The sequence below is a fragment of the Molothrus ater genome, unplaced genomic scaffold (genome assembly GCF_012460135.2).
Source record: "Molothrus ater isolate BHLD 08-10-18 breed brown headed cowbird unplaced genomic scaffold, BPBGC_Mater_1.1 matUn_MA502, whole genome shotgun sequence".
NCBI classification, from domain to species: domain Eukaryota; kingdom Metazoa; phylum Chordata; class Aves; order Passeriformes; family Icteridae; genus Molothrus; species Molothrus ater.
The window spans coordinates 111,418-181,260 of NW_023416564.1; the positions used below are offsets into that span (position 1 = coordinate 111,418).

General features: G+C 52.7%; 2 protein-coding genes across 2 annotated transcripts; both read left to right on the forward strand.

Moving 5' to 3' along the window:
- Positions 1-1,094: 1,094 nt before the first annotated feature.
- On the forward strand, positions 1,095-20,883 carry LOC118700976 (uncharacterized). Its single transcript, XM_054518247.1, has 8 exons — positions 1,095-1,177; positions 7,616-7,679; positions 8,295-8,354; positions 9,777-9,920; positions 11,050-11,205; positions 12,326-12,490; positions 13,615-13,779; positions 20,473-20,883. The coding sequence occupies exons 2-7, from the start codon at positions 7,637-7,639 to the stop codon at positions 13,761-13,763; spliced, it is 717 nt and encodes a 238-aa protein (XP_054374222.1). The 5' UTR covers positions 1,095-1,177; positions 7,616-7,636; the 3' UTR covers positions 13,764-13,779; positions 20,473-20,883.
- Positions 20,884-40,822: 19,939 nt separating this feature from the next.
- Positions 40,823-41,788, forward strand: LOC118700981 (olfactory receptor 14A16-like). Its single transcript, XM_036405571.1, has one exon. It carries the CDS (start codon positions 40,823-40,825, stop codon positions 41,786-41,788), a length of 966 nt encoding a protein of 321 aa, XP_036261464.1.
- The last annotated feature ends 28,055 nt before the right edge of the window (positions 41,789-69,843 follow it).

The following is a 69,843-nucleotide window of genomic DNA, read 5'->3' on the forward strand; positions in this document are numbered from 1 at the left end:
AATAACATCAGTTGTAGCAAAATGTTATTGTCCCACCACCCATTGCTCACTATCATCTTCACCAGCCCATCCCATCATCCCATCATTCCAGAGGCTGGTCCATCACAGGGGATGTCATAAATCCACTCAGTGCCTGCTTCATGGCCAGGTGTCTGTAAGGTTGTTTTGGCAATGAGTAGCATTGTCTGATTAAATTCTTTCATGGGGCACCGTGTGCCCATAACACTCATTTTCCTAGCCCGGGACAGCGTCAGTCTGCAGGGATCAGGGTCACAGGGTCTGTCTGCAGTCATCCAGTGGTTGTTCTCACCACCACAGGCACACAGCACTTGCCAGGGTGGGTTTGGGGTATAGTCAGTCTGCCAGGCCTCCCCATACTTGTGTTCCAGCCCTTGTGAGCAAAACCCTCCCTAAATAGGTTTTTTATTTGGGAGGTCAAAAATTCTTTAATTTGATATTTCTGAGCTCAAATCCTCCCTGAGTGTTTCTCAGCTCCCTAAATTGGTGTTTCAGATACCAAAATATCCTAATTTGGGTGTTTCTAAGCCCAAAATCTCTCTAAATTGCTTTTTCTGGGCTTAAAATATCCCTAAATTGCTTCCTTTGAGACTCAGAGCTCCCTATTTTTTTCCTCCCCAAGCCAAAAAACCTCCCAAAATCAGTGTTCTGGAGCCCCAAAGTCCCCAGATTTGCTCTTTCTCGGCTCCAAAGCTCCTGAAATCACTGTTCTGGCCCCAAAGCTGCTGAAATAGGGATCCTAAGCCATGAAGTTCCCAGAATCAGTGTTCCAGAGCTCTGGCACCCCTAACTCAAGCCCTGTGCCCTGTCTGCCATCAGCCCCAGGGGTTCACTCCCAGCGCTCCCGGTGCCCTCCCGGGGCATTCCCGGTGCCCTTGGAGGCTCCAGGAGCCGGGAGGGGCCGCTGGCTGGGCCCATTTCCCCCCACCCAGCCAAGGAGCCGCTCCCTGATCAGAGCATTTTCACTTTCACTTTCTGAAAACTGATTTACGAGAAATCAGTGTAAATTGAGAAAGGAGCCGCGGGGGGAAAGAGAGGAGCCCGTGGGGGTGGGAACGGGGGTGGGAACGGGGGCGGGCCGGGTGGGATATAACCGGGATGAGGAGCTGCCGCTGCTCACACCGCATCGCCGAGTTGCCTCTTCCCAGCCTTGTCCCAGGTAAGCGCCAGCCCCTTGCTCCTCTGTTTCTCCAGGGCTTGCTCCTTCTGCTTCTGAAATTGATGTTTCTCAGCCCAAAAGCTCCTGAAATCGCTGCTTTGGAGCTCCAAAGCTCCCTAAATGGGGACTAAACAAACAAACAAAAAAAAAGGTTTTTTGGAGCCCAAAAGCTCTAAATCATTCTTGCTTCTCTGAAAATATCCCCAGGTCACTCTCCCTGATTCCAAAAGCTCTCGATGTGATTTTTTCCTCAGCCTTGAACTCCCCAAATCAGGGTTTTGTAGGCCAGCAAGTCCCTAAATTGGTGTTTCTCAACCCCAATGCTGCTTAAAATTTGGGCTGGTTCAGAGCCCAAAATCTCTCTAAATCAGGGTTTGGGACCCCAAAGCTCCCTTAATCACAGAGTCCCAAGGCTCCCAAATGTGCGGTTTCTTAGCCCAAATGCTCCTGAATGGAAGTTTCTGAACCCCTGAGAACCCAGAATTGCTTATTTTGATCTCAGAAGCTGCCTACCTCTTTTTTGGGGGGGCCAAACCCATCCCTAGATGGTTTGGAAGGCTGTGCCTGAGTGCTGGTGGAATGCAGTGGAAGAGGAGAGGCTCTGCCAGAGGAGTGTCAGGGGGATGAGGATGGGAGGTGTGAAGAGCAGCTGGGATACCTGGAGATCCTGAACAGGATGGGCAAAGGTTGACTTGTGTGAGTGAGCAGTGGAGGGGTCAGAAAGGGGGGACACTGCCTAGGGCAGTTCAGAAACTCCCTGATCATCAGGGAGAGTTGGCAGAAGAGCTCTGGGGGCAGCCTGGAGGGGTCTCCAGGCCAGTGAGCAGGTTCCCATGGGAATGGAACTGCCCTGGCATTCATGGCCAGGCAAAGCAAAGGGCTCCAGCAGCGTGGGGGATGTGGAAGCGATGGCTCAGCAGAGCTGCCTGGCGGGTGAAGAGGGGGTGCTCGCGGGGACCTGGTCCTGCCCCACAGGAAGGGCTGGTCAGGGATGTGCTCCTCAGTGCCAGCCTGGGCTGTCACAGCCAGGAAATAGTGGGGTCCAGGCACCGAGGGGCAGGGACTGAGGCCAGCAGCAGAGCACGGAGCTGGGGCTCCAGAGGAGAAGGCCTCGATGAGCTGAACCAGGTGGTGGTAGCGGCAGCAGCTCCGGAGGGTTCCCACCCCCACGGGCTCCTCCCTCCCCCCCAGCACCTCCTTTCTCGGTTTGGCTCCGATTTCCCGTAAATGCCTATCAGGAAATCTGAGAGCGGGCAGGAATGGTCTCTCCAAGAGCCAGGAGTAAAGCACTCATCTCCTGGGGCTCTCGGCTGAACTGACCGAGCTCCAGGGTGAAAAGGCAGCGCTTGGCAGGGGGAGCACACGAGCCAGCAGCAAAGCAAGGCAGCAGCACCCGGGGCTGTGTGAGCAGGAGCCCAGCCAGGGGAAGGGCTGACCCCCTGCCCAGCACATTCACGCCACACCTGCCCAGCCACAGGGGGCTGTGGCACTCGGGAACCACTGCCCTGGTGGTCACTGGGGTGGCAATCCTCCTCCAGCTGTCCTTCAATCCTGGTGGGATTTCCTTAAGAATATCAGTGTCTGCAGCAGCAAAACCAACAACAAAAGCGTGACCGTGCCCAAACAGAACTGTCTGCAGCAGAGCAATCTGCGCAGTCTGCAGGCGCCCCTCTGGGCAAGGCCAGTGGAATCACTGTTGGCAATGCACAGCAGTGACACCCCCTCCTCACAAGGCTTCCCAGGCAGTGACTGTCCCTGGGCCGGGCACTGCTGAGGGCCCTCAAGTGCTGTGTCAAGGTCTGCCAGAGGGGATTGAGTGGGAAAAGCTCCCTGGACCATCCTGGGGCCTTCATTGGGCTTTGCTGAGGTTTGAAAGAGCCCTGCTGCCCTCCAGAGCCCGAGGGCTTTCAGTGTCTTTGCCTCATCAAGGCCCAGCTGTGCTGCAGAGGGTGGGAGAACAGTCAAGAAGGGTTGGAGGGAGACCACAAAGTTAATATTTCATGGAATTCCCATTCAAAGTCCATTGTCCCTTCCCACCCACTGTCTACAGTCACTAATCCAGCTCCTAATGCATTCCTACAAACAGAAAAAATTATCAATTCAGGCCTTACTTATTTTTTTAATAGGCTTTTTGTTGACAGCAAAAATTGTTGCCATGGCTTTTGCTACACATTAAATTGGAGAAAAATCAAAAAGTAAGTAGCATATTGATTAGGCACAGCCTGGATGCCATGAATATATTCTGGAAGATTGTTTGTTTCTTTGATCTTGGCTGATCAGAAAAATGTTTAGTCTGAATATATAATGAATAATTATTTTTTCATGGAGTGAGTAGAACTTCATACTATAAAATATAAAAATGAAAACAATAGTTCACCTTAGCACCCCAGACAAAGCATAATGAGATTTCACCCCCACTCATACAATCCTCCTGGATTTAGCTCAAATACTGGTACTAATGTTGTATCAGATTCAATGCATAATTCAAAAAGTCTAATTTATTGAGCCTCTGTTGGCACACCAGACTCTGTTGGTCTCTGGGCAACAGAGCCATCACTGGCAATGCAGAAGAGAGAGTTTCTTCCTTTTTTTTTTTTTTTCTTTTTTTTCTTTTTTCTGGCCATACTTTTTCTTCCTCCTCTCTCCCCCCCCCCCCCCTTCATTTTCTTTTCCCTTCTCCCCTTCCTCTCCTGTCTTTCCCCCTTCATTTTTCCCCCTCCAAGCTTCAACTTTGGCTCAGGATTGCAGATCTGGTCCTGCATAAAATAATTTTCCTGTCGAAAGCAGTTGTCAGGGCTCCTTCTAAATATGAGAGAGAGACAGAGAGAACAAATTTTCTCTTACTGTGGGAAGTGGGATGACTCATCCCTGGAAGCACAACCATCTTTCCATGAGAGGTGATCTGAGCTAATGTCTGTGTTCATCAGTTATCAATGGCAGAGGCACATCCAGGATAGCTCCACGTGCACATCATCTATTCAGTGTTACTGTTTGAGAAGCCTTCTCACTATTGCTCTGCTTTCAGGAGAAAACCCCTCAAACTCTGAGCGTTTTATGCCATTTATGTGCTTTCCCTCCTTTCAGACCAGAACAAAAGAGCAAAAGGTAGTGGGAGGAGATGCAGCAGGGTTCAATCCTGGGAAAGCACCCCTGGCATTTCCTGTCTGATGCCTTCAGTTAGACCCCTGGGACAGCCATGGGCCCTGGGGCTGTGACTTCTCTTGGGTCCCTGCTGGCACTTCTCTATTTCTAATCCTCAGTGGAGCTCTTTTCCTCCCCCAGGTCTATCCTCCCCTTGAACACCAGGAAAGCTTTCTTGACATGCAGCAGCTTTGGCAGGGGCCTCCTTAATTCAGTCCAGGTCCTCCTCCTTCTCTGGAACATGGCCAAAGAAAACAAAGTCACAATGAGCAGACAGCCCAGGGAAATGGAGTGCAAGAAAGAGGGAGAGCAGAGCATGGCAGCGAGCTGTGCCCTGAGCAGACCTTTCCTCACTCCTGAGCAGTCCCTGTTTCTGCCTTCACCTCGTCCCTGCTGCTCTGATGGATGTGCCCAGAAGGGACAGGTGGCTTTGTTGGAAGGGTCAGCAGGGCCCTGCTTTCTGCAGCTAGCTTACAGAAGAGGATATTGAGGAAACTTCCCAATCTGACCCTTCCCAAGGCTCTCTGGCCATCACACTCCAGCCACCAGAGGTGTTCAGTGCTGGGACTGGAGGCCCTCCACAGCAGTGCCCCAATGGGCCCTGCTGGACTCCCCACACTCCCCCTCCCACACCCAGCCCCTGTGTCCTCCCTGGTTCCAGCCCAGGTTTCCCAGAGCAGTCTCAGCTGTCTGATTCCATAAAGCTATTTATTCCCAGTGCAGTAACACAGGAACAGCCTGAGCTGTTCCCCCAACAAGGGAGCCCCTCAGTTTTGTCCCTTCACACTCTGCATGCCTAAGGCTCAAGTCTGGCTCTTCCTCCCAGCCCTCAGTTCCTGTTGGGTCTCTCAGTGTCCCTTCCCCAGCTGTGCCACCACTCTTGGTGCCCTTTGTTGGGCTCTGTTGGCAGTTCACCAGCTCTTGTCTCGGGCTCCCACCTGGAGCTCAGCTTGTATCAGGCGCTGCAGCTGCCCCAGCCACCTGCACCCGGTGGTGTTCACAGCCAGGGGAGGGGAGAGTGGGAGTGAGGTGGTTTCAGTTTTGTCTTTGTTACCTGGCTTGCTGCTCTATTGGGAATTGCTGAGAAAGCAAAGCAATCGTCCCCAAGTCGAGTCTGGTTTGCCCATGGTGGCAGCTGGAGAGGGATGTCCCGGGCTTTATGTGAGCTCTTCAGTTGTATTTTTTCCTCCCGTCCAGTTGAGGAGGGGGAGTGAGAGAAGTTTGGTGGGCCTCTGGCAGCCAGCCAAGGTCACTTGTCCTTTCTCCACAGATTTCTTCATATCTGGTCAGGATAACCTCCAGGATTTGAGTCTGAAGGAATGGAAAATGGTCCCTTTCCTTTATGGAAAATTGTGGCTGGGGCTGAACACCAGGTTCAGCACTCTGCAAAAACAGAAGGTCTTAATTTTGACTGAGGAAGGTGATGTGTGTGTCTGTGAGAATTCTCAGAGCTCCAGGGCAGACAAGATGTGTTAGGGACCAGCTGGGAGTACAACAGAACATCTTACCAACTGCATTATCTTCTCCAGTGCTGTGCCCACCACAGAGATTTTGACCCTTTTCCCCTGCTTTGCAGAGTTGTAGTGGTTTTGGTTTGCCAATTTAAGATTTCCCTAATTTTGAGATTTTCCTGGCCAGTACACAAAAGAATGTGGCAGGTTTGGTGCTGGCCAATCACCAATACACTCACTTCCTGCTGTGAGATAGGATTAGGAGAAAGGCAAAGCAGGCTCAAAACTTTAAAGGGGTATAAAGAAAATTTTATTTAAAGTAACTAAAAGAAAAGTAATAAGAATCAAAACAAACCCCTCAGGACACTTCTCTTCCCCCCACAATCTTTTCTTTCCCACTGACAATGTAAAGAAACCAACCCTAAAACTTCCAGTCAGTTTACCCCCTGTTCAATTCAGTGAGGGAGAGAAGTCCCTCTTGTTAAGGTTATGGAGACTTCTCCACAAGAGGAAAAGAAACAGTTCTCTCGTGGCTCTCAATTTCATCACGAGTAGCAGCTGCCCGGGGAACCGTGCCTTGGTGAAGTCCTTCCCATTGCCACAAGCCTTCCCACAGCTTGTCAGTGGCCATGTCGACTTATGAGATATTGTTTTAAAGATGAACTGTTCAAAGGCAAAAGTTCTTGTTATCTATTTCTAAAATCATCTTCATCCCTGGGAGCAGAAATCTCCTGGAAGCACAGGACCACTCTTTTCCTCTGTTCCAACTTCTCATGGGATCACAGCTATTTCAAGACCTGCTTATCTTAGCATGGAGGCCTTTGCTTGATATCAGTTTGAACACTTTCATCTCCCCAGAGTTTCATGTGTTATAGGAGAAAGAGTATTTTCTCCATAGCTTACAAGAGGATTTCATCTCCAAAGACCTCCCATCTGGGACTTAACTCCTTCCTCACTGACCCCCATGTCTTCATGGTGTTCCTTTCCATGCTTGCGTCTTGATCCTTTCTCTCACTCGAGGGAGGGTTGAAGCACTGAAAGGGTTAATGTCACACCTGAGGCCTACCTGCCCTGCCGGTAACTCCTGGCTGTGCCAGGATTGGCCTCGTGGTTGGTCTTTGGTTTTCTCTGTGTTCAGCCGCAGGGCCACTCTGCAGGGGCTGCAGGGCTCTCTGGCCTCAGCCGTGCTGGGGAAGGGGATTTGATGATAACATCACAGCCAGGGCCAGCCCTGCTCCGGTCCGGGCTCCGCAGCCTCCCCCCGTTCCTGCCCGGCAGCTGCTGGGGCCCGGCCCGGCCAGAAGCGGCGGGCGGCCCGGGGAGGGGGAAAAGGGCCCGGCCCGCGGCAGGACCGCCCGGCCCGGCCTGGCCGAGACCGGGGAGCGGGGCCGGGGCCGGGCCCGCCACCTCCTCAGCCCGCCACCCTCTCACTCACCGGAAAAGAAAGAGAGAGTTCCCGGGCCTTTTAGTCTTTAACATGTGTGTTTTTCAGAGGGGTGTTCAGCTTATCAGTGGTTCCACAGACTGTCAGTTACACAGAAAGCTTTGCATCACTTCCCCAGATTTTCTTCCCATTCCAAACCACGACAAGAGTGAATATTGAAAAAAAAGACACAGGTAACAAGAAATGAGAACATGGCTAATTTTTTTTTCTAAGAGTTGTATTACTTGTTTAGACAGTAATGAAAGGGAAAATCAGTAAATTAAAAAACCCTGAGTAGATCAGAGGTTTGAGTACTATAAAGGACTTATGTGTCCCCAAAAAGCTCTTAAATGTGCTTTTTAAATCCTTAGGGAAATATTGTAGTGAAGCTTCCTTTTTTTCATTTTTCATTTTTCTTTTCAGGTGAAGCAGTGGCTGGAAGAAATGAGCTGGTGGAGGAAACCTGGAGGCTTTAGGGTGTCCCTATGTAAGAGAGGACTCATGGATCCCATTGCTCTTGTCTGTGGCCATCCTTGGGATGGGATGGGATGGGATGTGTTATCCCGGAGAGAAGTGAGGCCAGTGGAGGTCTCTCCCCTGAGCACGTTGCCTGCAGAACCCCTTCCAGAGCCCAGCAGAAGGCCTGGCCTTTGGGCTGGGGTCAGTTTGGTCAGAGGGGTGACCTTCTTTGACCAGAGACACATCCAGACACATCCTACTCTAGCAGGCAGTGTTGCTGAGCAGGGCTCTGAGGGTCAGGCTGAGATGAATGTGTGAAGGGACACTGGGAGGTTCCTCTCCACTCCTGGTGTGAGGCAGAAGAGTCTCACCCTCTTGTGGATGGCTGTGCTCTGGTGGGACTGGGACACCTGTGTGGTGCCTGAGTGCTGTGGCAGCTGAGGCAGCTCCCTGGCCCAGGAGAGCCTCAGTGGGCCTGAGGGTCAGGAACCCCCCAGCACTGCTGAGGGGCTGCTGGGCCAGCTGTGGGATGTGTTCTGCCCCAGAACCTGCTCAGTGCAGTCCTGGAGTTCCTAGGGGAAAGGTCCTTGTTAAATGTCCTGATTTTCTTTTTGATTTTATTTTCATATGACCTGATGTCCAGTATCTGGGGCTGTTGTCCTCCTGGCTGAGAAAGGTGTAGAAGCGGCAATCGACGCAATCAGTAAGTGTGCTGGGTCCCATTCCTCTTGTCTGTGGCCATCCTTGGTAACCCTTGGGATGGGATGGGATGGGATGTGTTATCCCTGAGAGAAGTGAGGCTAGTGGAGGTCTCTCCCCTGAGCACGTTGCCTGCAGAACCCCTTCCAGAGCCCAGCAGAAGGCCTGGCCTTTGGGGTGGGATCAGTTTGGTCAGAGGGGTGACTTTCTTTGACCAGGGACACATCCTACTCTAGCAGGGGTGTTCCTCACAATTGGTAATGATTTCAAAGACACAGCACATCCCTTCTGGGGTTTCCTTTCTTTGAGCACTAAAGGAGGAATCTCAGCCTGGGTTTAGCTGCAGGGACAAAAGGCAGAAGCCTTTCTGTGCAGGTGAGTGCCAGTCCTTGCCCACACTACCTGGAAACTGAATCCTGCCAAGCAGGAAGATCCAGAGGTGATTGCCCAGTGCAGTCAGATCGAGCAATCCCACCTGTCCATAAATTCCCATTTCCAAAGGCCTCCAGCCAGTCCTTTGTTACGTTGCCCATCCTCATGCAGCTGCCCAGGACCCCAGGGTGCAGAGATGTTGCTGCAGTGGGCTTTTCCCAGCACAGACCAGCACAGCCTGGCCTCTGCTGGATCCCATCCCCTGGATTCCAAGGTCAGCTGTTCTCCTGCCCCTGCTCTTTCCAGCTGGGATGCTGGCAGGGGAATGTCATTCCCTCAAGGGACACTTGGAATTTAGCATGGCCTGGGCTCTCCCCCATGTCCAGGCCTTTGGGCAGTGAGGAGGCCATGGGGTTCCTCCCAGTATTCCTCACTAGCTGCACAGGAGCTCCAAACCCATGTTTAGAAGGGCTCTCAGTGGTGCCAAGAATCCTTTCAACAGGCAAAAGCTGTTAGAGAAAAAGTCTCCACGTCAGGAAGAAAACTGGGGCTACAGTAGGGAGGCCAAGGTTTCTTCCTAGAGCAAACTCCTGTTGGAATAGGATTTGAAAGCCAGGATAGTGGTATGTGGTGCCTACAGATGCATCAGCCCATGAATTCCACATCTCTGTTTTTCAGGGATGAGTGAACTCATTTCCAAGGCTGCTGAATTAGAAAGGATGATCTAAGAAAAAGAGGTCTGGAGAAAACAAATTGATAAACAGGCAGGACATGAGGGAACTAAGTCTGAGCTTTTTGTTAGTCCTCTGAATAAAGAAATAAAGCAAAAAAAGAATCTATTTCTGGATTGCACCTTGAGCACAGTGCTTAATTCCTCTGAAGTGATTATTTCTCCAGACAGTGGAAGAAAAAACCAACCTGCTGCAAGATCTAAGAAGAGACCCTCAAGAAGAGACTTTAGAAAAGAAAATACGAGCATCCTCAGAGAGAAGGGATGGTCTCCCACTCAAGGCAGAAATGTCAGTTTCCCACTAACACCAGTCATTTCCTACAGGAAGGTGGAACAGGGAGAAGACCAACAAGGCCCTGGAATCCAAAATAGACAAGGCCTCCCAGGACCTCGACAATGAAATGAAAGCTCTGCATGAAGATTTCAAAAAATTACAGGAGATCAGAGCAGAGCTGGAGAAGATCCCAGGTGAGCAGCGCCATTGCCAACCAGACTTTCATCCAGCTGAAGGCAAAAGCTGCTCTACAGGCCAACCACCCTGTGAGCTCCTCCTGCTCAGCTCCTCAGAGGGGACAGGGAGGGACAGTCCTTCCATGGGGAACAGCTTCTGTCATCCATGGCACTGAAACACCTCCCTGCTGAAGTGTTCTCTGCAGGTGCAGGTGGTCAGAGTCCCTCTTTCTGTCCCTCACCTTTGCATGGGGTGTGTGCTGGGAGTTCTCTCACTGCCTGATACTTGCTAAGGGTCCCCCCTTGGAGTCCTGTCCCTCTCTCTCCCTTTCCCCCTGCCCTTCTCCTGCTGCCCCACTCCTGGTCCCACGCTGGGGCACACGTGAGCTCAGCCTTGTTTCCCTGTGGATGATCAGCAGGGAGAGGAGCTGCCCTGAGCAGAGCCTGGACGTGTCTGTGAGCGCAGGGCCTGTGGAGAGCAGCTCTGCCTGCAGGAGCTGGTGCTGGCAAGGGGAAGGCTCAGCTGGGGCACAGCCTCCGGTTTGGGCCTGGCTGGCCCCAGACTGTGCGCCTGGGCCTGGCTCAGGCAGGACACAGAGTGTGTTGGGAACAGCCTCTGGCCCCAGGGCAGGGACAGCTGAGGGAGGATCAGCCTTCCCTGACCGGGGGTCCTGTTTGTGCTCCAGCTGCAGCCAGCAGAGCCAGGGCAAGGAGCAGCCCAGGAGAGTCCAGGGAAACCCCTGCAATTCCTGCCGCCTCAAGCCATTGTGGGCTTGGAATTGTGTGGCCCACTTCAAAGCTGGAGCTCTTCATTTATTGGGCTACGGAAAGCACAAATGGGACATTGAAAAGGGATGAAAACTCGTTCTGGCTTTCTTGTCCCCTCCCTGCTAAAAGTGTGAGGGTAAAGGGAAAACCATTTCCAGATTGAGCCTTCATGGCCAACTGGAATTCCTGTGAGGGGAGGGTTTCTAAGAGGGAATGAGGGAGGAAAAGACCACCCACAGGAGAGCCCTGAGGTGAGGCCTTCTGTCAGGGAGGTGAAATCAGAGCCTTTGGGCCTGCTTGTGTCAGATAGCTGGCCTGCTGCTCAAGGAGGAAACATCAGTGACCCTGTGACCTTGTTCTTTCTTCACACAAAACAAAGATGAGGAAATTGCAATGGAACTGAAATCCAAGTTAAAGAAGACTGCCCGGGAGCTCTCCCGAAGAATTCAAACTCTGCAAGAAGATGTAAAGAAATGGCGTGAGACCATAAAGGATGAGCTTTGTGTTTGCAGAGCAGAGCTGGAGAAGATCCCAGGTGAGCACGGCTATTGCCAACCAGACTTTCATCCAGCTGAAGGCAAAAGCTGCTCTACAGGCCGTTCACCCTGTGAGCTCCTCCTGCTCAGCTCCTCAGAGGGGACAGGGAGGGACAGTCCTTCCATGGGGAACAGCTTCTGTCTTCCATGGCACTGAAACACCTCCCTGCTGAAGTGTTCTCTGCAGGTGCAGGTGGTCAGAGTCCCTCTTCTGTCCCTCACCTTTGCATGGGGTGTGTGCTGGGAGTTCTCTCACTGCCTGATACTTGCTAAGGGTCCCCCCTTGGAGTCCTGTCCCTCTCTCTCCCTTTCCCCCTGCCCTTCTCCTGCTGCCCCACTCCTGGTCCCACGCTGGGGCACACGTGAGCTCAGCCTTGTTTCCCTGTGGATGATCAGCAGGGAGAGGAGCTGCCCTGAGCAGAGCCTGGACGTGTCTGTGAGCGCAGGGCCTGTGGAGAGCAGCTCTGCCTGCAGGAGCTGGTGCTGGCAAGGGGAAGGCTCAGCTGGGGCACAGCCTCCAGTGTGGCCTGGCTGGCCCCAGACTGTGCGCCTGGGCCTGGCTCAGGCAGGACACAGAGTGTGTTGGGAACAGCCTCTGGCCCCAGGGCAGGGACAGCTGAGGGAGGATCAGCCTTCCCTGACCGTGGGTCCTGTTTGTGCTCCAGCTGCAGCCAGCAGAGCCAGGGCAAGGAGCAGCTCAGGAGAGTCCAGGGAAACCCCTGCAATTTCTGCTGGCTCAAGCCATTGTGGGCTTGGAATTGTGTGGCCCACTTCAAAGCTGGAGCTCTATTTTTTTGGCTACATAAAGAACAGACAAGACATTGAAAAGGGATGAAAACTCGTTCTGGCTTTCTTGTCCCCTCCCTGCTAAAAGTGTGAGGGTAAAGGGAAAACCATTTCCAGATTGTGCCTTCATGGATGGCCAACTGGAATTCCTGTGAGGGGAGGGTTTCTAAGAGGGAATGAGGGAGGAAAAGCCCACCCACAGGAGAGCCCTGAGGCGAGACCTTCTGTCAGGGAGGTGAAATCAGAGCCTTTGGGCCTGCTTGTGTCAGATAGCTGGCCTGCTGCTCAAGGAGGAAACATCAGTGACCTTGTGACCTTGTTCTTTCATCACAGGAAACAAAGAGGAAGATATTGCAAGGGTCTTGGAATCCATGTTGAATAAGAACCACAGGCTGCTCTCCCAAAGAATTCAAACTCTGGAAGCAGATGTAGAGGAATGGTCAGAGGGAACATGGGATGAGCTTCAGCTTCGCAGACCAGAGCTGGAAAATATCCGAGGTGAGCAGGGCCATTGCCAACCAGACTTTCATCCAGCTGAAGGCAAAAGCTGCTCTACAGGCCGTTCACCCTGTGAGCTCCTCCTGCTCAGCTCCTCAGAGGGGACAGGGAGGGACAGTCCTTCCATGGGGAACAGCTTCTGTCTTCCATGGCACTGAAACACCTCCCTGCTGAAGTGTTCTCTGCAGGTGCAGGTGGTCAGAGTCCCTCTTCTGTCCCTCACCTTTGCATGGGGTGTGTGCTGGGAGTTCTCTCACTGCCTGATACTTGCTAAGGGTCCCCCCTTGGAGTCCTGTCCCTCTCTCTCCCTTTCCCCCTGCCCTTCTCCTGCTGCCCCACTCCTGGTCCCATGCTGGGGCACACGTGAGCTCAGCCTTGTTTCCCTGTGGATGATCAGCAGGGAGAGGAGCTGCCCTGAGCAGAGCCTGGACGTGTCTGTGAGCGCAGGGCCTGTGGAGAGCAGCTCTGCCTGCAGGAGCTGGTGCTGGCAAGGGGAAGGCTCAGCTGGGGCACAGCCTCCAGTGGGGCCTGGCTGGCCCCAGACTGTGCGCCTGGGCCTGGCTCAGGCAGGACACAGAGTGTGTTGGGAACAGCCTCTGGCCCCAGGGCAGGGACAGCTGAGGGAGGATCAGCCTTCCCTGACCGGGGGTCCTGTTTGTGCTCCAGCTGCAGCCAGCAGAGCCAGGGCAAGGAGCAGCCCAGGAGAGTCCAGGGAAACCCCTGCAATTCCTGCCGCCTCAAGCCATTGTGGGCTTGGAATTGTGTGGCCCACTTCAAAGCTGGAGCTCTTCATTTATTGGGCTACGGAAAGCACAAATGGGACATTGAAAAGGGATGAAAACTTGTTCTGGCTTTCTTGTCCCCTCCCTGCTAAAAGTGTGAGGGTAAAGGGAAAACCATTTCCAGATTGTGCCTTCATGGCCAACTGGAATTCCTGTGAGGGGAGGGTTTCTAAGAGGGAATGAGGGAGGAAAAGACCACCCACAGGAGAGCCCTGAGGTGAGGCCTTCTGTCAGGGAGGTGAAATCAGAGCCTTTGGGCCTGCTTGTGTCAGATAGCTGGTCTGCTGCTCAAGGAGGAAACATCAGTGACCCTGTGACCTTGTTCTTTCATTGTTCTTTCAGGAAACAAAATGGAGCAAATTGCACAGGCCCTCAAATCTATGCTGAAGAACTGCCACAGGCTGATCTCCCAAAGAACTCATACTCTGGAAGAAGATGTACAGGAATGTCTGGAGGCCACTAAGGATGAGCTTCGGCTTCGCAGAGCATAGCCGGAGAAGATCCCAGGTGAGCAGAGCTATTGCCAACCAGACTTTAATCCATCTGAAGGCAAAAGCTGCTCTACAGGCCATCCACACTGTCAGCTCCTCCTGCTCAGCTCCTCAGGGGTAATGGGGAGGGACAGTCCTTCCATGGGGGACATGGAAATAATCCATGGCACATTCTTTGATCCATGTCACTGAAACAGCTTGTCTTGGTTTACAAGACAGGTGTCTGCTTGGGAAGGCAGAAAAGCATCCCTTGGAATGGAGAATGTAAAACCCTCGTCCCCCTTCAAATTATTATAATTTTGAAATTAAGGGGCTCTCAGCAAAGCTATGGGAATAGCAATAACAGTTCTTTACCCATATGTATAACAAGGCACACAGAACACCAGCCCCTGCAGCATCACCGATCACAGAGCAGGAGCCCAGTCCCACAGGTCTTTCCTAGTGTGTATAACGAGGCACACAGAACACCAGCCCCTGCAGCATCACCGATCACAGAGCAGGAGCCCAGTCCCACAGGTCTTTCCTAGTGGGTATAACAAGGCACACAGAACACCAGCCCCTGCAGCATCACCGATCACAGAGCAGGAGCCCAGTCCCACAGTTCTTTCCTAGTGGGTATAACAAGGCACACAGAACACCAGCCCCTGCAGCATCACCGATCACAGAGCAGGAGCCCAGTCCCACAGTTCTTTCCTAGTGGGTATAACAAGGCACACAGAACACCAGCCCCTGCAGCATCACCGATCACAGAGCAGGAGCCCAGTCCCACAGTTCTTTCCTAGTGGGTATAACAAGGCACACAGAACACCAGCCCCTGCAGCATCACCGATCACAGAGCAGGAGCCCAGTCCCACAGTTCTTTCCTAGTGGGTATAACAAGGCACACAGAACACCAGCCCCTGCAGCATCACCGATCACAGAGCAGGAGCCCAGTCCCCGCCTTGGGGCTGCGGCGCTTTCCCCTCTGGTGCAGTTCCGGGCACGGCCAGCAGGGGCGCTGGTGGCTCCCGGCGGGCGGGGCAGTGCAGTGATCCCCGCGGGGCTGCAGGGGGCGCTGTGGGGCGGCGCGGGGAGCACGCGGCAATGGCGGCTGGGCCCAGGCGGGCAGGGATGGAGAAGAGGCTTTGCTCCACAAACCCCGGGGCAGCCGATCCCCTGCCCCAACAGGACTCTCGGAACCAGATGACTGGAACAGCAGGGATGAGCAGAAAATCCCGGGACAGTGAAAGAGAATGTCCCAAAACTCCAGGGCAAATAGCTGCAACCTGCAGGATGTCCTGGGAGGGCAGGGGTATTCGAGCCCCAGCAGCAGAAGAAAGGTTCCTTGCTGGGTCACGATGGTGGTAGGAGAAGGCAGCAGGGACGGGGTCTCACAGTGGTGGTGAATTCCCTCCCCAGCCTGTGTCCCCTCCAGTGCCAAGGGAGCAAGAGTGCACTAGGAACTGCCCCCAGCCCAAATCTCCCAGTATCTCTGCCCCCCTCCCCCCCACCCAGCCACCACAGAAACTCCCAAAAAAACCAAGAGTCCCCCCTCGCTGCCTGGCTCAAGCCATCAATTCCCATTAGCAACTCAATGGGAAGAAATTCTACAGGTGATAAGGAGAGAACAGGCAAGAAGAAAACCAACCAAAACCCAGCCCCCAATATTATCCACCCCAATTTTTTTCCCATACCAACAGGTTACATCAAATTTAAACTTTTTAAAATTATAAACATAAATACATGCGGCTACAGATACAAGCACAGCGTCATGGGTAGTTCACCCTAAAACAAGGTCCCCTTGAGGTATACATTGGATTTCTCCATCCTTTTGCATCACCCACCTTCTCAACCTGGTCCCTGGGTGAAGACAACACTGCAGATGGGATTGTCTTTGCTGGAGGCAGAGTTTACCCAAACAGTATTTCCCAGCATAGCCCTCATATGTATGCCTGGAACCTTATCTCAGTCTGTTGTTTGCAAGGGCTCAGATTGGGCAGGGCCTGCTTGGTTAGTGGAACCTTGACCTTGGGTGTTCACTAACCATGTGGCCTTTGCTAAATCAATCTCCCAGTTCTTGAAAGTCCCCCCACCCAATGCCTTCAAGGTGGTTTTAAGCAGGCCATTGCACCGTTCAGCTTTCCCAGCTGCTGGTGCATGGTAGAGGATATGGTACACCCACTCAATGCCATGTTCCCTAGCCCAGATGTTGATAAGGCTGTTCTTGAAATGAGTCCTGTTGTCCAATTAGATTCTCTCAGGGCTGCCATGTCCCCACAGGATTTGCTTTTCCAGGCCCAGGATGTTGTTCCAGGAAGTAGCGTGAGGCACAGGGTACCTCCCCAGGCATCCTGTGGTGGCTTCCACCATGGTCAGCACGTAGCGCTTGCCCTGGCGTGTCTGGGGCAGTGGGATGGAGTCAATCTGCCAGGCCTTCCCATACTTGTACTTGGACCACTGCCCACCGTACCACAGGGGCTTCACCTGCTGGGCCTGCTTGATGGCAGCACACGTCTCACAGTCATGGATAACCTGAGAAATACTGTCCATGGTTAAATCCACCCCTCGGTCTCGTGCCCACTTACAGGTGACATCTCTGCCCTGATGACCTGAGGCATCATGGGCCCATTGAGCTGGGAACAACTCCCCCGTATGTTGCCAATCTAAGTCTATCTTTGGCACCTCTATCTTTGCAGCCAGACCTACCTGCTCGTTGTTTCAGTGTTCCTCATTAGCTTGATACTTGGGGACATGGGCATCTAGTGGCAGACTTTAACACGTAGCTCTTCTACCTGAGTGGCAAAGTCTTTCCATTCATCAGCAGCCCAGATTGATTTTCCTCTACGTTGCCAGTTGGCCTTTTTCCACCTTTCCTGCCAACCCCACAGATCATTGGCTACCATCCACTAATTGGTGTAAAGGTATATTTTTGGTCACACCTCTCTTTCAGCAATGTCCAGGGCCAGCTGAATGGCCTTGAGTTCAGCAAGGACTTGATCCACCTTCTCCTTTGGTAGCCTGTGCATCCTATCCTGTGGGGCTCCACATTGCTGCTTTTCACTTCCTGTTCATCCCTATGAAACAAATGGAACTGTCAGTGAAAAGAGCGTAGCGTGTTTGCTCTGCTGGTAGTTGGTTGTACGGTGGAGCTTCCTCAGCCCGTGTCACTTGTACCTGCTCCTCTTTGTCAGTGAGACCAAAGTTTTCACCTTCCAGCCAGTTTGTATTTATCTCCAAAATCCCAAGGCGATTCAGGTTTCCAATACAGGCACGCTGTGTGATCAGAGCAATCCATTTGCCCCATGTGGTGTCAGTGGTGTGGTGGGTACAGAGAACCTTTCCTTTAAACATCCACCCCAGCACTGGTAGTCAGGGTGCCAGGAGGAGTTGTGCTTCTGTGCCAATCACCTCCGAGGTCCCTTGAACTCCTTCATAGGAAACCAAGATTTCCTTCTCAGTGGGAGTGTAGTTGGCTTTGGATCCTCTGTAACTTCGGCTCCAGAATCCCAGTGATCGGCCTTGAGTCTCCCCAGGCACCTTCTGCCAAAGGCTCCAGGACAAGCCATTGTTCCTGGCTGCAGAGTAGAGCACGTTCTTCACCTCTGCTCCTGTCCTGACTGGGCCAAGGGCTACTGCATGAGCGATCTCCTGCTTGATCTGAGCAAAGGCTGGTTGCTGTTCAGGGCCCCAGTGGAACTCGTTCTTCTTGCAGGTGACCAGGTGGAGAGGGCTCACAATCTGGCTGTACTCAGGAATGTGCATTCTCCAAAAACCTATGGCTAAGAAAGCTTGTGTTTCCTTCTTGCTGGTCGGTGGAGACATTGTTGTGATCTTACTGATGACCTCAGTGGGAATCTGACGCCATCCATCTTGACACTTCACTCCCAGAAGCTGGATCTCTTGGGCGGGTCCTTTGACTTTGCTCTTCTTGATGGTGAAGCCAGCTTCCAGCAGAATCTGGATGATGCTCTCTCCTTTCTCAAACACTTCCATTGCTGTGTTCCCCCACACAATGATGTCCTTGATGTACTGCAGGTGTTCTGGAGCCTCACCCTTTTCCAGCGCAGCCTGGATCAGTCCATGGCAGATGGTGGGGCTGTGCTTCCACCCCTGGGGCAGTCGGTTCCAGGTGTACTGCACGCCCCTCCAGGTGAAAGCAAACTGAGGCCTGCATTCTGCTGCCAGAGGAATGGAGACAAACACATTAGCAATGTCTATAGTGGCAAAGCACTTTGCTGCCTTGGACTCCAGCTCGTACTGGAGTTCCAGCATGTCCGGCACAGCAGCGCTCAGCGGTGGAGTCACTTCATTCAAGGCGCGATAGCCCACAGTCAATCTCCATTCTCTGTCAGACTTGTGCACAGGCCAGATGGGACTGTTGAAGGGTGAGTGAGATTTGCTGAGCACCCCTTGGCTCTCCAGCTCACGGATCATTCTGTGGATGGGGATCACGACATCTCAATTCATTGCTATTTCACCATGACTTGGCATTTTCCTATCTTTAAGCCTCTTCCCTCCACGGAGCCCTAGCAGGCTCGGAGCCTGCTACAGATCACAGCTTCTCAATTTGTTCAACGCTGCCAGTGGTGCACTGTCGAGGTGACAATTGGTACTCATTGCTCTTCCACCCTCAGGAGTCCTACTGCAGATGAGTTTTCTGATAGTCCAGGCAAGGTGTTCAACTGCTTAATGCCCTCTGCCTCTACCGCAGCTATTCCAAAAGCCCACCCGAGTCCCTTGGGGTGTTTGTGAAGCCATTTTGGAAGAAGTCTATGCCCAGAATACACGGGGCCTCTGGGCCAGTCACAATAGGATGTTTCTGCCACTCCTTCCCAGTCAGGCTCACCTGGGCTCCCAACAGGGTCAATTGCTGTGATCCCCCTGTCACCCCAGCAATGGAAACAGGTTCTGCCCCCACATGTCCCCATGGCATTAGGGTACACTGCACACCAGTATCAACTAAGGCGTTGTATTTTTGTGGCTCTGATGTGCCAGGCCATTGGATCCACACCATCCAGAAAATCCGGTTTTGCTGTGCCTCTTCCTGGCTAGAGGCAGGACCCCCCTAGCCCTGGTTATTATTTCTTTCCTGGGCATACATGGTAGAGGTTCCTTCAAGGGGATCTGACAGATCATACCTGGCAGCTCGGTCATGGGAGGCCGAGGCTACTTTCATTTTGGTGTAACTCTTTGGTTCCCCTCCTTGAGCTGATGCACCCGTGCTGCCAGGACAGAAGTGGGTTTCCCATTCCACCTTCCCATGTCTTCCCCATGGTCACACAGAAAGAAGCACAGGTCAGCCCATGGGGTGTACCCTCTCTCTCTAGCTGGAGAATGTTGGGCTGTGACTTTGGGGCCTGTGACTCACACAGGTGCTGCATTGATCTTCTGTTGGGGAAGATGAAACAGGAAAGCCTTATAAATATGATTGCCTGGCAAAAGATTTTTAGAATATGGAAAGTATAAGCGAGATTGAAATGAAAGCAAGCTTTGAGATACCTCAGTTACTGAACAACTTGAAAACAATGGAGTGTCCGGACTGAAGGTAATCCCTTTTCGATCAAACAATTCCCTCTGCTTGCAGACAGCTCCAAGGGTCAGAGCAGACCCCACTAGCTTGGCAGAAGGGGCCCAAAGAGAAGTTTTTAGGGTTTAAAATGTAACACAATGTGGTAATGTAATGGTTCTTATACTCTGTATGTAAATGCTATAGGATTTGTATCTTGTACTAGATTGGTTAGTGAGAATTAGCATATTCAACACAGAAGATGATTTATTGTATTGTAACAAGAACCTCTCTCTCTCATCCTCTTTACCATGCTCTTGCCTTCTCTCTCTTTACCACTCTCTTTACTTCTCCCGGGCCTGCTCCCATCTGTGGCTGGCAGGTCCAAGCAGGGCCCTGCACCCAGGCCCTTTGCAGTAAACCCCAACTTCCAAGCCCTGGCTTCAGAGATCTCTCGTCTCCATCCGTCCTAACCGTCCTACCCCCCCCATTGCTCCTACAATCTTCCTCACCTCCTCCTTCATTTCCCTCATCTACTCTCTGAGTTCTTGGACCACGGCAGAGACAGGAGCCTGCATGAGGCCATTGATCACACTCTCACAATTTCTAAGCTTGTTGGTGACAGAGCCCATTGTCTCTCAGTTGTTATCAGCATTAATCATTGCAATGAAGGTGGTGTATTGAGATGGCCCCAGATTTGCCAGACTCCACAGCATTTGCCCTGTGCACTGACCTTGTCAGGGTCATTATTATGTTGTCCATCCCTCCCAAAGAGTATCTCCAATACTGCCACTTCTCTCAGCTGTTGGATCCCTTCCTCGAGGATCTTCCAGTGCATTCTATGGTGCTGCTCCTGCATTCTGTCCCTGTGGACAAACCTCTCTCTCACACTCAATAAAAGCTGCTCCCAGAGACAAAGGGACCCCAGCTCCCTTACAAAAATCTGATTCATACCTGAGTCCTGGGTCAAGGGTCCCAAATTCCTTGCCTCACCACCATCCACTTGCAGGCCTGTACCCATAAGGTCCCAGACCCGGAGTAACCAGGTTGTATAAGCCTCACGTCCCCGTTGTACAATGTCTTTGTGCAGATTACAGAGACTTTTGTACATCAGGGACTCAGTGATGATCTCAACCACTGGCTCCCCTGTGGGTTGTGAGGGCCCTCCATTCTTATCCTTATCTGGGTGCTCTGATTTCATCTTAAATCTCCTTGTTTCCACAGGGTGGACTGCTCCTTGCTATGACTGCTCTTATGTTAATGTGGAACCTTATTACACTTACGACTGTCATAAAAATACCTTTCCTGGGATTTTTTCTTCTTGCAAGTATGTCAGAGAAAACCGAAAACAATAATTATCTAATTCACTTCTCCTGTGTTTTGCTGCCTTGGAATGTGTTTGAAGATTGTTTATCCAAAAGGTGGTTGTTTCAAGGTTTCATGTGAATTATTTTTACTTAATGACCAATCACCATCCAGCTGTGTTGAGACTCTGGAAGGAGTCACGAGTTTTTCATTATTGTCTTTTAGCCTTCTGTCTGTATCTTTTCTCTATTCTTTAGTATAGTTTTAATATAGCATTCTTTAATATAATATAATATCTTTTAATAAAATAATAAATTAGCCTTCTAAGAACATGGAGTCAGATTCATCATTTCCTCCCTTCGTTGGGGGGACCGGAAAATACCACAGAACCTGGACCTTTGTAACATCTGTGGGTTCCACTGTTGCACCATCAGACTCTCCCTCTTTGGGGCAGGGGGAGGGTTTCTCACCAGCTGGGGAAATGTGCTCCTTCAGCATCTGGCCCATCTCCTTCACCAGAGCCCCCACCCAGTCTGGGTGGTTCATTTCTGAGCTGGGCTGTGGGGCAGGGTCAGGCTCTGGGGCAGCAGCATCCCTTGTCTCTGGGGTAGGTGCCAGGGTGGTTATCCAGGTTAATCTTCCCTTATCTCTGAATGCTAAATAGAACAGGCCTATCAGCAACACCAACCACTTTCTGATATCATTAGCATTTAGAGTGGATCTGAGCCCTTTGAAAACTGGTGGGACAGACCCAAAGAGCTGGGTGAAGGGTTGGGAGAAAATTTCCCCTGGTGTCATTTCCTCACAGTAAGTACCATTATTAAAGTAACCCCAAAACCATACAGTTAGTGTGTGATAGCTCTGAATCCATGTGCCTGCATTCCAGCGGAAGTTAAAGATCCATGAATTCCTCACCTTATTATGATATATGTTATGGAATAATTCATGCCTGTGTAAAATATACATGAAAAAAGTTGTGCTTGTACAAAAAATTCTTAAAGATTTAAAACCACAAGCCGCAGCCGGGGGGGGGAAAAGATTGCTTCACAGACTGAGAAATCAGAGACGGCAGTGGAGACAAAAAACTGATTAGCAAACAAAAAGACCTGGCTCTTTGCAGAGATGGGCCCTTTCCCAGGACAGTCCAGAGACACCCAAGTGATGAATACTCAGAAAGTATCTATAATCAAGATAGTCAGAGTCTTCAAGGGTGTGCATCCCAATGCCAGGTTCCCAAAACTCGAAGATCAGCATTCATCACTTCCCAGAAACAGTTTTGTCCAGCCCAGCACAGAGAAAAGGAAACTAGGTAAATATGTGAAGCGACAAGAAGAATAGGAGCAACTCTGCCCCAGGTGGAAAAATCTGTATAAAACCAACCCGAAGGAGGCAACATTTGTGAGCAGAGGGGATCCGAAGCGATAGAGTTTAGATCACCCAGTGCCGATCCCAGGCTCGAAGCTGCCCCTTTGATTGTGGCTATCGGAGACCGAATCTTGGTTGCAAAATAAAAAAACCCTTTTTTATTGATTATTGATTGGCTTTATCATTTATTACTTATAATATTATTAAGCCATAAAACAAACTGGATTGCTGGGGAAGATGAAACAGGAAAGCCTTATAAATATGATTGCCTGGCAAAAGATTTTGAGAATATAGAAAGTATAAGCGAGATTGAAATGAAAGCAAGCTTTGAGATACCTCAGTTACTGAACAACTTGAAAACAATGGTATGGCCAGCTGAAGGTAATCCCTTTTTGATCAAACAATTCCCTCGGCTTGCAGACAGCTCCAAGGGTCAGAGCAGACCCCACTAGCTTGGCAGAAGGACCCAAAGAGGAGTTTTTAGGGTTTAAAATGTAACACAGTGTGGTAAGGTAATGATTCTTATAGGCTGTATGTAAATGCTATAGGATTTGTATCTTGTACTAGATTGGTTAGTGAGAATTAGCATATTCAGCACAGAAGATGATTTATCGTATTGTAACGAGAACCTCGCCCTCTCATCCTCTCTCTCTCTCTCTCTCTCTCTCTCTCTCTCTCTCATCTCTTACCACGCTCTTGCCTTCTCTCTCTTTACCACTCTCTTTATTTCTCTTGGGCTTGCTCCAGCTGCGTCTGGCAGCTCCCAGCAGGGCCCTGCACCCAGGCCCTTTGCAATAAACTGCACGTTCCACAACCTGGCTTCAGAGATCTCTCCAGATCCCTTGGAAGGTGAGACCACCTGGAGACCAGAGGAGACCAGCTGGAGCTGCAGGCACAGCTGATGATTGGCACAGCTGAGCCTGGGGAAGCTCCCATAGCTCCTGCCTTCTCCCTCCCTGTTGACAGCTCCCTCTCTCCAGCCCTCAGACCCTGCCTGTGGTAGTTGGTGTTTTACAGTTGTTTTAATACAAAAGATAGATTTCCATGTTAGTTATAATGGTTTCTCCCATGTACCCCATTTTGTTCCTCCTAATGGTTCAGTCCTAAGTTGTTCACCACAAAGTTTTCTGCCACTTGTCTGCCCATCAGTGTGTCAGTCTCCCTTCTCCTCCCCTCATTCCCTTAGAAGCCCTTGTCAATGTCAGTTGTACTACCCCTTACTCTTGTCAGTCTCTGTAGTCACTCCCTTTGTATTCTCGAATGTTCTGTGTCAGTTAGCTTTGTCTCGATGGTTGATTGCATTGTGAGGCTTCTTCCCTCCCCAGAGAGTAAAGAGGGAGCTGGAGAAAGAGCTGGCCAGGCTGCTCTGGATCCTTTCCCAGCAGCCCTGGCTGAGTGGAGCAGTGCGAGCTGAGCGCAGAGGTGCCCATGGAACAGCCGTGCCCAGGAAGGCTCGGTGGGAAGGGTGATCCAGGAACCACAGGCCTGGCAGCCTGAGCTGCCACCGGGGAAGGCCTTGGAGCAGATCCTCCTGAGTGCCAGCCCACGGCACGTGCAGGGAGCCAGGGCATCTGCTGGAGGCTGGGAAAGCTCTGCGGAGGGACAGGGACAGCTGGGGGTCCTGGTGGGGTGTTGAGGGCTTCTGTGTGGGAGTTTGGGGGGTTGGTGTTGCTGGGTGTTGGAGAAGGCGTTGTCTGGAAGGTGAGAGGTCTAGGCTGGAATTTGAGTCAGTCTGAAGGCAGCATCTGTGCTTTGGCACAGCTTTGGTTACAGAGGGCAGAAAGAATATCTGTGACTTTTATTCTTCATGGTCCTGATTCTCCTGCAGGGAACAAGAGGGGAGAGCTGTACTTTACTGGCCACTTAGATATCTGTACCAGGGGGAGGATTAGCCCCTTTGCCATCTACTCATTTGCTTGGGCTACTTTTGTAACACTGAGTGGACTTGAATTTCTTGAGAGCTATTATTCCTTAAGAGACTTAGGATATTATCATCCCTTCATAGGAAACTGTTTGCAAACCAAAGAATGGCCTTTTGTTTGCCTCTGTGTAGTGTTATGTTCTGTAAAGTGACTCTCAGTGGATGATGTTAAGGCAAATGGGTTGCTGCTTTGAGAAGGGAAGCAAAATTCCAAGTCTTCACCTTCTCAGGCCATCCCAATGAATTTGGGAAGTTTGCAACTTTTTAGAACTACTTGAGTTGAGCAATGGGAAGTAAAGATTTCCTGAACTGAGGATTCTTAAATGCCAGGTTCTTCTGTGCCTTTGCCACTAAGGTGTTTCTGTGCTGAAGGAAATGACTTCAATGAGAAAATAATTTCAGCATGGAGTAAGAGACCAAGTGCTGCCAGCAGTTGCTCCAGGTGCTGCTGCCAACAGCCCCTGCAGGAAGGAGCACAGCCCCCAATGCACGTGGGCTTTGGCTCCCTGTGGCACAGAAGCCCCCCGGGGGCACAGGTCTCTGGGGCAGGAGATGGGCACCAGCGCTGCCAGGGCTCGGGGGGTGGCAGCTCTGCTTGGGCAGGGACTCTGCCACAGCTGCTGATGTCAGCGCTGCCCGGGTCCCAGGGGTCAGAGCAGCATTCGTGCCCTGGCCCACACATTCCCTGTCCGTGTCACACCCGTGGGTTTAGGATGGCCACCAGCTGGGATGTGTCCCAAGGAGGCCGTGCCAGCTTCTGTGGAAGGTCCTGTGCCCTTCCCAGCGCGGCTGCATCAGCAGCCCTGGGGCTCCTTCTGCTGCCCTGAGCCTGCAGAGCAGGGCAGTGTTTGCTGATGGTTTGAGCTGTTCCTAAAGACCCTGTTGGGCTGTCTTAGACACTTGGTGTGAGTGATTTCTTCCAACCTGAGCCCCTTTGGCTGGGTTGGGGGTGGCCCCAAGGCAGGGGGCAGTGTGTGCAGGGGTCCTTTGTGACATGGTGCAGCACGGTCACCATGCCATGGAACGGGTGTCCAAGGGCCCTTTGTGACACGTGGGGAAAAGAAGCTTGCCCGGCTGCTGGGAACAGGCAATGGGGCAGAACGGGACAGAGCGGTGCTCTCAGGAGCCCCCGCAAAACGCTCTCGTTCCTGTCTGACCCGCAGCCTTTCCCAGGCGTTATTCCTGCAGCTGAGCTCGAGGCCAGGCCACGGGACTTGGTGACCCGTGGCCTTGCCGAGGCTTCTCTTCTGCAGGTGCTCTCAAGGGCAGAGCGTGGCACTTGGTGCCCCAGAGGCATCTCCCATCCCTGCCACCGGTGCCCTCGAGGCCCGACCACAATCCTTGACAGGAATCTCCTGTCCTTGTGGCAGGAGCCCTGGAGACCAGAGTGCAGGACTTGCTGTCCTGTAGCCTTCCTGAGGCTTCTGTCTTGAAGGTGCCTTCCAGGCACAACTGCAGGACGTGCTGACTCGGAGCTTTTCCCAGGCATCTCTCCTGCAAGTAGCCACAAATCCAGCCACTAACATGGAGCAGAGACCCCTGAGAGCGCCCAAGGTGGCCTGGGGGGAACAGGAGGAAGAAGGCCCTGCAGCTGTCCCAGCACAGGAAACCAAAGAGGTGGTGCCGTTTGAGCTGCCACAGGAGGGTGAGGGCCAGAGCTGGGCCACAGGCTTGGTGCCTGCAGCCAGCTTGGTGACATTGCATCCCATCCCATCCCATCCCATCCCATCCCATCCCATCCCATCCCATGCAATCGTATTGCATCCCAACCCATCCCATCTCCTGGGGATGTTCCCATGGACAGAATGGAATAGGGATGAAGAAGACATGGAGCAGAGAGACCCAAGAGTGCCCAAGCTGCTCAGGGTGGAGGAGGAGGAAGAAGGCCGTGGACCTGCTCCAACACAGGAAACCAAAGAGGAGGTGACACTCGGGCTGCCACAGGAGGGTGAGTGCCAGAGCTGGGCCACAGGGTGGGTGCCTGCAGCCAGCTTGGCACCTTTGCATCCCATCCCATCCCATCCCATCCCATCCCATCCCATCCCATCCCATCCCATCCCATCCCATCCCATCCCATCCCCTGGGCCATGCCCATGGACAGGACAGAAAAGGGGCTGGGCAGACACCCCGCAAGGGCCGTGCTCCATCCCCTGGGGCATCCCGGGGCTCTCCCTGCCTGGGGAGCGCAGGGTTGGGCTGTGTTCTCCGGCCTCTCCCGCAGCCCCTCAGTTCTGGCTGTGCTCGCTCTTTGCCAGGTGCAGCCCTGGAGCGCACACAAGAGCAGGAGCCCGCCCGTGGCCTCTTCCGCAGAACAGCGCAGGTACCTGCAGCCATCCCCACCTGGGCTGGGCTTGCTGGCACCGCGCTTGGAGCATTCCCTGTAAGATCCCTGGCTTCGTGCCCTTCTCCTACAGCTGGTTTGCAAATTCATGAGGAGAATTAGGGAGGAAGAGACCAGCACCATGGACAGTGGGCTCAGAGCCTATTCGCACATCTTCAAAACTAAGACCAGTGCTGCTCTGCTGGATATGCTGGTAGAGGAGGGCTTTTCCAACCCAAAGCAAGTAAGCAGCCTGTGGCCAGGCTTTGATCCTCCCAGGAATTGCTTGCTCTCCCAAGCCATGCCTGCTGGTCACTGCAACTCTTGGAGGCCATGGCAGCGTGGTGGCAAGGGAAGCACTTGTCTGGAGAAGCTGGGCACATTCCTCCCTCTGGCCGCTTTCCAAGTGTCCCCGTGCCTTCTCCAGGTGCCCGCCCTGGTCAGGTACATCCACCAGTGGCTCCAGGCCAATCAGTTTGCTGAGCACAGGCTGAACAGGAGCCTGCTGGATCTGACGGAAGCACAGCCCGCTGACGTAGTCGTGACGCTCCTGCGTGTGGCCCCGTCCTGTGACAGGTATGGGGCCCACCTGCCCAGAGGGCTCAGGGCTCCCCAGCCCATCAGCCTGTACAGCCTGGCCCAGGTGTCCGAGCAACAGAGAGTTCCAGGGCCGTCTGGCTGCTCCCTTTGCCAGCCCTGGCACGTCAGGCCTCGAGCCTGCTGCCATGCTCCCTTGCTGCCCCTCAGGGGCCTGTCCCCACAGGCCTGGGCTGCCTGGGTGCTGCTGGCCAGTGGCAGTGGGCAGAGGCAGAGCTGGCAGCCAGCTCAGGTCCCCACTGCTGCCCAGGCCCCCGTGCTGTGTCTGAGACCCCCCGGAGACAGAGCTCTAACCCCACAGAGCTGCTTTCACCATGTGGAAGAGCATGATGTGCTCGCCCAGAACTGCAGAGGCAATGCTGCTGATCCTCCTGCATGTGCTGGGCAGCTGGCCCAAGCACAGCACATGCACCTCCGACGGGGACAAAACGGGTGTCTTTGTCCTGGCTGTGAGTTTCTCTAAGTGGCCTTTGCTGGCCCCAAGGCCGCCTCTCCAGCAGCTCTCCATCCCCCTTCCCCCACTGCATCTCCCTGCTGCAGGCGCTGTGCTGAAACCTGGCCCAGGGGCAGCTCCAGGCCCAGCAGGCCCCATGCTCCCCCTGCCAAGGTCTCTCCGGGCATGTCCCTGCCAAGCTCGGGCCCTGCCACACGGACACGTGGGCACTGAGCGCTGTCTCGGGGCGCTTTGTCCTTTGCAGGCAACCGTGGTGATGTGGAAGATCCTCCAGGTGCCCTGTGTCCCACATATGGTGACGGTCTATTTCCCCCGCCTCTTTGTGCATCTGCTCTTCCAAGTGTTCCTCAGCACTCTGGATATGCCAGAGGAGGTCCATGCCTTGTGGAAGGGCTGCCAGGAGGAATACGGCCTTGCCACCTGCCCCAACAGGTGCTCCATCCCACTCCTCCTGTCCCTGCCATGTCCCTGGGCAGGAGCCAGCACTCCCAGCGTCACCTGGCCTTTGCTGTGCATGCAGGTTTGCAGTGCGGACCCTGAAGTCCCTGCTCTGCCGCATGCAGCACGAGGATGTGGTGGTGGCAATTGAACGCAAACATGCCTGGGACACGCCGTTGTGTGCTGACACCCACCACTATGCCGTGGCTCTGCTGGCCAGGTGAGAGCCCCTTCTCCCCACAGCCTCTGACATTTGTGCTCCGGGCCCAGGGAGCTCCACAAAGTCCCCGAGTCATGGGCCAGAGGGCCTTGTCACCGAGGGATGGCCAAGCAGACTGGAAAAGGCTGGCAGAGGAGGGTGCCCAGCAGGAGCTGCCTCCCAAATAGCCCAGGGCCCCTTGCAGGATGCTGGGGAAAGAGCAGAGCTCTGGGTGTCAGTCCTGGCAGAGCTTTGTCCCCCTGGCCCACAGCCTTGGCTCCTTTTTCTCCTGCCAGGGAGATGTGCTGTGTCTCCATCCCCTTGTGCTCCCGCATCGCTCGCTACCTGCTGCGGCTGCTCAGCACACAGGAGCCACGCTGGGAGCTGCCTGCCCTGGCCTTCCTTGTGGAGGTGAGCCTGATGGCCAGCGCTGCCTGGCTGAGCTGCCTACCAGCTCTGCCCTCTGGGAGCCGCAGCTGCCTGGGACGATGCCCACGCCCTGTGCTGCTGCCCAGGCCCAGGCCTGTGCGGCTCCAGGCTGCTGCCGGCCGGCTCCCCTGTCACTGCCCTGTGCCTTTCAGGTCCTCCAGTTCCTGGACTTGAGTCAACGTGGTGCTAACAGAGTCCTGCCAATCTTGTCAAGGCAGCTGCACAGCGAGTGCAGAGAGAGGCGTCGCCTGGCGCTCAGGGCCCTTCTCGAGCTCATTGAGGAGCCCTTCATGGTGAGAAGGGGGCAGCGGCTGAGGCTGAGCTGGGGAATGCAGTCACTTGGGCTTGGCAGGGCTTTGGGTGCTGGGGCAGCTGCTCCCAGCTCTCCTGCCTCCCAGTTCAGCTGCCCCAGTGCTTTGGGACAGGCCTTTGGCCTCTGGGCCCTGCGGCAGCAGGATGGCATTTCACAAACTTGTGTTCCGCACAGACCAAAAAAATGTGGAGCCTGACTGAAAGTCTTGTGCAGTTCCTGTGGGACGCAGATGGAGAGATAGTTTTCATGACAGTCATGCTACTCAGCTTTATTATCTTGGACAATGACACACTGATGCCTGGCCCCATCACACTGCAGCTGCTTGAGGCGCTCCTGCCACTCTTCGACCACGTAAGGCTCACTGCCCCCAGCCACGGCCACTGGCTGCTGCCCGCACACTGTGTCCTGTGCATTTGCAGGCCTGTGCCAAGCTGAGCCCCGTGCAGCCGCAATGCTGAGGTCTTTTTTTCTTGCTTCCATACAGAACAATTGGCAGGTGCAGCTGCTCTCCATCCTGCTCTTCCGAACATTGGTGACTCTTCCAGAAAGGGAAAATAAAAAAAAGGCCCGGAAGACACCCCTGCACCAGAGCCTGCTGCCCCTCTTCTTCCACTGCCATGATGGCAATCAGCTAGTGGCACAGGTGAGGACTCGTGGGCTGCTGCTGTCCCCCTGGCAGGGGGCTCGGCTGCCTCCTGGCCTGGCGCCTGCCGGGCTGCAGCCTCCTGCAGGCCTTGGCACAGGGACGCGGGTCTTGCGCCCTGGGCTGTGGGGCCATCTCCGCGTCTCTGCTGCTCTCCAGGCTTCTCAGGAATCGCTGCTTTGTGTGGCCGAGTTCCTGAAGAGGAAGGATCTTGAAAGACTGCTGAAGAGCCAGAATCTGTGGAAATTCAGCGAGTGCCTGGTAAGGACGGCCTGGAAGCCCCAGCCTCAGCCCAGAGAAGCCCCCTGAGGGAGGTGCACAGAGTGTGGGGCTGGCAGCTGTGCCCCTGCCCGCTGCTGCAGCCAGAGGCCTTGAAGGCTCTTCTCCAGGCTCCCAAGGGCCCGAGCAGGGGGCCGATTGAGCCCCGGCCCGGCGGGGCTGCAGGGCGGGCCGGCACCACGGCTCCCCGGGCAGCAGCCGGCCCCCTCTGCCCCCTCCCCTCGGGAGCCCTTGGCCAGCGGCTGCTGGCCGTGCCTCAGGGCTGTGCGCCCAGGGGAGGCTGGGGCCGGGCGTAGGCAGCGCCCGGCCCAGGGGCTGAGCCTGCGCCAAGCCTTCCCTCCTGCCGCTCTCTCCAGCTGGCAGAGGACAGCAGCAGAGCAGCCGAGCACCTGCGCCAAGCCCTGCCGTACCTGCAGAGCCCACAGGAGTCCCTGCGAGCGGCGGCCATCAGGTTCACGGGTGAGCCACGAGCCCGGGCTCCCTCCCAGGCCCGGCCCGCCGCAGCTCGGCCCCAGTCCTGCCTGCTGCCCCAGCAGCGCCAGCCGGGCCCGGCGCCGTGGAGCCCCGGCTGGCCTGGGCATTGCTGCTGCCGCCCTCTGGCAGCCGTGCCCTGGGGCGGCAGCGTGCGCCAAGGGCCGGGCTGAGCCCTGCCGGGCCAGCAGCCCGTGTGGCCACAGCGCCGGCAGCGCCGCTGGCAGGGAGCTGTGCCGCTGGCGCCCTCACAGGCTCTGTGTTCACAGGGATGGCCGCGCGGCACCTGAGGGGGAAGAAGGAAGAGCTCCGGCTCATCTACAACGGTGAGTGAGGCCAGCGGGGGCTGCCGGGGGAGCTGCAAGCCCTGCCCCGGCTGCCGAGGGCTCTGCTCCCTGTGCGCACCAGGGCCGGCGTGGGCAGAGCACACACAGATTTCAGGGCCACTCGGGGCATTCGTGGCCAGCAGCTTCGGGCTGGTCCCCTTGGTCCCTGCTCCCTCCTGGCCATGGCTAGAGCCGGCTGCCATGGCCGTGCCAGGGTGCTCTCCTCGGCTCCCCGCAGATGCGGCATCTGACCATGGCTCTGTCCCTCTCTCTTTCAGCCCTTCAACACCTGACAGAGGACACCAGCAGTGCCCTGTCAGACGTGGCACTTGCAACATTGCATGTCCTCCAGGCACTGCAGAGTGAGCCATATTCCGTCTTCCAGAGGCTGGAAGATCAGCTCCGCAGGGCATGGAGGACTCGGCCTCGTCTCTCGGTGCTCGGCTGGCTGCGCTGCTGCAGCTCTGCAGAGAGCTGATGCCAGAGGCTCTGTCTGCTGGGACCACCTGAGCCAGGGGGAATTTTCCATTTCTTTCAGATTGTTCTTTTCTTCTTTCTGGTTGTTCTTTAGTATATCAATATAGAGTTTGTTATAATACACAGACTCCCAGGAGCTTTCTTCTGCTACCCAGGCTCTGCAGGGCTTAGGGGAAAAGGGGGACAAGGGTGCCTGGGCTCGGAGAGCTGCCCAGGCATGCAGTGTTGCAGGGAAAATGGCCAGAAGCCCCTTGGCCTTTGATGGTTCTGTGGAAGCTTTTGTGCTGGTGACAGAGCGGCTGGGCAGGGCCCGGAGCTGTGGGGATCCCTGTGAGAGCGGTGCCTGGAGATGGCCACAAGCCCTGAGCCAGGCAGGAAGCGCCCTCTGTGTCCTCCTGCCCGCGTGCTGCTGGCTGGATTGCTGAGGGCTCCCGGCTGCCTCTGGATGGGGCTCCTCTGGAGCTGCTGTGGGGCTGCGGCGCTGCTGCCAGGCAGCTTGGCCGGGCTGGTGCAGCCCCTGAGGGACGGGGCCATGAAGGGATGAGGGGCTGGGAAGCCCTGACAGGACAAGGCAGTAGGAAGGTATTGGTGTTTGTGTTTGCTTTACAGTGGTTTTGTCTCTTTATCCCCTTATTTTCCCCAAATGGTTTACCCCAGATTGTGTCCCCTCCCTCTACCTGTGTAATCGCTCTCCTTTGCTGAGATCATCCCCAGATCCCCACCCTGGCTCTTCCACAGTCTCTCGGCATCCTATCCTCTCTATCTAGAGCTTTTGCTCCAAGACATCGAGTGATTAGCCAGAGGCTCGGGATCAACTCCCCAAATATTTCCCCATATGCTGTCTTAAATGTCCATTCCCCCAGTTTCCATCCCTTATTGGTCAGTAAATGTTATCTACTTTTGGTTTCCACATCTGTTTAAATGTTACCTTGGCCCTTTTCTTGGGGCTGTCACCAGCAGGGCCCCTGAGGTTTGTAGAGGCTCCCCAGAGCTCCTGAAATAAACCTTGGATTAATTGCTGCTAAGAGTCAGCCCCTTGATCTTTCGCCGTCGTCACCAGTGTCCCCTCTGCTGCAGGCAATGCAGCCCTGCCCAGCCCCATCCTCCGGCCTCCTCCCTGTCCATCCCCTCCTCCTGCGGCCGCCGCCGGCCCCGCCGCTCACCGGGGCGCCATCCGAGAGCCACGTGGCCACGAAGACGCTGCCGAAGCCGCCGCGCCCCGGCAGCGAGCCCAGCCTGTCCTGCTCCTTCAGGCCCTGCTGTGCCTTCCCTGCTGGCGGGATGCAGCTGCCAGCGCTCGGCCCGGGACCAGCAAGGGCCCCCAAGCACCCCTCAAGCGCCCCGGGCCGGCCATGCCCAGGCGTTCGTTCCTGGGAACGGGACAGCGGCGGCTCAGGGCTGGCAGCCGCGCTGCTGAGCGGCGGAGCTCGGGCCGGGCAAGCCGCAGCGGAGGCGGCGGGAGCGGCCGCGCCGCCTGTGTCCTCCATGGGCCCCGGGAGGAGTTGGGGCTGGGGCTGGGCTGGGGCCACGCCGAGCCAAAGGGAGGTGATGCCGCCCCAGCCCCAGGCTCTGATGCCCGCCCGGCAACGCCACCGCCAGCACGGCCAGAGCCGTGCTGGGCACGGGGCAGCCCTGCCCGGGGCCGGGGGTGGGCAGGGCCATGGCCCGGCTGGGCATGGGGAGAAAGAGACTGGGAGAGGAGGGGACACCGGGAAAGGGAGAGGAGGGACAGGGTGCGGGACTGCGGGAGAGGGAGAGGCGAAGCGAGAGGGAGTCAATAAAGTCGCTTCTTTCGCTGCTTTCACCGCTGCTGCCGCTGCCACTACTTTCGCTGCTGCCGCTGCAACTGAAGCTCTGGGGCCGTTTGTCCCCGTGTCCGTTTCTCCGTTGCCCGCTCGCCCCCGCGCCAAGCCCTGCGCTCCCTGGGGGCAGCCCCTGAGCCTGTCCAAACACGGGAACTTTGCCCTGTTCAGCCAAGACCCAGAGTCTGGACTCCTGCACAGGAATCCCCTCGGTCGCTGCTGTGCATTGTCCCTGCTGAGTGTCCAACACTATTGGAGCGCATTCCCTGAATGCAGAATTTGTACCTGAACCAAGCACTGCACTTATCTCGCCAGCAGTGCTTTCCATAAAAAAAAAAAAAGCAGAGGAAGGCAAACTGTGTATAGTTCATGGTATTTGACAGTGTCTTAAACATGCCAAGTCATGGATCTTAGAGGTGAGATCCATTTGGAATTAATGGGATGGAGAAATAATGCAAAGGGGAGCACAAAAATAAACAGAGAAAACATCTTGGTTTGTTTCTTTCTGTTTTCATTTAATTTCCTAAAAACTGTTCCAGTTCTTCCAGAATCTTGTCCACAGTCCTGTTTGCTCTTTCCAAGAACCTTTCCTGGAAAACCAGGTGCAGCTTCTGTCACAAGATGTGCCGCCAGCTGCAGCTTCTCTTGGCTTTCCACACCGTGCGTGCAGCACGACTCCTGCAGCAAAGCAGGACAAATGTTTGAAGAACTTTACAGCTTGTTCTTTCTTTTCCTTGTGGGCTGGGCAGTTGTGCCATTGGTGAGGTTTTCATTGTTACTGTTCTACCCTAAGAAAACATGATGGGCTCCCAGGAATTGTTAGGGAATGCAAGCCTGACTGAATGCAGAGAAAGAATCTCCAGAGCCTGCAGCCAGAAATGGAGAGCTGTGTGATAATCATTCCAACATCCCCATGGACATCTTGAAAGTGATGTAGAAAATGAAAATGGGCTGACAGAGGGAGTTTGTTTCAGTGTTCAGTTCAGATGCTTCTACATCTCCAGCACTGATATGAATCAAGAATACAGTCAGTTCATGAAAGGCAGCAGAACAAGCTGGACCTCTGAGGAGATGACTGAAAGAATCTGAAAAGGAGAAATGCAGGGAATGACTTGGCGAACTTTGGCTGTACAAAGGATCATTTTTCCTAAATACTTTCCAATCCATTCCCTCCACTTTTGTCCTTCCTAACAAGGCCATTTTCATCCCAGATTCCCCATGAAATGGGATCCTTGAGCTTGTGGAAGTGGCTGACAGATGCCCTGTTCCTCTGCAGGGACACTGAGGCTGAGGCAGGAGCCTGAGCCCTCTCTGGGGCAGCCTCCTCCGAGCTGGAATTTGTGCCGTGCTGGGAGAGAGAGGAGGAGGAGGGGGAGAGCGCTGGCGCTGTGTGTCAGGAGCAGGAGGTTTGGGCCGCAGGACATTCCGTCTGCGCCACTGCCCCGCAATGGGCGGCCGTGCCCGGGGCTCTGGGCCTGGCCCTGCGTGCGCTGAGCTCCCGACATTGTGGGAGCTCCCCGGGCTGGGCTCAGCTTCCCGCTGGGCCTGGGCAGCAGGCTGGGCTCCAGCTGGGACCAGCAGCAGCTGGAAATACCTCTGGGCATCTCCATTTGCTGCTGCTGCTCAGACGAAACAGTGGAGGGAGTCAAGAAGTTCTGGTTTCTCTTTCTCCTGGTGGATTTTTTCATTTGATTTGACATTCCTGAGGCAATTTCTGTGATGGCCTCTCTCAGTTGATTCTATTGCAGCAGCAGCAGCAACAGGGCTGTGTTTGAGCACTGCAAATGTGGCCTGTGTGGCTGCTTTAATTCTCCTTGACTTTGTGCTCAGGGACTTGAGAGCATTTCAAGATCTGCTAATCATGATGCCTGTGACCAAAAGCCTGAGTTCACCTATTGCCAGCCGGGGCCCATGTACAAATCACCAACAGGACGGGACTGCTGAGGAATGTGTCTCGAGCTGTTTATTTTCCAGCATCAGTCCCATTACATGGTTATGACAATGGGATGATGCCAGCAGCTCGTGTCCTCAGCATCAGACAAAGAACTCAATGTTACAACTTACTTTAAAATTTTTTTTACCAATCCCACAAAGCAAAAGCATATTGACGGTAGTTCTATCCAACCACTATAAGCACAGGTACCTTTGGTTAAAACAATGCTTGTTTATTTTGAATACAATAACTGCTTGTAAGTCTTAAAACAATGCACAGAGCTCAAGCTTGGAACTTCCTAATATCTCACTAGATATACTTTTGTGTAGCTTAGGAAGTTATTCTACCAAGCGTTAATACAAAAAACTTTTTTCTATTTGTCCTTACTTTCTATTTCTAATATAACTTTTCTGCTGACAAATCTTATGGCTACCACTTACCTCTAATCACAGTTCTGCTGTCTCTGAGGTCTGCCTTTTGCAGCTTTCCCAAAAACCCCTGATTTTAAGGATTCCTAAATTCACTGTCATGTAAGTTCTCTGATCAAAAAAGGCAATTGCAGTTTTACAGATCAATTTCAAGTGGCAAGCAGAAGAGTGGCAAGAGCAGCCATGATGTCCAATTCCCAAGGCAAAGGCAGCAGCAGCCTCCTGCTGTCAGCTCAGGGTGAGTAAAACAGTGCTGAAAACAGCGCTGGAACCCGATCCTTTCTTCCTCTGAGCGCTGGCTCAGGGCAGCACAGGCAGGCCCTGAGGAGTCAGGGCTGTGTGTGGGTGATTGCTGCTCTAGTCCAGAATTGAGCTGGAAAAAGCCCTTGGGAGCCGAGGCAGGAGCAGGTGGGAAGGGGCCGGTGCTGCTGCTGCTCCTGGCCAGGAGCCCCGGCTGGGCCGGGCCGGCGCCCCCTGCGCTGCAGCTGCTGCTGCTGCCAGAGCCGGGCGGGACTGGGGGACAGGGAACGGACACGGGGGGACAGCAAAGGCCTGGCAGCTGCAGGGATGGTGGCGCTTGGGCCAGCGCCAGCACAGAGCTTCAGCCCGCAGTTAACCCCGAGGGAAACGCTGGGGAAAGGCTCCATTTCAGCCTTTCTGCACTCATGGCTGTGAAGGGACCGAAATAAAAGGAGAACCAGCAGGGCCTGACCCCTTCTCCTTTGGGAGGAGCTCCAGGCCTGGGGCTGTGAGGAGCCATGAAGGTTATAATTTGTGGTGAGGAGCCAATCACCGACAAGTGAGTCCAAATGAAATGTAATTTATTAACTGACAAAGCAAATGATAATAGGCAAATTACAGGGCTGGCTCCAGCCGGGGAGTCTCCGCTCCACCAACGGCTCACACCCACCTGGCTGTTCAGGCCTCTCTTTTATCTATCGTGGTTGTGTATTTTCTGGTGTTTTCTGCGTCTGTGCCATTAGTTGCTAGGGGGTCTTTTTCTGCCTTTTGGTGGTCATTTGGAGGAAGGCTCCTGTCCTGTCTCTCAGAGTTTTGATGACCCTGCAATAGCCTTTACCATATATAGGCGTGTGGCTGCATATAGTTACATATTGCATATTCAGCTTTTCAGCATATTAGCTTGTGACATATTGTGGTTTAAGCCTTATGACATTTTGCAACATATTAGCCCGTTATATTTATGTTGTGGCTTTTCATCGGCTTCTCCTTTTGATGAACAAACTTGAGAAATTAACCTATTACAGGGAGGAGCCCCGGGCCTGGGGCTGTGAGGGGTCGTGAGGGGCTGTGAGGGGCGGTGAGGGGCTGTGAGGGACCATGGGGGGGCTCTGAGAGGCCATGAAGGGCTGTTGGGGACCTTGAGGTAGAGAAGGGTCTCTGAGAGGCTGTGGGAGGCCAGGCAACTCATGGAACCAAGGGTTCACTTATGACACTGTGGAACCAAGGAGACTTGTTTGCAGTATGGAAACTTACGGAGTCAAAAGTCCATAATGACATTCTGGGGCCTCATGGAACCATGGAGACCATTAGGACACTTCAGGACCCACTGGAACCAAGGGGCCATCGTGACACTGCAAGGCCTCGTTTAACCAAGGGCTCATTGTAGCACGGCAGGGCCTCATGGAATCAAGGGGATCATAGTGGGCCTCCATGAGACCACAGGGACATCCTGACTCTGTGGAACCAAGGAGACCATTGTGACACTACAGGGCTGCATGGAACTGTGAACTGATGTGACAGTGAGGGGCCCAATAGAATCAAGAAGCCATTCTGTACTTCAGGGCTTCATGGAGCCCAGGTGCCCTTGTGGCACTGCAGGGCCTCATGGAATCCTGGAGACCATTATGGCACTTTGAGGCCTCATTGAATCAAGGGGCTCTGCAGGGCCTTGTGGAACCAAGGAGCTCTTTGTGACACTGCAGGGCCTCATGGAAGCAAAGGGGCCAGTGTGATACAGCCAAGCCCTGAGGAACCAAGTGTCCATTGTGATCCTGGTGAGCCCAATAGGACAAAAAGGCCATTGTCAGACACTGCAAGGCCTCATGGAAGCAAGGGGCCATTGTGCCGGTGCAGAGCCAAGGAGACCATTGTGGTATTGCTGGGCCTTGTGGAAACAAAGATCTGTTGTGATACTACAGGGCCTCATGGAACCAAGGGGCCATTGTGATGCTGCAGGGCCCCAGGGATCCAAGAACATGGAAAAATTCAGGTTGGCTTGGCTTCATTGTTCCAGCTGACCTTGGCATGTTGAGGGTTGCTTCTTTGCTGCCCCTGAAACCCTGGAGTTCTGTGCTTTCCTTTCTCTGGGAAAAAACTCTCCTCCTCCAGGGTTTCATGGCTGAAATTGGGATTCTACATCCAAATTCAATTATATTGAAGGATGATTCCTGTATGAAACCTGCCAGAACATACAGCTCTGGGTGATCTTAGCATCCTGGGTGTCACCTGTCATCTGCCTTCAAAACACTGGGGGGGGCTCTGCTTTTCTTTCCATAGAAAAATCATCTTTCAAGTGCAGGTGTCCATAGCCAAAATTGGGAATCCACCTCCAAAATTCCTTATATCCAAGGACAGCTCCCAGACAAAAGCTGCCAGGACTGTCTAGGTGCCCTTGGCTTCCTGAGGGCCAGCTCTCATCTGCCTGTGAAACACTGGGGCTCTGTACTTTCCTTCCTATGGAAAAGAACTGTCCTTCTGGTCCAGGTATCCATGGACAAAACTGGGATTTGGCATCCCAAACTCCTTCTATCCAAGGATTGCTCCCAGACAAAAGCTGCCAAGACAAACAGGTCTGGCTGGCCTTGGCCTCCTTGGAGCTGCCTCTAATCAGCCTTTGAAACACTGGGGCTCTGCCCTTTCCTTCCTGTGGAGAAGAACTGTCATTCTGGTCCAGGCACTCATGGCTGAAATGGAATTCCACCGGCAAAATTCCGCAAATATACAAGGGTTGCTTTCAGACAAAAGCTGCAAGGACAGACAGGTCTGGCTTGCCTTGGCCTCTGGTGACTGCCTCTGATCTGCCTTCAAAACCCTGGGGCTCTGTGGTTTCCTTCCTGTAGAAAAGAACCGTCCTTCTGGTCCAGGCACCCATGCCTCAAGCACATGAGCACTGTACAGGGACAGAGGAGCTCTGTGCTCAGTGGGGTGGGGACTGAGGACAGCAGAGGAGAGCCCTGGGAGGGACTGAAGGGTGGATCATTTTAACATGGAAGAGAACAGCCAGAGAAAGAAAAAAATCAAAGCTATGGGAACCTGTGGAAGGTAAGATTAGGAAAAAAGAGAAAGGAATTTCCCTCACAGGGGAGGGCTGTGGTGCAACACATCCCCCAGAAGGAGTCTGGGTCAGCCCCAGGCTTTGTGTGGGCAGGCAGAGGCAGGCAGGAGGCAGAGGTGTCAGCAAAGGAAGGGCCCAGCCAGGTGGGGCAGGCAGGGGATGCCGACAGCCTGCAGGGACAGAGGCGCAGGGCAGGGACACCGTAGGACAGCCTGGGCTGCACAGGGCACAGGCATGGGCAGCAGCTGCAAGACAGCCCTGCCAGAGCCAACTTGGGCAGCACTTTGGCCATGGCTGCTGGGCCTGGGCCTGAGGCAGGAGCAGGAGACAAGTGACCCTTGCAGGCCTGGGGCCTCATGGCCTCCTTTTCCCTGCTATCCCGTACGCTGCCCAGCATCGCAATAAACATAGACTTTCTAACTTTAAACTGTTAGAGAGTCTTTGTCTGTCACAGTTGGATATCAGTACTAGATCAATATCCACATATTTTTGTTAAATCACATCACTGCCTCCAGTGTTCTGCTCTAACTGGAACCTGGGGACACTTTCTCAGTCATGTCCCTCAGTGGGACCCATTAAACTTCCTAAACTTTGGAGTCTAAATTTAACTTTGAGTTCTTGAGAAGTTTTTGAAGATACTCTCAGGGACTGAGTCTGATGTAAACAACACCAAATCCCCGAGAGGCTCATTAAAGTCCTTGTGCTGCGCCTGTGCTGCTGAGCTTTAAAGGAACAGCTCTTCCCAGGGCCAGCTCCTCTCCCAGCCCAGCAGGGCTGAGGGCTCTGCCTGCAGGCACTGAGGGGACAGGAGCCAGGCAGAGACAGGCTGAAGGCAATCAGGATTGGGAAGACATTGAGCTGAGACTTCACCTGGGGAAAGATCTTCACAGTCCTGTGCATGGTGAGTGTGTGGGTGCAGGGCAATGTCCCCTGAGCTCCTGGAGTGTAGAGAGCTTTTTGGATAATTGGTTAGCTGAGAAAGGACATTTCGATGTGATACCAATGGATAAAGATAAGAGAAACAAGCTGGGAACTGAGCAACCAGTGTCCAATCACAGACAAAGGTCACAGTGACCTTCTCTGAAACGGGAAAACGCAGGAGAAAATCGCTTGTCAGAAAATGTAGTTATCTTAGGTAGAGAAGTTAGAAGAATGCAAATATAAAAGCAAAATAATTGTTAGAAGATAGAAGTAGGTGTAGTTGATCTAAGTGTGCTTTAACCAATGATGAGCTCGGCTTTTGCAATATGTATAAGCTTCATTAACACCAATATAAATATGTGTAAGCTTTCAATAAACTTCGAGATTTGCTATTCACTCATATAGTGTGTCGCATTTCTCCTGCCGTTCACGACACTGGAGGGATCTCCTGAAGCCAGCACACCCCAGAGCCTGGGGGATGTGTCAGGAGGACTCTCCCAGTTTCTCTGTGGCACAGGAGGAGCAGGAGCAGGAGGATGTGCTGCAGAGCGGGGCTGCCCTGGGCACCGTCAGAGGGACAGGGCAGGACGGCTCCTGCTGCCAGGGACGGCTGCAGGGGCTGAAGCTGGGGCTGCAGCCAGGGCTGCCCAGGGCTGTCCTGCAGAGCAGCTCCTGCAGCCCTCAGGGCTCTTGGCCAGCCCAGGGCATGTGCCACCTGCCAGGGGCAGCTCTCAGCCTGCCTGGCAGCTCCCCATGGACGCTGCAGGGGAGAAGTTCCAGGTGCAAGGAGCCACCCCCAGCAGGGCAGATTCCTCCTGCTCTGGAGATGGTGCTGCATGGCCAGGGCTGCTCTCAGCTTTCTCCTAAAGGGAAGGGAAAGGGGCTGTCAGCTTTGGCTGTGTCACTGAGCCTCCTGCACTGTCAGCCTGGGCATCAGCAGATGGGCCTCAGATCTCCCTCAGAAAGTGCCTCCTCAGCCTCCTCTCCCTACAGACAGCAGCAGCAGCACCTTGGCTTGCAGCATCTCTGTTTGTCTGGCCTGCCCTTAAGGCCCTGCTGCCAGGGAGATGCCCCTGGGCAGTGCCCTGTGCTGGGAGGGGTCTGCAGGGCAGAGCTGAGCCCCCAGGGCTGGGCTGGGCTCTGGCAGCACTGGCAGGGACAAGGCTTGGATAGAGAGAAACAGCTCCCAGTAGGCACAACTCCAGGCAGCAGGGAGCCAGGCCAATCCTTGGTATCCCGTCCTTTCCAGGTGCACTGGGAAAGAGTGAAGGGTTTCGAGAAATTTTTTTTAAAACAGGAGCATTCCAAAAGTCCACTTTGGTTTCAAGCACATTTTAAATGTGATTACCCTGAACTAGAGGGAGGTGTAATGATCAAAGGCCCCTGTGTGGGGACCAGCAGGTCTGACTGCACTGGGGCTCAGGGAGCCCTGTTTTCCCTCTGTTTTCTCCCCAGTGTTCAGCCTGAGTGCAATGCTGAAGATGAATCAGTAACTCAGCCGCAAAAATACCCATTCAAAAAATTCTAGCAAAGTCCCCCCTCCAGGAAGAGAATTAATTTTGAGTGGATTCCATGCAAAATCCATAGGACTGACTCAAAATTTGGACCTAGCTTGTCAATGTCTTGTTTCAACAGTCCACCATGCCCGAAGTGAAGGAATGTCCAACAGCAGCTCCATCAGGCACTTCCTCCTGCTGGCATTGGCAGACACGCGGCAGCTGCAGCTCCTGCACTTCTGCCTCTTGCTGGGCATCTCCCTGGCTGCCCTCCTGGGCAACGGCCTCATCATCAGCGCCGTAGCCTGCGGCCACCACCTGCACACGCCCATGTTCTTCTTCCTGCTCAACCTGGCCCTCAGCGACCTGGGCTCCATCTGCACCACTGTCCCCAAAGCCATGCACAATTCCCTCTGGGACACCAGCACCATCTCCTACTCAGCATGTGCTGCACAGGCTTTCTTCTTTCTTTTCTTTATCACAACAGAGTTTTCCCTCCTGACCATCATGTGCTACGACCGCTACGTGTCCATCTGCAAACCCCTGCACTACGGGACCCTCCTGGGCAGCAGAGCTTGTGCCCACATGGCAGCAGCTGCCTGGGCCAGTGGCTTTCTCAATGCCCTTCTACTCACGGCCAATACATTTTCTCTGCCCCTGTGCCATGGCAATGTCCTGGGCCAGTTCTTCTGTGAAATCCCACACATCCTCAAGCTCTCCTGCTCACACTCCAAACTCAGGGAAATTTGGCTCATTGTGCTAAGTGCTCTCCTATATTTTGGTTGTTTTGTGTTCATGGTTTTCTCCTATGTGCAGATCTTCAGGGCTGTGCTGAGGATCCCCTGTGAGCAGGGACAGCACAAAGCCTTTTCCACCTGCCTCCCTCACCTGGCCGTGGTCTCCCTCTTTATCAGCACTGGCACTTTTTCCTACCTGAAGCCCCCCTCCATCTCCTCCGCATCCCTGGATATGTCACTGTCCACTCTGTACTCAGTGGTGCCTCCAGCCCTGAACCCCCTTATCTACAGCCTGAGGAACCAGAAGCTCAAGGATGCCCTGGGAAAACTGGTGACTGCATCTTCAGAAGCAATAAATTCTCTTTTCTGCTACATAGCCTTCAGAATATAACTCTTTACAGTCTCAGCTTTTTTCCCCCATTTGTCTATTTTTTACTAACTTTTCCTATTGTTGTAGTGTTTCCTACAAAATACTGTAATAGTACTCTCAGCATTTCTACATGAATATCTACCTTTCTTTTGAAACACAAAGACTTGCAAGAGGCTTGTTTTCTTGGCATTTAAATAAAAAGAAGTGCCTGCCCTGACTTGTCTGTCCAAGCCATTTCCTCAGCCCTTCTCTGTCCCTGCAGGGGCAGTGCCTGTTAGAAGAGGTGGAGGGAAGAGACTCCCAGCACAGCAGCACAGCCAGGGACAATGGCCCTGGCTCTTCCCCCATCTGCTCTGCCCAGCTCCACCCTGTCCTTGCCAGCCCTGCTGTGGCTGTAAGGCCGGAGTGCTCTGGCAGCTTGGTCCCTGTCCTGCTGCGTGTCCCTGCTGTGGCCACAACAGGGCCAGGCCATGGGCACTGCTGGGACACAGCTGGGCTCCAGCACAGCAGCTCCATCAGCAAAGGGCATCTGCTGAGGGCAGGGCAGGGAGGCTTTGCTCTCCTCCAGAGCTGCTGTCAGCAATGTGCTCCAGGAATGCCCTGGCCCAGCAAAGCCCAGTGCCTGGGGCAGGGGGGAGTGTGCAGGGGGGCTCACAGCAGTGTCCTGGCACAGCCAGAGCTCCTGGCATGGACCTGAGGCAGCAGCAGAGCAGGGCCTGGGCTGTGTCTTTGTTCTGGGACAGCCTGGGAAGGTGCCCCGGGGCAATTGTCCCACAGCAGCCCCTGCAGCCACCATTGCCAGCACTGGCCTCTCCCCACCTGCAGGAGGTTGTTTGTCCCTGCACGGAGGGACACCAAGGGACCAGGCCAGCAGGCCATGTTTGCTCTGTGCTGAGGAGATCTCAGCAGTGCCTGGTGTGTGTGTGGGGAGATGAACCCCAGTGAGCACAAACACCATCAGCAGCACCCAGGGATGGCACAATTCCAGTGGCACAAACAGTGCCTTGAGGCCACTTCACTCTGAGAGTAACATCCTCTGGGAAAACATCTGGATTCTTTGCTGGGTTGTGGTTAGGACTGCAGGGAGAGAAATATCCCAGGCAGGGAGGCTCCAGGGAAAAATGCTCAGGGCAGCCATGGACTGCACAGAGAGACATTGGATAGAGTGAGGGTCTGTGGGGAGAAATCAGAGCTGCCTCCCTTCTGAACCAGCCCGAGGACCTGACAGGGCTGTGCTGTGTTCTGGGCACTGACCTGGAACTGAGGGATGTGGAAAAGGCCTTTGGTGTCAGGGCTGTTGAGAACGCTGGGCAGTGTCACTGTGGGACCTCTCTCAAACCCCTTGGAAAGGCCAGAGCCATCCCAGAAGGTCCTGGGCACTTGGGAAGGGCAGACATGGAACCAGTCTGCAAACAGGGCAGGGAGGGGGACTGTGAGAGTCACAGCCTGGTCAGGCTCAGCAGGGAAGGGGATGTGGCAAATCCTCCTGCAGCCATTCCAGGCACTGGCAGGACAGGGCAGGCACTGCAGAACCCACGTGGGAGGGAAAAGAAGGGGATGTTGTGTGCCCAGACTTCAGCCAGGCCTGGGACAGGGTCTGCTGTGGTCTCCTCAGAGCCAGACTGGAGAGAGCTGGGCTGAAGGAGTGGAACATGGGCTGGGTGGGAATTTGGCTGAACAGTGAGGGTCAAATGTCATCCATGGTACAGAGTCCTCTTGGCAGCCATGCCCTGGTGACATCCCTCAGTGACCAGCCCTTGACCACCACTGTGGAATATTTCTATTGTCTCTAAAATGGCATGAAATGAACTTTCAATTCCTTTGTGGATGCTGCCAAATTGCAGGGAGTCTGTGACTGAACTCATCTAGTTAATGCTGACTGCAATACATAATCGGGCAAGATGACTGAGTTGGGTAAATTTGTCTTGCTGTCAGGTGCCAAGCAAGCCACAAGAAAGGACAGAAAAAACTCATGCATCAGAAGAAAGGCAGTTCAATTGGAAAAAACCCAAATCCAATGAAAAATACCTCCAAACTCAACCAAAAAAAAGGCACAGCAAGACCCACTAACAGAAGAAAAGCAAATCCTTAGGAAATCTCCTATCAGCAGAAAATGTTTTACCACCTTGTGGCAGGAGAAGGTTCTGTATGTGTTGGTGCTGTTTTGAAAGAAAAATGTCTTAAAAAATAAATTATTCCCTACTCCCCTTGCCCCCCTGCTTCTCTCAGGTGATTGCTTATCATGGTGTGACATGGAGTGGAACATCCCTTGGGTCAGTCCAGCCCAGCTGTCCCATCCCTGTTCCCCAGGAACACTTGCCCACCCCAGGCCCATAGGTTGGGGGGGTTGCAGACGCCTCATGCGGGGCGAGCACTGAGACAAGGACAGGAGAACAGAACAACATTTACTCTTGTCAAGGACAGTAGAACAGAACAGCACAGCCTTGGAGAAACTGATTGAGGATGTGCCTCTGGCAAACAGAAGCCACACAAAATGCAAGCAGGATTCCAGCTCAGCTCTGCAAGGCTGACAAAGCAGAAGTTACGCAGAACAATAATATTGCCCTTACTCAAAAGGAGGGGTCAAGGAACAGCCACCTAAAAAGGACACTGGATGTTGAAGACAGACCCAAAGAACCATGTAAGGACTTGTGATAAGGGGTGCAACTATGTCAAATAAACTCAAAGGAAGTGGGGATAGCTAATGAATACATAATGAGTGTGTGTGATAAAAACTCTGTTCATTCAATGCTCAGTGCAGTCGAATGGAGGAAGGATGGCCCAAGTGACCACCACGCTGTAATAAAGAATACCTGCTTTCAAATACTCCGAACTCTGTTCAGAAGTTTCTATCCAGTGGATTTCAGTATCAGTGGTGTCCTTGACTCCATTATGCCCCACGGTTTCACAATGGCCCCTTGGTTCCATGAGGCCCTGCTGTAGAACAATGGACCCTTGGTTCCATTGGGTTCCGTACTGTCAAAATGGCCTCCTTGGTTCTGCACTGCCACAATGCTCTCCTTGGTTCCACGAGGCCTTGGTGTGTCACAACAGCCCCTTGGTTCCATCAACTGCCACAGTGTCACCCTGGTCTCTTGGATCTGCAGTGTCACAATGGACAATTGGTCACAAGCAGCCCCGCTGTGTCACCATGAATATTTGGTTCCATGGGGCCCCAGAGTGTTACAATGGCCCCTTGGTTCCAAAGGCCTCGCTGTTTGACAATGGCCCCTCATTTCCATGAGGTTTTGTACTGTCACAATGGTCACCTTGGTTCTGGACTGTAACAATGGACCCTTGGTTCCATGAGGTTCCATGATGTCACAATGGTCTCCTGGGTTCTGTGGTGTGAAAATGGCTGCTTGGTTCCATAAGCCTCCTCGATGTCACAAGGGTCTCTTTGGTTCCATGAGGCTCTGCAGTGTCACAATGTCCCATAGTTTCCACGAGCTTCAGTCCTATCAACCATGTCCTTTGTTCCAATGAGGCCCCGCAGTGTCACAATGGCCCCTTGGTTCCATGACGCTCCACAGTGTAACATGGTTGGCTTGATTCCAAGAGGTTCCCCAGTGTCACAATGTCCCCTTGGATCCATGAGGTTTCACAGCATCACCATGGTCTCCTTGGATCTGCAGTATCTCCATGGACCATTGGTTCCATGTGGCCCTGCTGTGTCACAGTGGTTCCTTGGTTGCATGAAGCCCCAGTGCATAACAATGGAATCTTGGTCCCATGAGGTTCTGTACTGTCACCATGGTCTCCTTGGTTCTGGACTGTAACAATGGACCCTTGGTTCCAGAGGTTCCATGATGTCACAATGGTCTTCTTGGTTCCACGAGGCCTCGTTTTGTCACAATGGACCCATGGGTCCATGAGCTTCCATGGTCTCCTCAGATCCTCATTGTCACTATGGACAATTGGCTCCATGGGCCCCTGCTGTGTCACAATAAACCCTCAGTGCCATGAGGTTCTGTGGTGTCACAATGCTCTGCCTGGTTCAATGAGGCCCTGGAGTGTCACAATGGCTGCTTGGTTCCGTGAGCTTCCAGAGCATCAACAATGGTCTCCTTGTTTCTGCAGTGCCATAATGGACCCTGGTTCCATGAGGTCCCTAAATGTCACTGGTCTCCTGGGTTCCATGTGGCCCTGCTGTGTCACCACGGCTCCTTGGATCCATGAGTTTCTGTACTGTCAGCAATGGTTCCTTTGTTCCAATGAGGCCCTGCTGTGTCCCAATGGACCCTGGGTTCCATGAAGTTCTTCAGTGTCACAATGGCCCCTTGGATCCATGAGTTTCTGTACTGTTAGCAGGGAGTCCAGGGGGGAGTCCAGGTTTCTGTATCTCCAGAGGAAGGGGCTGATCAGTGCCACGGGGGCAGTACAAAGATGGGGGCAAATGGGGAATAGGGAGGGTGTGGCTGAGAGACACAGAACAATGGGAAGGAGCTAATGGGGTTGAAAAGCTTTTGAGGGAATGTCACAGACATCTTTCATGAAAAATCCTTTCTTAGGATTTTTCATTGTGAGAAGCCGCAGTTTCAGCAACCAAAAGTAAACAATGGTTATCTGCTGCTGTGGAATGCAACAGGTAGACCTGTGATTGGTCTCCTGTGGATGTTTGGATTTACTGACCACTCATGACAGAGCTGGCTCTTGCTCTCTGTCTGAGACACAGATCTTTGTTATTCATTCTTGTCTATTCTTAGCTTAGCTAGCTTCTGAAGAAACCTTTTCCTTTCTATTTCTTTTTAGTATAGTCTTAATGTAACATATATATCATTAAATAATAAATCAAGCCTTCTGATCATGGAGTCAACATTCTCGTCTCTTCTTCATCCTGAATACCCTTGTGACCACGGTCACAAGGGAAGCTTCTTGTGTCTCCCTAACCCAGGGAATGACTCTCAGGGTCTCCACAGCTGCAGAGTGTCAAAATGGCCCCTTGGTTCTTTTGAGCTCCTCAGGATCACAGTGGCCCCTTGGCTGCATGAGGCCCAGCTGTGTCACACTGGCCCCTTGTTTCCACTGGGCCCCACAGTGTCACAATTGTCCCCCCTTAGTTCCATGAGGCCCCGCAATGTCACAATGGACCTATGGTTCCATGAGTCCCACGTTGTTCCATGAATCCTTAGTTCCATGGGGCCCTGTATTGTCACAATGGTCCCTTGGTTCTGTGGTGCCACACAGGGCCACAATTGCCCAACATGGCCTCATAGTGTCACAATGGACTCCTTGGTTCCATGGAGACAGAAAGTGACACAATGGCCCTTTGGTTTCACAGGGCCTCAAAGTGTCACAATGGCCTCCATGGTTCCATGAGGCCCTGCAATCTCCCAATGGACCCTTGGTTCCAAGGGTCCCGCAGTGTCACAAGGCTGCCTTAGTTCCACAAGGCCCTGCAGTGTCATGGTGGCCCCTTGGCTCCATGAGGCAAAGCAGAATCAGAATGGCCCCTTGGTTCCATGGAGCACCACGGTGTCACCATGGTCCCATTGGTTCCACAGGGCCCCACAGTGTAACAATGGACCTTTGGTTCCATGAGGTTCCTCAGTGTCTCAGTGGCCCCTTGGCTCCGTGTGGCCCCACTGTGTCACAGTGCCAGGTGTTTCCATGAGGCCCCACAGTGTCCAAATGGCCTCCTTGGTTCTGGGAAGCCCCACAGAGCCACAAGGGACCTTTGGTTCCAGGAGGCCTTGCTGTGTCACAGTGGAATTTTGGTTCCAGGAGCTTTCACGCTGTCAACAATGGTCTGAGCACTGCAGTGTCCCCATGTATCCTTTGTTCCATGAGCTTCCAGAGCAGAACATGATCCCCTTGATTCCAGAAGGTTCTGCAGTGTCCCAATGGACCATTGGTTCCATGCAGCCCCACACTGTCACAATGACCCCACAGCTCCATGAGCTTACACAGTCAGCAATGGTCTCCTTGGTTCCATGAGGCCTTGCTCTGATACAATGGACTTTTGGTTCTATGGGGTTCCACTGCATCACCAGGGACCCTTTATTCCATGAAGTGCCACAGTGTCACAGCTGACTCCTTGGTTCTGTCAGCCTCTGCTGTCACCAAATGTCCAAAATATCAGAATAAGGCTCCCGAACACTCATTTGGTGTTTGAGAAGGTATCATTTATTCAGGCCTGAGGTCTACTGACGGATAACTCACAACCTTACATGGACATGTAATTCTACCAGTGTGTTGCTTATACACAGTCACTAAATGCCAATTACAATTTACCCATTTCCATAAAACCCACTCCAAGTTCCCAGATTCACTCCTTGTTTTCTCTACTGTTGCCTTCTTGTGAAGGCCGCGATGACCTGGTTTCGGAGTCCAGCACTGCGATCTCCTCCTTGGGATCCCTCGGGGCCAATAACGGACGCTGACACCAATGTGGTGGACGGTTAAAGGCGTTTATTGAGGGGTCTCGAGGGTATTTATGGACTAAGGGGCTTCTCTACGTCAGACGGGGGTCTGGCTATACTTTCTAGGGTTAGTATGGAGTGGAAAGTTACTGGCATGCATAGGTTAGGGGGGCTACACGTCTGGCTACATTCCAAGGGTGATCCTTATCTATGGGGAGAGGGGTAGAAGGATTCCTGTAATTTTCCGTCACAGCCCGAAATCTTCCGAACGCCTGTCCCTATGCCTACTACACTTCCCCCTCCTCTTTCAGAAATGAACGAGGTAGTCTTATACATAGGTACTGAAATGAGGTAGGAGGTTGAGATCTGACTAGGGAAAAGGGTCTTGGGAAACCTGAGTAAGTTTCTGCCAGGCAAGTCTCTCGTGACTGGCAGTGTTCTCTGTTGAATTCACAGTAACTGTTGCTGTCCCACGAACAGGATGTTAGTCCATTCTAGGCGGGCCTGAACGAATGAGACTAGCTTGTTCAGCAGGCATGGCCCGAAGGTAATAGCTAAAAGCAGCATTGTCGATGGACCTATTAGGGTAGAAATCAGGGTGGTTAACCATGGTGATTGATTGAACCAGGATTCGAACCAGCCCTGTTGGGCTTCCCTGTCTTTCTGTCTCTGAGCCAGTCTGTTTCGGAGTTCTGCCATGGAGTCTCTAACGACTCCTGTGTGGTCAGCGTAGAAACAACATTCTTCCTTCAAGGCGGCACACAGGCCCCCTTGCTGCATGAACAGGAGATCCAGTCCTCGCCTGTTCTGCAGGACCACTTCCGAGAGTGAGGAGACTGACTTTTCTAGAAAGGAAATGGACTTCTCGATCCTCTGCAGGTCCTCATTGATGGTCATCCGCAGCTGAGACAGTCCTTGGTGTTGAGTTGCTAGGGCTGAGACACCTGTTGCTGTTCCAGCCGCTCCTAGGCCGAGCAGCATTGCGATGGTTATACCTGTTAATATCTCTCTCTTGTGGAGCCGGCTGTTTTCCTCGAGAAGGTGGTACACCTCCTCGTCTGAGTGGTACAGGATCCTAGGGATGATCAGAACTTGGACACAAAAGTCGTTAGAGTTATCGAATTTGGCAAGAGACACGCAGGGACTCACTCCAGATCTCTGGCAAACCCACATCCCAGATGCAGATGGGACTACCCACTTATTATTCTTCCTGTCGGGCTCAACTACTTCGGTGCAGACGTCGCCTTTCCGCTTAGCTAGGGTTGCATTGCCAAAGCATCTGCCCTGACCTGTGACTTGACTCAGGGTAATTCCTTTGCGGGGTGTGTCCCATCTGCACTGGCGAGGGGCATCGGCTGTGGAATAGCTGAAGGGGGTATCTAAAGCGATTCCTTCGTAAAAGGGGGGTTTAACATCGTAACAAAGCCAGCAGGAGTCGGTTAGGTTAGGGTTAGATTCATTCAGGGATAGAAAGGTAGCTTCTAACATGCGAAGGATTGGGTCCGGGTCCGACCTGGCTGAGCGGCCTATCTGGAAGGCTTCCTCATCGCCAGTCGGGACCTCGGTGACCCTTGTGGGCAAGGGTTTGGGGTAGGTCATGTTCTTCCCTTTCTGTGTGTTTTTGATTGTGTGGGAGCATAGGGTATGAAGATCCCCTGCCCCACTATGGGTTGGCATAGATGGGCCGTCTCGCATCTATAGCGGGAGGGGGCTGAATCCCACACGTCCCCTCCCTCTCAAAAAGCATACGGCTTATTTGTACTATATCAAAAGGGAGTAAATCATCATTGCTAAAAAGACCGTCCACGAGAGTGGAAACCACTCCTGAGTTAATTCCTTTTTCTGAAATAGCTTTTACTATTGTTTGAACATCTTTGGAATTAACGGGAGTATACGTTCTTTGCTGGTTCCCCTGGGGTCCTGTAATTCTTACCGGGAAGGCATGCACCGATGCTGCGGGTGCCCATCCTGCGCATTCGATTTTGATTTTACCCCAGTCAGTGAGTTCGTATTGGGGCTGGTTCTCGATTGTGTTAAAAGTTTCGTTTGGTTTCGTCCGAAACCGCATTGATTCTGTTTTCTCTGCTTCCGAGTCGCTGCTGGACTCGGTGGGCTCTGTAGAGCAATCCGAGGAGCTGTGGCTTCCTTCAGAGTCGGAAGTCGACTGCCAGTGAACTTCCGGTCTCTGCTGCCGTTTTGTTCGGCTTCGGCCCCGCTCCTCCCCTCGGGGGCGGTGCCGCTCCCGCCCCCTGGGCTCGCCCTGCCTCCCGCAGGGAGGGATCTCTCCCATATATGGTGGCATCAGTGGGCGCGGCTCCCGAGCGAGTGCCCGCCCTCTGTCGCACCCCCACGCATGCGCGTCTGCTGGGATCCACAGCTCCCGGCTGGGCATGGGCTCAGCGCTGGTTTCCCGCACATGCGTGTTCACGGCTGGCCACGTTTCCGGGTTCTTCCCGCCGCGGGCCGACGGGCTCCACCCCTCCTCCCGGCCACCCGTGCCATATTCAAACGGGTAGGGCGGCGGATCCCCTCCGCCGCCCGCCCGCGCGCCTGCCCTCTCGATATTTCGGGCTTCTGCCGTCAACCCCTCCCAAAAGGACCGTGCGAGTCCCTCCGCTTCTTGCGCTAAGTCGGCTATCGGCGGGGAAGGGATGGGCGAGGGGTCCGCGGGCACCCCGGGGGGCTCCGGAGGGGGTCTGGGCCCCGGCGGGTTCCCCAAAAGGGTCAGGGGGTCCCCCGGGGGCTCCGGGGGCTCCGGGCTCGGGGAGGGATGGGATGCGCCCGGCCCCCGCGTTTCCCCGTTTTCAATCGGTTCGCCACCGGGGGGGGTTCGCGTTATCGCCCCCTCCCCCCGCTGCGGCATGATTAACAGACAGGAGCGCGCAGTGTTCCACGCCTCCTGTTCTTCTAATGCTTTGCGTAGGGCGGCTTCTGCCTTCCCCCACGCTTTCAGGCTTTTGCTGCTGCCTGTGGCTTTTGTGTCCTCTGCTAGCGCGACAGTACATTTCTGCCACACCTCAGAGTGTAATATATCTATGGGTCGAGCAATGACCCCAAGCTCCAAGAGTCTCGTCAATGCGAGATTAAAATTCTTGAGCTCACATTTGATTCCCCATTGCATATGTATCAAACTTACGACCTTCGCTATTGCTTCCATACGAATCGCGATTCTTTGGGGCGTCCCCCTGTTTCGCCACAGTCGTTCCCGCGCTGTGGACGCTGTCCCCTGGCCAGGAGTTCCCCCGTCGCCCGGACTCGTCGATCCCGGGTTTCGGCACCACTATGTTGCCTTCTTGTGAAGGCCGCGATGACCTGGTTTCGGAGTCCAGCACGGCGATCCCCTCCTTGGGATCCCTCGGGGCCAATAACGGACGCTGACACCATTGTGGTGGACGGTTAAAGGCGTTTATTGAGGGGTCTCGAGGGTATTTATGGACTAAGGGGCTTCTCTACGTCAGACGGGGGTCTGGCTATACTTTCTAGGGTTAGTATGGAGTGGAAAGTTACTGGCATGCATAGGTTAGGGGGGCTACACGTTTGGCTACATTCCAAGGGTGATCCTTATCTATGGGGAGAGGGGTAGAAGGATTCCTGTAATTTTCCGTCACAGCCCGAAATCTTCCGAACGCCTGTCCCTATGCCTACTACACTCTACCGCTGCACCCTTGAGCCAGATGTCTTCTTCTTCTCTTCCAACCATCCTTGCTGGGAAAGCAGCCCGTGCATGCCTTATTCCTGTGCTGAAAGTTCCCAGGCAGGGTAAAAATGGAATGAAACCTTTTGGTATCAGTACTAGGCTTTGTATGGGCAGGCAGAGGCAGGCAGGAGGCAGAGGTGTCAGCAAAGGAAGGGCCCAGCCAGGTGGGGCAGGCAGGGGATGCCGACAGCCTGCAGGGACAGAGGCGCAGGGCAGGGACACCGTAGAACAGCCTGGGCTGCACAGGGCACAGGCATGGGCAGCAGCTGCAAGACAGCCCTGCCAGAGCCAACTTGGGCAGCACTTTGGCCATGGCTGCTGGGCCTGGGCCTGAGGCAGGAGCAGGAGACAAGTGACCCTTGCAGGCCTGGGGCCTCATGGCCTCCTTGTCCCTGCTCAGCAGCCTGGCAGGGGCCACCCCTGCTCCTGTCCTTGGCATTGCACATCCCCACATGCCAGTGCCCATCCCGGCAAGAGCCCTGAGCAAGGAGGGAGGGACAGGATCTGCCTGGCCAGGCCCTGGGGCTCAGGCCTTGGCCCTTGGCATTCCTCAAACACATCCAGCTTTGCTCAGCACCAGAGACACCTTGGCCTTGTTTGTCCCCAGCTGTCATCATTGCCTGCAGTGTTCTGCTCTAACTGGAACCTGGGGACACTTTCTCAGTTGTGTCCCTCAGTGGGTCCCATTAAAACTTCAAGTAAGTTTGGAGTTTCAATTTAACTTTGAGTTGTTGAGAAGTTTTTTGAAGACACACTCAGGGACTGAGTCTGATGTAAACAACACCAAAGCCCTGAGAGGGTCATTAACGTTTTCCTAGTCCAGTGATAGAGAAAGATTTCAATTACTTGTCAGAAACAGACATTCCTATTTTAAATGATGTATTTTTATTTTATTTCTCTGTAGAGCAGAGGTGATTGCAGCATTCTGTGATTGATATTGACCCAGGGTCTCTCCTCAGCAGCTCTGGCCTGCTCACAGAAGCTGTGCCTGGAGCTCTGACCCAGTGTGGACAACCTTGCTCCACATTGCCCAGCCCCATCCTGTCTGTCCTCACTCCCCTGGGACCTGCTGTGCTTGGAGAGCTGGCTGCACTCAGCCTAAGAGGGGTTTTCTCTTTTTGGGGTTTTTTGAAGCAATCTGAAACTCCTGAGTTTCCCCACTGCAAACAGACACACTGCTCAGGTGTGTGCCAGCCCAAGGTGCCACCAAAGCCACTGCAGAGCTGCCCTGGGCCAGCTGTGAGGGTGGATCATCAGCCCAAGCTGCACTGGGCCACTGCAAGGGGCTGTGGCCATGGGCACTGCACTGACCCCACTGGTGGGTTTGGCTGCCACGGCCACCGTGAGAAATTAAACTGTCCTTGGAAACACTGGGGAGGACTGGGACATACTGGGGAACACTGGGAATGCTGTGGGAGACACTGGGACATACTGGGAGTGACACTGGGCACTACTGGTGCAAACTGGGGACACTGGGGAAAGTGTGGGGAAGAGTTGGAGACACTGGGGCATCATGTGGATGACATTGGGGGGGAACTGGGAGGTACTGGGAATGGAGTCAAGTGTATTGGGAGAGACTGGGCTGTACTGGGAGGGATTGGAGGGACACTGGGGTTGTACTGGGTTCTACTTGGGATGAACGGGGTTGTACTGGGAGGGACTGGAGAGGTTCAATGGGCTGTTCCCGCATCCATTTTTGAGTCTCCCGCCTGTCACTGCCCGTAGCCAATCAGCACCGGGATCAGTGTCTCGGGGGCGGTGCCTGGTGGCGCCGCCATTTTTCTTTTTGCCTATAACTCCCGTCATGCCCCGCGGCCGGATACAGCCACATTGCAGCCGGGACTACAACGGCCATCATGCCCCGCGCTCCACAGAACCCCGGGATCCGCCCCCATCTGTCCCATAAGTGTCCCCCAGACCCTCCAGGATCCCTCAGTGCCCCCTCAGCGCCCATTCGGGACCACCCAAAAGCGTCCCCGTATCCCCTGAGTGCTCCCAACCGCACAGATGCCCGGTACACCCACTTCTGGAAATTCATCTCCCCTTATTCCCCGCGGCCCCCGAGCCCCTCATAACACAGTCCCGCGCCTAAAACTCCTGCCGTGCCCCACGCCCTAAAGAGCCCGATTAGAACTCTCCGAACTGCCCCCCCAAGGGCTCCGGAACCGTTTACGTTCCCCCGAGGACCTCAAGACGTGGATTGGACGCAAAAGTTTCCCCCAAGTGCCTTCCCGGACCCCCAAACGCCGCGTTAAAACCACTTCCAGGACTACAGCTCCCATCATGCTCCGCGGCGCACGTCCTGCACTATTCCAGCCGGGACTTCATCTCCCGTCATGCCCTGCGCCCCTCCGAGAGCCATTGCAGCTGCGCGCAGAACTCCCGTGATGCTCCGCGGCGCCGTTAAACCGTATGAGACCCCCCCCCCCCCCCCCCCCATGCATACAACTCCCATCATCCCCCGTGGCCCAGAGAGCCCCGTTCGAACCCCCCAAGGGCCCGCCTGGACCCCCAAGTGCTGTGCCGGACCCCGAACTGTCCCTCAGAATACCTAAGTGCCCCTCCAAGTGCCCACCCGGCTTCCCCAAGTGTCCTCTAGACCCTCAAGTTCTCTCTGAATTCCCTCCCCAGACCCAGAACTGCCCCAAATGAGCCCCAGAAATGTCTCCATGGATCCCAAAGTTCCCCCTCTTGACTATATCGAAGAAAAAGATGATAAAAAGATGACAAAAAGACTACAAATATAACTAGTTAGCATAAAGAGGAAGAAATAAATAGCCTATAGATATTAAATAATTAATGAAGGGAATTGTGAAAAGTACCTGTTATTTGGCTCTACACAGATATTTACCATCTGTATTTTGATGTATTGATTAGTAGTGCTGTATTGACATTTTAATAATAAATGTAGTTTTGCAATTAGACGGTAACTTTGGCAGTTAAAATAAGAACTATGTTAGTGGTTTTTTTTAAGAAAGGAATGAGGCACTTGCACCAGACAGCAGCCACAGGACACCTAAATCTTTCAAGGAAAAGGATTTATTGCCTTCTTATCAGAAGAAATGAACTTCTTCCCGCCTTGAAGGTTCTGTTGGGATTAGAAGGAAGAAGTTGACAATGACCAGACAGAATCCTGTATTTGAATGGAATTTATGCATCATGTATGAAGTGTATGAATATGCAACGGGCTATTGTTCTTAAGGGTTAATCCTTTGTTAACTTTATTACCTTTTCTGGTTTCTTCAGGTTAATTTCTTCCGAGATCCCTAGGTTGGTCTGCATGGCAGATATTGCCATTTTTAATTAAGCAGGGAAGTAAGCATGATAAAAAGAGCAAACCAGCAAGTGTACACACAGTGAAGAAAGCTACCTTTTTCCATCAATCTCCTTTGAAAGTCCATAGGTTATCCCACCAAGTGGAATCAAGTGTAGGAGTCTGTTCTTGGTTACTTACATATGCTAGTTTTTTTGTTTCATTTGAGATGTTTCTAATGATTGCACTCTTCATCTCTAATACTGCCTGGAGCCTGATGATTCTGTTTAACATAGATATCAGGGTCCAATAAGCCCAGGACTCATCTTGAGCCCAGGTGGCTGGGCCATAAGTCTTGATAATTTTTCTTGGGATCCGAACCTGGCTCTTACAATCTTGGATTCCCCCAATTTCTACTCCACTTTGCCCCCTCCTTTTGGTTTTTCTTAAATCATCATATATAGGAACTCCTAAACTTGATCCAGATTCTTTGGGTAATAAAAAGAAAGCTGGTTTTATCATTCCAATGGTGCAACTGCCAGACCAGTCTCCTGGCAATTTAGTGTATGCTGTAGTACCACAGATCCAAAACAGGTGTTTAGGGGCTCCCCAAAATGTATGCTTAGGTTCTGTTGGAGATTCCCAATATTTAGAAATGGCTTTCATTCCCCAAAAGGGGTTTATCCCTTATTCAGTATACTCATAAAATTCATATGCTTCATGGTAGATACACTTGTTCTGTTCCTTTCTTTCAACAGACCAAAATCTATTTGGAACTCTTGGGATCCACCAGATAGCAGAGTTCTTTACTGCTAAATGCCTTTTACAGACCATTCTTTTTACTGGTGTACTGTACCCCTTAATACTAAATTAATACTAAATTCTGAGTTATTCTGTATCCAGTTACAGATTTCTAATAGCCCTAGATTAATCTTTTCCCATGGCCAAATTTCGGTCATCTGGGTACAAACTCAACAATCAGTTAAATTTAGTTTGTGGCTAACTTTTTTCACTGAATCTATGAATAGGTTCTTACCTCGGGGTATCTCTAAATGGTCTTGTTCTCTTATTGCTTTTACTGTCTCTTTCTCTTTGACCTGATGTACCAGGCTTGCTTCAGTAGCATCACATTCAAGCGAAACCAGGTTTCTCCTACAGGGCACTGTCCCAGGAGCTGCTGCCTAAAAGTGGTGGTATTCCGGACTATCCAATACATTGGGGGAGGTTAACACAATTCGGGTTAGAATTGGTGTGGACTCTAGACAAGGAGCTCACTTCTTCCTCCTCAAAGAGGGGTTGGTAGCACTCACTGCACGGCTCTCTTGGGCTCCCCAGAGCACCACCAGCAATTAGAGCCATCATTACTGCTCTTCCCAAGAATCTGGTATGGGTCATCTGGCACGACCGGCCCACCCGGCCTTGCCTCTTGGGGAACTTTACCAAGAAGAAGCTTCCAAGCTCTTTAGAGTCCCTTCTTCCCGCTTCTCTGGTTAAACTTCTCTTGGTCCGTTCCTTACTAATTTTGGTTTCTCTCAGGGGAGTGGTCTGTAGAGGATTAACCTGGAGTCTTTGGAACTGAATTGGGGGAACTTAACCAGAATTACTTATTAACAGTCTTTAACTTTTTACAAACTTATTTTAAACACAGAACTGTCTTACAACACTTTAAGATAAGGTATGGTTCTGATACCAAACTCTTTTCTTATTCAGTTCATCAGTCTTTTGGGCTCTTCCTTTTGAGAGTCAACTTTAAGTCTTTTGGTCCTTTTATAATGGTATACTCAGGTGAATTAACTCATGATGTGGTTGACTCCTGTCCTGAGTTAGGGGGTGAGTCATGTGGAATCCAGTCCAATGCTAGGGGGCAAAACTGACATTGAATCCGGCCCAATGCCAGAGGGTGAGTGGTGTGGAGTCTGGTCCAATGCCAGGGGGTGAAACTGATGTTGAATCTTGGTCCAATGCCAGGGGGTGAGAGTGGTGTGGAATCTGATGATGTGGGTCCAACGTTTTCCTCTGGTCCGCACAGTCGAATTAGCAATGAGGAGTACCTGAAAGGGGCTTTCAAATATAGGCATTAATGGTCTACTATGATTTTCTCAAAACCCAATTTCTTGGGTTAATGTTATGTATAATTTGTTAATTTCCCTTTTTCCATAGCTTGCATGTTTCTCTCATCAATTTCTGCCTACTCTGTATTTTGCAAGGAGTTGTATTTCTGTTAGCTAACTTAACTCCCAAAGGGCTGTCTTGGGGGTATCTTTTCTAGCATGCTTTTATTCTCCCATTTTTCTCGGCATCTAACTTGCTGGTTTTCGGTTCAATTTTCAAGATCTTATCTATTCATCCCCTGCCTCTGTTTCTCACTTTCACTAACAGCTGAAATACCACTTTTCTTTCAACCCCTTGCATCTAAAACAAACTTTTTCCCCACACTGCTTTTCAACACAATACACCTCCCTCCAAGGAGATGTGGTAAAACTTACAATGCACAATACACATTACCTATACTTTAATTCATCTACATTCACTCACTTTTATTTCTCATTCACCTTCACACATTCCTTCACACCCTCAAGACACAAAGTGGATCTTTATTGCCAGAAAATCACGGGTCCCTGTGGCCCCCACCTTGCCTTGGGGTTGGCCTCCAGCTCTCAATATCTCCGGGCCTTCTGGAAGGGCCCTGGCTCTGCTGCCTCCGGTGCCCGTTCACCTGTGAGGCTGCCTGCGTGTCACTCACGCTCTTACAGCTACGGCCCCCTCACACACCGGGGAACACTGGTCTGGTTTGCAGGTCACACACACTCTTTCTACTGCCCCCTTCCTACCTGCCCGGGAAGTTGAGGCTGACTTTGTTTGTGACTCACTCTCACACACACAAGACAACAATAACGTACCTTTTACTTTCACATCACTTATTATGAGTTTAGTGCTACTGTCCAGTCCTAATGCTATTGGATATCCTTCTACCTAGCTGTTTTTGTCTAACCTCAGATGTTTTTGGGTATTTTACTATACTTTTTGGTACTTTGTTGAGACAGGACTTATCTGCTCCTGTATCCAACCAAAAATGCAAATTCTTCATTTAGGGGTCCCACCTCAATGTTTACCAAGGGCTTTTCTAGATGTTGCATTGGGTCCCCTAAAGTGTAAAGCCCCTGACACCTTTAATCATCACCTCTAAGAACCCTCTCCAAGGCTTCTTGTTCCCTGGCTATTGCCTCATCGAGACTGAGCTTTCTACAAAACTTCCTGACGTGTCCTGCCTCTCCACAATAATAGCAGTGTCATTCACTCAAAGGGACTTGAGGTCTCTTTATCTCTCTTGTACCTGACAGTCCCAGCCTATCTTTGCCTCCTCCTGGTGGTGGACCCACCCACCCCACACTTTCTTTAGCTAGGGCAACCATGATCTTGGCCTTGGCCTTTGCTTTTTCTCAGTCTCTCCTTAAATACACTTTCAATGCTTCTCTTAATAACCCATTTCTGTCCTTCTCTTGCAGATCTTTGTTTTTTTCTAGTTTTCTCCATATATCTGGCCAAGATTTGGTAACAAATTGGACTTTTAGTAGCACTTGACCTTCTGTGGTGTCTGGGTCTATTCTAGAGTACAATTGGAAGTTCCGCTTTGGGCGATTAAGCCAAGCAGCAGGAGCTTCATCCTTCTCTTGTGCCCCCTCAAATGCCAATTTGGTATTAGTTCCTTTGGGAATTGACTCTTTGATCCTCATATTATCAAAGACCTATATTCCATCATGGCCTTCCTCCCTTCCTCCTGGTTAGGGTTCCAGCTGGGATCTGTCAGTGGCAATTTCTGTTCACCTGATGGCACTTGGGACAGTTCTCTTTCTCCCAAATTCTTATGCCAGCTGCCCTAATCATCTGGACCTCTTCTGGGGAAAATAATATATTTAGAATGGAATTCATCTCCCCCCAAGTGTAGATATTTGGGCCTAAGAATTGATCCACTTGGTTGGCTATGCCCACTGGGTCCTCAACTAAATGCCCTAACTTTCTTGAATCTTCTCACCTCAGAAGCTGTTAGAGGAGCATTGACAAAGCCAACACCTCCCACTACTTCTCCTATAGGAACTTCTCTGAGGGGAAAAAGTCTCTTTGCCTTGGAGGTCTTGGATCTGGTACTACAGTACGGCCCATCTTCAGGCACCATGCTACTAGTTTGAGGGATATCAGGGTTACCCTGAACTTTCTGCAGATCAGCAGGTGTATTTGGTGATAGCTGTTTACCAGGCAAGGAGGCATTTGTGTCCCAACTAGAAGGAGGTAAAGGGACAGCAATAGGAGGGGGAGAAGAGCTTGGGTACATTTTAAGTGGAGCTGGAGAAGGGGTGGAGAATGCAGCAGGTGGAGTAAGCAGGCACTTGTGGTGGTGCAGAAGGAACTGGAGGAGCTGAAGGGGGTGGTGAGGGAGTGGTTACTAGGGGAGATACTGGGTCTACCATAGGGGAAGCCTAAGAGGTGGAAGGAGGAATTTGAGCAGGCGGTAATGAGATGGCAGCCGGGGGAAGAACCAGACCTGCCATTTGAGGTGCCCAAGGAAGAGGATTATAAGGTGGAGGGGCAGAAGGAGGCAAATAATCCAGGGGGTCCCATCTTTTACCAATTCCAGCATCCTCTCCTTCATTCCCCTCTTTCGTCCTCTGTACCTTACAAATTCGCACCCTTCATCGCCAATAGCGTTCTTTAACCAGCAAGCTACATACAATAATTGCTCAGGATCGGTATCTCCTCGAGCTGTCAGACAATGACTCAGTTGTTGGCACATCCACTTGTCCCTTGCCCCACACCAAGGCCATCCTCCTTGCACCTCTAATTCTGGCCAGACTTCTACACAATAGTGGATCATCTTCACCTTATCTAATCCCTCTGTGGCCTCTATAGAATGCCATTTCTCTAATAGTTCCCCCAAGGGGCTATTGGGAGGTATATTCCTCAGTCTCTTGCCTGTCTTTTTACTATTACACCCTCCCATTTTTCAGGTCTCAACAGAAAAAAATCCCAAAGGTGCCTCTACTGACAGGTAATCTCAAGAAAAAATTATTTGCCTGATGCTTAGGACTTTACACTGAAACAACTGCCTGATCTCCAGATTGCCTAACTTTACTAATGTCAGGTCTTATATCTATCAGGACTTGAAAACACGAAACCCTGGCGTAAGAAGCCGGTTCGTGCCTGACTCCCCTCTGTCAGGAAAAACAACTGCCTGATTTCTAGTTTGCCTAACCTTCCAAATGTCAGGCCTCACCATATCAGGACTTAAAAACAAACCCCAGCTTCCTTCGCTGGGATTTGTGCCTGACCCCTTTGTCAGGACTGAATTTGCCTGCAGGGCTTGTGAGCTTGCCCGAACCCTCCTTGGGACTTGCAATCTGCCTGACTTCCCTCTGTCAGGACTTTTGGGGGTGCGTGGCACTCATACAACTATTTCCTCCGCACGCCCGGAGGGGGGGCCCTCTCTCCCCCTTAGGGGACGACTCACTCACGCTGAGTCCATGCGCTTCCCCCTGTTCCCGGCCGGGCCCTTCGCAGGAGTCGGGAAACGCGGCACTGAGGGGTCCACTCTCGCTCCGAGGGCCCGGCCCTTGTCTCACTCACACACACACTCGTTCCTCTCCTACTCCTGCCACCGGATTTCTCACCAGTCCAGAGCTCCTCAGCGTCACTGGTCCCAAGCCGATCTCTCTGGTCCTGATGGCCAGCTGTCCTCGAGGTCCAAGATGGCCAGTCCCGGTGTCCTCTTCTGGCGTGGCTATCCCAGACAAACCCCCAGCTGAAATAAACAGGGCAGGAGACTTTTTCTGCTTTTAATGCCTTTATTAAAAGTGATCAGCTCAGGATTGGGAAGTTCGACAGGTCTGCAGTCTCCATCATCTCTCCCAGGGTGACTCAGAGGAGGAGGATCTGCGCAGCTTTGTCCATTAGGGGCAGAGCTGGGGGTCCAGTCCTCATGGGAGCCTTTTGGGCATGACCCAGATGTTGATCTCTACAGCTTCTTTCTCTCTCTCTGAGTCCTGGTTTGAGAGGATTTTCTGCTCAGGGTGAGGGGCAATGAAGGTTTTCAGCATCTCTGCAGGCCCAGCACTCTGTTCCTCACATCCAAACATCAATCCAATTATCCCAGCTCTATATTGGCTCTTTGTTTTGGGGGTCTTTTCAGTAAGTTTGGAGTAGTAGCTTCTCATGGCATGCTGGTCCTGAGGCTATTTTGCATGCCCCCCTCCTACCTCTCGTCCCTTCTCCTCACTGTCTGGGGAGGTCCCCTCCCTTCACTGTCTCAGTGGAAGAGCCATTAACTTAGCCCTAGCCAGGGCCTTTACTGATACAGAAAAAAGAACCATTAAAGACAACGACTCATAATTATCAAAATAAACAGGTAGCACTTTAGCAGCAACACTGGTCTGACTAGTTTTTGTAACTTTTTTCTCACAAAAAAAATTCACAGATTTTTTGCTTATAAACACTCCTGAGCCTCTTCTCCAGACTGAACAAACCCAGGTCCCTCAGCTACTCCTCATGGGCCATGTTTTCTAGAGCCTTCGTGAGCCTTGCTGCCCTTCTCTGGCCACACTCAGCCCCTCAATGTCCTTTTTCCCGAGGGGCCCAGAGCTGGACACAGCACTCGAGGTGTGGCCTCAGCAGTGCCCAGCACAGAGGGGCAGGCGCTGCCTGCTCCTGCTGCCCACACTGCTGCTGATCCAGGCCAGGTGCCATTGGCCTCTTGCCCCCTTGGGCACACTTTGGCTCACCCTGAGGTGGCTGGTGACCTGCAGGATGTGCCACTTGGCCTTGTGGAACCTCACGCCCTTGTCCTCGGCCCATTGATCGAGTCTGTCCAAGTCTCCCTGCAGAGCCTTCCTGTCCTCCAGCAGATCCACACTCCCACCCAACTGGGCATCTGCAAATTTACTGAGGGTGCTCTCAATGCCCTCCTCCAGATCATCAATAAAGATGTTAACCAGGACCAGCCCCAAAACGGAGCCCTGGAGAACACATTTCAATGCAGCTCAGGTTGCATAGTCTGCAGTTGGAGGCTGCAATGCCCCCACAACAGAAAGAGCTGCCATCCCTTGGCATGGGCCACACACACAGGTGCAGGAAAAAAACCTTTTACTAGGTGAATATGGCTGACAGAACTGAGCTCTCAGGCACGCCCTCCCTTTCCCTAATGACCCTGAACTCAAGAAAAGGGATTTCACCTCCCAGCTCTTTGCACCATTGGATCCTCACACCATCAGAGCTCCACCAGCCTCTCTGATCCTTTTGTGCCTTCTCCCCACTCAAGCTGATGAGCAGCTTTGATAAGAAAAAATGCAGTTCTGCTGCCAACAAGGTGAGCCAATTTGCAAATGCAACTTACCCTGCCAAAAACAGCTACTGCCTTTTTCTTTCAGAGGTGAGTCATCAGAAGGAATGAAAATGTGTTGCATTTTAAACCAAAGAGGGAAAGAAAGGAAAGCACTCACAGAGGATTTGGCAAAGCCAGGAGACGCCAGTGTGGCTTATCCTGTTGGCTGCTCAGTTATTGCCGCCCTTTGCTACTTTACCATTTGTCTTGTTTGGAGATTGTGCTCAGATCATTCAGTTATGGGTGCAGGAGACATTTAAAAAGTCATAGCTGATTGCAAAATAATACAACTTAGGAAAATTTAAAGAGATTGTGAAGTATTTACATCAGGGTGATGGCAGTTACCACACAGAGACCAAAATAAGCCCATTTAACAAAACTTCATTTCTATCCTTGTTCCTCAAGCCCTACTATCCATTTCTTTGGCTGATGTAGTATAACGTCAAAATACTCTTCAATGTCTTGTATTGTTCATGCTTTGCATCACTTCTGTTGTGTTTCCTAAAAGCTCTGGGTATTTTTTAGTTTGAAAAAAAGATCTATTATTTTGATAGCATTATTGCAGTTCTGTGTTTCCTTTCGGTACTCAGCTGAAGAAATAAAGAAAAAAAACAGAGCAGAAAAAATAGCAGAGGTGGATAGTAGATCACAAGGAGCAAAGTTACAGGAGATGAGTACATTACTACTGCCACTGCTTAAGAGCATCTCTCACAAAAAGCAGACTGGCTACACTGTCCCAACTCCATCATTTCAACTCTCCGTGACTTGTTTCTTGCTTTGCAAAGCTGAGCTGATCCATTTTTACCTAATATGAATAACAACTAGTAATACACACTTACAGTTCTCTTGTATTACTGCAACAGCACTAGGTCCCCATTGAATTTTTTAGGGCAATTGTAATGCCATCCCTGAATTTAAACAGGTTCAAGATATTATTTGTAGCTTATTCTTGAAGGTAATTTGTAGCAAAAGTCAAAAAATTATTGCAGATGGTCAGTAACTGGACTGTTATGTGTATGGGATGCACACGATGATTTAAGTACTGCTTCATTCTGTGTGACTCCAGGCTTTGAAAAAGAGTCATCCCACTTGGCATTTGGACTCCCTTTGGTCTCAGGAATTATGGATCCAGAGTAACTTGTTAGAAGCTTGTGAAAAAATGTCTCTGAAGTTTACAGCAGAGCTGAAGTGTACAGAAGGATGAGAATTCAATGAATAATTCAATGAATACTAAGTTTGAAAAGCATATCCAGTTATCCTACTGGCTATGTCCAGTTAGTATCCACTGTTACAGTACAGTGCACAATATCACCAGGAAAATTGTGAATGTCATCTTCAGACCGATCTATTAACACATTTTATTTTTGATCAAAGTTACTTTCTACAAATTACCAAGCTGTTTTGCCTTTTTGAGGCTCTTGCTTTTTTCGTGTTAAGTATTTACATGCATAACACAGGTGGCTCCTCTGTCTTGGTTTGGAAAGAGAGGTGTTTGCTAAGGAAGGCAGGAGCCTTTCTTGAAATGTAAAAATGTAAATCCCTGCCTTCTGAATTGTCATGAATTTTAAATTAAGGGGGGCTCTCAGGTAAAAATAAAGAATAACAGTTCCTTATTAGGGAAGAAAATAAAAAGATAAAATAAACAATGCAGTAAACCAAAACAGCACTGACAGAGTCAGAATACAACCTGACACCCTGTGGGTCAGGGTGTTGGTAGCAGTCCAATTGGAATTGTGGCTGCAGCCCTCCTGGAGTGTCAGGTGTGGTTCTGTTGGAGCAGGGATCCTGTAGAAAGGTGTAGTCTTCCTCTGAAGATCCACTGGAAGAGGGAGCTGCTGTTCCTCTGGGAAATCCAGTGGAGAAGCTGTGCTGGTGTTCCAGAATTTCAAGATTATATTTGGGTAGGAATGCTTGGCTCCTCCCTCTGGGCGGAGCATCTCCCAAAGGGATGCTGTAGTTCTTATCAGCCATGCAGTGACATTCAATAGCTTATTATCAGCAGATGTCTCCCCTGGAGGGAGGAGTGGCTGTGGAAGAGATAAGGAAAACTGCCCAATTAACAGAAGACAACTGGCATACAGGTGGCAAATAGAATCCATACTGCTTGGCAATCTGGTATATCCTGAATCTGATCAAGGAACCGAAAAGGAGCTTTTAGATTTTCTAAGCTGAGGTCTGTCTTGCCTGTTTCTGAAGCTGCAGTCCAAGAGCAGTGACAGAAAGGTTGCTGCTCTGGGAGCATGCTTCTAGCTTGAATTTAGGCCTGAAGGCATTGTACCAATTTACAGCTCTTACAAGAGCTCTGTCACTGCACAGAATTTCCATAGGCATTACAACACAAAGAACTCCCTTTCCCCCCACAAGCTCTTGATGCAGCTTTCTGTACCATCCTGGTTATGTCCTCGGTGAGGGGCCTTTCTGCAAAAGGAGAAGGATACTCTTTAGCATAATTGTGTTTTCTGTGGAGTGTTTTATCATAGTCTATTAATATTCCCTTTTCCTCAGTTCCATAGCTGCTTACTACTTTCTAACTCATTGATTTTAATAAACCAACTAAGCATGCTGCTGTATTCTATTCTACTCTCCCTGTATTCTTTTCTACTCTCCCTATGGAGGAAAAAAAATTGCCCATAAAACCTATATGCAACAACTGCCTCAATCCAATGAAATGCAAGAGGAAACAAATGCCCAAAGAGCAGAAATCCCCAAACATGTCACATCCAGTCACGGAGAAGCTCATGGGACAGAGCCATGTGGCTGGAGTATGTGTATTGCACTCTGTATTGTTAATTGACTGATGCTGAGTATTTCAGCAGGTAACTTCCAGGGCTTCCAGGACTGTCCTAGTGGCTGTGATCCCAAATTACTCATCGGTAGCAAGTGAACAAGAACAGCCTCTAGGAACAAGGGCATTTCTGAGGCTCTTGCTTGCTGTGGCAGCAGGGTGGCCGTGGTAAGGGTGCCACAACCTTCCTGAAGAGCCTCCTAAGAAGGACAGCTCAGGGGCACAGGCACATCCTCCTCCCAGAGCAGCGTGTGATGTTCAGCTTCCTTCTTCAGGTGACACGGAGAAAAAAGGCTGGAGCTCTGCATAGCATTCCACAGAGAAGAAGCCTTTATTAAGAGCAGGACACTCTGCATAGGGAGCCAGGGACAGAAACTCTCAGAACCAGGGAAAAATGGGATTCTACAGGGAAGGCAAGGGGCGGGACAAAACTGGTAACCAATGGGATAAGGGCTCAGGGGCAGAACACAAAGGGAAGGACCAATGAGTACTGGGGGATCAACATAAAGTTGCAAAGGCAGCTGGGGGTCATATTTGCTCGCCCTAACTACAAAGTCAGTGGGTCAGGAGTTGGCCCTCCAGGGGAGCACAGCAAGCTCTTCCCTGGCTGGATCTCTGGCCCCCACAACTCCCCCTTCTTTATTTAATAAAAAATCTTCTCCTAGAGACCTTGCGAGTAACTTCTTAGAACAGCTGAACATGTATAAGAAAATAACAACATTTAAAAGGACCCAAAAAATATTTCCTAGGAGATCTCGGGATCTCTAGCTGGTCAGAGTGACCTTGATATACGTTAGAAAGTCTCTTTTCCCCCAGTGCTCAAAGAAGGAGTCAGAGCTCTTCCGTTCTTGGTCTCAAGGTTGTTTATTGTATCTTATCTATAAGGCAGTTAGCTTCTACTCTAGACCAATCTAAAAGTGCCAACATCACAGCAGAAGATGGACGCCAAGAAGAAGAAGAAGAAGGAGAAAGCCTGGACACACCCCGATTTCTCCACCTTGCCGCCTGAATCCCCATTCTAGAAACCCCAAAAATCTATTTTTCACCCCATGATAAATTCATTTTCATTCTACCTAAACTTTCATGGCTTGCAATTCTTCATATAAGGTTAGTAATCGTTTTTTCCAAGGGCTAAATCAAAGGCACAGGGGTCTTGGGCTCTGTGCCAAGGTCTCTGAGCCCCCTGGACAGGGGCTCGAGTCCTCCAGGGCAGCCAGAGGAATTTCCTGGGTTCTGACAAGTAGCCCTGTTGCAGTCCCTGCATACAAGAGTTTACTTGATGACTTTGATGCCAGGGAGCACCAAGAACTTGAACCTTCCTGGAGTCCAACCCTGCCTGCCTATCACGGAGCAGAGGGAAAAGATGAAGAACCTGGGTGGTGGTTGAGCCAAATTGGCATTTTGCCATTTCTGATTTCCTCCCAGCTTTTGCAGCAGGGCGACAACCCCATGGCTGCAAAGCACTTCCTTTTACAAGGCACATGCAGACCTCACTGGAAGGGGCTCTTGAAGGAGCTGCTGCAGTTGGCTACAGGAGCTGTTGTTGAATTTTTCACGTTGCTTAATCCCCCCCTACCAAATGCAATCAAGAGGCTGAGGAAGGACACAAAAAGATTACCCTGGAGAAAGGGAGGCCAAAAGCTTGGAAAAGGAGGAAAGAAATGCTCTGATGATAATGATGACAAAAAAAACCCAAACAAATTTATTTTGACAGCAAATGAACACCGGCCGCCCTTCAGCCCTCCCAGGCGGGCAGGCCGAGTGGTGCCGTTCCCATGGCATGAGGTGCTGGCAGCCTGCAGAGAGAAACCAGAGAGCCACGGTCAGTGGCAGCAGGCTCCTGTCCCCCTGTCCCGCCATGGCCTGTGCCCGGGCCAGGCTGCTGGCTCTGCTCAGAGCCCAAACCTCCCGACCCATTCTCTGTTTTTAGAGAAGGGCAGCGTGGCAGGCCACGTTCCACCTCCTCTGCTTAATCATGGCACAGCAACCTCCTCAGCAGCTGCAAGAGCAGGATGCCCGTGTGCCCGCTGCCACCTGCCTGGAGCCCTTCTGCCAGCTGAGCTGTGGAGCTGGGTGCCCACCTCTGGAGAGCTGCTGCCAGGAGAGGGGCCGATCCCAAACCAGGTCCTCGTCCTTCTGGAAGGGGCTGTCCCCGCAGACCGTGGCCCCTGGGGCAGCGCTGGCAGTGGACGCGCTCCACGGACGCTGCAGGCGCTTCCCTGTCTGGTCTGGGCACCAGGTGTAATCCTCCTGGGAAAACAAAAGAACAATTGCATGAAAGTCAATTCAAAACAAGACCTGGAAACAAGAAAAAGCACAAAGCCTGTCACCGTTTCACAGGCCTGAGGAGGGTCTGACCACTCCATGTGAGAATTAAACCTGTCCAGGGGTGGGGAAAATCCCCACCTTTCCTGCCCGTAAACGCACCCCTTCCTCAAGGGCCTGCAGAGCAGACCAGCTGGGTCTGCACGGCTTCAGAACCCGTCCCCCCCTGTGCTGCCCCCATCCACATGGATGGATGCTTTTGTCAGGCTGCCTGCCCCCACCTCAGCCCGTGCCAGGCTGGCTGGCAGAAGCTGTCAGCAAGGCCAGGAGCTGGCTCCCCTTCCACAACATCCGTCCCCTGTCCCGCCAAAAAGCAGCTTGGAGGCCGGCAGAAAAATTAATATTCCCCAGCACCACCGATCGGGGAACCTCCGGCACGTGGCCAGGCCGAGCCCTGCCGTGCCTGGAAGCACCAGCATCCCCCCGCCCCTGCGCCGGCTGGGGACTCATCTTGATTTCATCGGAGTGCAGAGCGTGTCCTTCAGGCAGGGGCTGCAGCCAAAACCAATTGGCTCTGCCCCGCCAGCGGCCAGCTCCAGGATGGTGTTCCCAGCTCCACGTCGTGCTCCAGAAGAACACGCCAGCTGTGCCTTGGCTTGCGGGGACATCACGATGCCATTGAGCTGCAGGGGGATGTTTCCTCTGTCCCAATCCGTGTCACCTTCACTGCACTGCCACCACTTCTCCAATAGGACGGGCAGCACGGAGCCGCTAACTCCACAGCTTGTGGGGACCAGCGGAAGCAGCATCTCCTCGGCTGCTCTCTCTCCTCCGCACCGCGGCCGCAGGGAAACGCTCTGGGGTTTTCTTCCAGTGCCACGAGACGCGTGCCGCTGCTGCCTGCTGGGCTCCTGGATCCTACTGTGCTCAGGGATGCATCTCTGCTGTCTCCTGGGCCAGGCAGGGCTCCTGCAGCCAAGAATGCTCAAAAAGGTCCTCCAAGCATGGCCTGTGTGTGGGGTCCATGGATAAACACCACCTGATGAGGTGCTGGCACTCTGCGGAGAGAAACCAGAAGGCTCCTGTCCGTGCTCTCCCACATTCCACAGTGCCCAGGCAACACCAGGAGTGCTCAGAGCTGCACCCAAAAGCTTCCTATTGATCCTCTCTTGCGGAGGACACCAGCACAGAGGCACAGGTGCCACCTCCTCCAGCTAAGCCCAGGAGATCCACCTCCTCACCAGCTGCAAGAGCAGGATGCTTATGTGCCAGGTGCCCCTCCCAACCCCGTTCTTCCCCTCGTGCCTTGAAGGCGCATCCCCACCTTGAGACACCCGGGGCGGGAAGACGAGCTGGCCCCGGACGATGTCCTCGTTGGTGTGGAAAGGAAGGTGCCCGCAGACCAGCTCATAGAGCAGGATGCCCAGGGACCAGATAGTGGCTGGCTGGCCATGGTAGCAGCCAAAGAGGATCCACTCTGGTGGGCTGTACTCCGGCGTTCCTAAGGGACACAGGCGCAGCTCATCAGGCCCATGCTGCTCCCTCCTGCCTTCCTTCCCTCCCTCCCAGCCAGCTCCCGTTCCACAACAGCCAGCCCCTGCCCTGCCAAAAAGCAACTTGGCTGCAGCTGGCTGAAGAAGGATTCCCCCTCCTTCCTTCCCCCCTCTTCCCCCTCTGCCAGCAAAGCGGGGAACTCAGCTGCCCGGCTGGGCCCCGGCTTGGGCTCACCTGACATCCGGGTGTAGAACGTGTCCTGGAGGATGGTGCCGCAGCCGAAGTCGATGAGCTTCACCTCACCCGTGGCCAGGTCGACGAGGACATTCTCGGCCTTGATGTCGCGGTGCAGGACGCCGCGGCTGCTGCAGTGCCGCACGGCCTCCAGCACCTGGCGGAACAGCCCCCGCGCCACGGGCTCTGTCAGGAACCGCCGCTTGTGCAGGAAGTACCAGGGGTCCTCACTGCGCTGCGGACGCTCCATGACCAGGGCGAAGCCCTCGGGCACCTCGAACCAGTCCAGGAGCCGCATGACGCCGCGGAAGCCAGGCCGTAACACCATCCACAGCAGCGCCAGCTCCAGGGGCACAAGGGCGCCGTTGCGCTGCGGGGGGACCGCAATGCCGTCAGCGGGGCCGATGCTGCGCCATGCCTCGGGCAGCCCCTGCCCGGCCCCGCCGTGGCTCGCCATGGCCCGGCCCGGGGCGCTGCGCGGCCCCCGCTCACTCCACGCTCGCTGCCCTCTCAGCGTTCCGGCTGCCGCCCTGCCGGGCCTCGCCTCAGCCCCGCCTGGCCCGCCCCGCCGGCTCCTCTCGCTGGCCCCGCTCACTCACCAGCCGCGCCCACTCCGA

Excerpts from the sequence above, each read along its gene's own strand:
- LOC118700981 (XM_036405571.1), top strand. The coding sequence starts at position 40,823 with ATGTCCAACAGCAGCTCCATCAGGCACTTCCTCCTGCTGGCATTGGCA.
- LOC118700976 (XM_054518247.1), top strand. The coding sequence starts at position 7,637 with ATGAGCTGGTGGAGGAAACCTGGAGGCTTTAGGGTGTCCCTAT. Across the intron at positions 11,206-12,325 it reads AGAGCTGGAGAAGATCCCAG|GAAACAAAGAGGAAGATATT; the intron begins GTGAGCACGGCT and ends CTTTCATCACAG. Across the intron at positions 12,491-13,614 it reads AGAGCTGGAAAATATCCGAG|GAAACAAAATGGAGCAAATT; the intron begins GTGAGCAGGGCC and ends TTGTTCTTTCAG.